Below are 72,089 nucleotides of genomic sequence, written 5' to 3' on the forward strand. Positions count from 1 at the left end.
TGAAAGAATATAATATATTTGAACTTAAAAATATTCACAACCTAAAACTTGAGGCTAATGCATTATTTGGCTAGAATTTTTAGGACTTTGGGCCTGGGAGGCAGTATCTGAAGTAACCCTGAGACAGCTACTCTGAGGAGAAGAGTCGGTGAGTCAGGTTATGTAGAAGTTTTGCAACAAAGGGAAGGTAGTCTGAATGTCAAAAGATAATTGTTAATTAAAGGAAAGCCAGTTATCTCCAGGAATTGAATGCTTTTCTATCTATGGAAAGATGCAACAGTCTGGGCTCATGAAATTATTCCTTTGACATGCATCTCAGGTATGGGGGCCAGTATTCTTTGTCTTCACAGCCTGCATTTCCTCAGGCCTCTACACAGGGCGTGGCTGCATTCTGATGGCTGCTAGATGGCAGGTAGTCTTTTCTTTCCTGAGTTTCCTCAGGACTCACTGGCTGCAATCCCTGATGATTCTGACATCTTTGTTTACTGATATAGCAGGAAATAGTCCATTTTTCATATATCAAGTCAAGTAATCTTGATGCCAGGTAATCTTTACCAATTAAAAAAAAAAAAACCTCTATATTCAATTATTTTTTTAAATTGTCAAGTTCCCTGAAATAAGTCATCTGAAATAAGTCATTATGTTACTCTAAGCAATTTGCTTTGGTGGGAGGGATAGATAGTACTCATCTGTTTGGTAATTCCATATATAATGCCTCAACTGTGTAAATAGGTAATCTGTAGTCAATAGTTTAATAACTTGGGACTACAATAAATATTTTATTTTATTTATTTTTTTTTTCATGTTTTGATGTAGTTTTTTTTTTTAGGCAATTGATTTATTTTTTATTGGAGGCAAATTATTTTACAATATTATATTGGTTGGTTTTGCCATACATTGATATGAATTTGCCCCGGGTTTACATAAGTTCCCCCTCCTGAACCGCCCTCCCACCTCCCTCCTCCCTTTATCCTCCCTCTGGGTCATCCCCGCATGCCAGCCCCGAGCATCCTATAATATGCATCGACCCTGAACTAGTGATTCGTTTCACATATGACAACATACGTGTTTCAATTCCATTCTCCCAAATCATCCCACCCTCACCCTCTCCCATAGAGTCCCAAAGACTGTTCTATACATCTGTGTCTCTTTTGCTGTCTCGTATACAGGGTTATCATTTGCATCTTTCTAAATTTCATATATATTTGTTAGTATACTGTATTGGTGTTTTTCTTTCTGGCTTACTTCACTCTGTATAATAGGCTCCAGTTTCATCCACCTCATTAGAACTGATTCAAATGTATTCTTTTTAATGGCTGAATAATACTCCATTGTGTATATGTACCAAAGCTTTCTTATCCATTCGTCTGCAGATGGACATCTAGGTTGCTTCCATGTCCTGGCTATTATAAACAGTGCTGCAATGAACATTGGAGTACACGTGTCTCTTTCAATTCTGGTTTCCTCGGTGTGTATGCCCAGGAGTGCGATTGCTGGATCATATGGCAGTTCTATTTCCAATTTTTTGAGGAATCTCCACACTTTTCTCCATAGTGGCTGTACTAGTTTGCATTCCCACCAACAGTGTAAGAGGGTTCCTTTCTCTCCACATCCTCTCCAGCATTTATTGCATGTAGACTTTTGGATAGCAGCCATTCTGACTGGTGTGAAATGGTATCTCATAAGCCACAGTCATCAAGACAGTATGGTACTGGCATAAAGACAGAAATATAGATCAATGGAACAAAATAGAAAGCCCAGAGATAAATCCACGCATCTATGGACACCTCATCTTTGACAAAGGAGGCAAGAATATAAAATGGACAAAAGACAGTCTCTTTAACAAGTGGTGCTGGGAAAACTGGTCAGCCACTTGTAAAAGAATGAAACTAGAACACTTCCTAACACCATACACCAAAATAAACTCAAAATGGGTTAGAGAGCTAAATGTAAGACCAGAAACTATAAAACTCCTAGAGGAGAACGTAGGCAAAACACTCTCCGACATAAATCACAGCAGGATCCTCCATGACCCACCTCCCAGAATATTGGAAATAAAAGCAAAAATAAACAAATGGGACCTAATTAAAATCAAAAGCTTCTGCACAGCAAAGGAAACTATAAGTAAGGTGAAAAGACAGCATTCAGAATGGGAGAAAATAATAGCAAATGAAGCAACTGATAAAGGATTAATCTCCAAATTATACAAGCAGCTCCTGCAGCTCAATTCCAGAAAAATAAATGACCCAATCAAAAAATGGGCCAAAGAACTAAACAGACATGTCTCCAAAGAAGACATAAAGATGGCTAACAAACACATGAAAAAATGCTCAACATCCCTCATAATCAGAGAGATGCAAATCAAAACTACAATAAATATTTTAAAAGCTAAATCTCATGATATTAGAATACAAGACACTCATTATTTAAAATGTGTGTTTAATTTTATATCACCTGCATGGAATAAATGGAAGAAATTTTAATTTGTGTTGTCATGGACATTTGTGATCACTTTAGTGTATTTATTAAAACCAGTATTGGGGTATTTTTCTTCACCTTGGTCTCTACTCATTAGGGCCAGTGTCTAGTACTGAAGGTGTGACGGTTAAAGTATAACAAAGTATTATAAATTCAGTGTAGACCATTTTCTTTTTTCTCTCCTCTTTGTTCTCTCAAAACTATCTACTAAAATGTATTTTGTTGACTTAAAAAATGCACAATATGAGAGTTTCCAGTTAAGTTTTATTTGGGGCAAAATGAGAACTGAACCCTGGGTGACTGCAGAAAGCTCTGCAGATAGCTCTGAAAAACTATTCAGATAGCTCTGAGAAACCACTCCAGAGAGGTAGGGGGGAATGTCAGTGTATATGTGATTTTGGTGAAGGGGGAGTACATGCAATTAAATACATGCAATTTGCAGGTTTCTGTTAGTGTCTTGAAGGAGCAGTCATAAGGAGCAGTCGTCACCATGAAGGATTTGAGTGCTTTTCTAAATATGAGGCGATACAAGAATTAGGCTTATAAAACTGGCTCCTTAAAATAACTATCTGAGACCTGTTCTGCCAGTTCTCCTACCCTAAGCACTGAGTGCCTCACTTCTGCTCTCCATCCTGAACTGCTTTCAGGGGATGTTCAAAAATTAGCAGCAAATAAGCAGCATATGATTTAATCCTTTTAGAGGTAGATGGCAAGTGCCAATTTGTAGTTGACAGTTTCTGAATGTTTCTTTTTCTCTTAAGCTAGCCAGTCATTTAGACTTCTAAATACTTCATTTAAATAAGAGATGTGATAGTAGAACTGGAAAGATGTACTAAAACTATCAAATTTCCATCTATCATTCTACCTATTCCACCCCACCTAAGCCTCAGTAAGTAACAAATGGAGTATTAGAGCTCAGCACAAGATTTGTCTTTCTACTATTAACCTAAGAGATGAGGGTGACCTTAAAGCCAAGAGAATTTGAAGAGATCACATAATGTGTGCAATTTTTCTTCTGGTCATGTGTAGAGGTGTGAACCCTCTAGGATTTGGTTAATAAGGAATAGGTATAAATAATAACTGTGTGATCAGTTCTTGGCAGAATGAGACAGTAGGCACTTGATACACCTTAGGTTAATATATTCATTAACTTAAATTTCATTATAGATGTTTCATTTGATACTTCAGATCAGAAAATATGTGTATATGTGTCTGGGTCTGTGATCTGTTTATACAGGAGAGACATAGGAACCTAAGCCATTTCTTCTCACTGTGGTCAAACAAACAACCCCCCAAAACCTAGTGATTCAATAGAATTGGAAAATATTTACCACACATTTACCTACTAATAAAAACTTTGCCCATATTTGCATAGAATTCTCCTAAACTTAATGACAAATATTTTCATTCACATGACAGCATTTAATTGATATACACAGAAATAGTAAAGATTCTGATAGACTGTCACTATTGTTTTCATTCTAGACTTTAATAATAATGGAATCATTATAGTTCCATAAGGTAGAATATTCCTGCAAAGATATTTGCAAGTGTTTTTATTAGGGGAAATTTTAACTGCCATAGAAATATAAAGTATAAAATTCTTCATAAGAAATAATATATATTTTAACAAAGTATTGATAAATCAGGTTATCGTCAATGTTCAATATTTTGAAGAAGCGGCTGGGAGGTAAAAACATATAATCTTTTTCTTTATCTGATTATTGTCTCATTTGTGATTTTTAAAATTTACCCCATAACTTAATGAATCAGAAAAAAATTACCAAAAGTGAATTCATTTTTTATCTTCTAAATGTGGATAATGTCTTCAATATGTACTGTAAATATTGAGTTAATTGTTTTTATCTCACAGGTGAGAAAATGACATACTTTGCCAATACTGTATTTTTAACATGAGTTCAGTTACATCAATATTATTCTAATTAATGATTACATCATGCTTTAGAAGGGAAGTACAGAGAAGGTTGGTATTAACATGCACAGCACACCATTGTGATATCAATACTCATTTTACTGTTCAGATTTTTTTTAAGCTAATAGCTGTCAAAAATACCCATTATAGGCTAGTCTATAATTTGTAGAAGTCAAGTAATACATTTTTTCTGAAGGTATAATGGATGCTCCATGGAGCAATTATTTTAGAAAGACAACTTCATCTCAGCTGTCTCATGCCAGCAGAACTATTTAAGAGCCTGAGATGCATAATTCAACATGGAAGGGCTGTCAGAGTTGAGAATACCTTTAAATTATAAAAACTTAGCACCACAAGTCAGTTATAATTATAATGGAAATATAGTTTTCTGTCATTTTATCATGGCAAACATCTCTCAAGAAGCAATTTTGCATGTTTAAATATTTTGGCAAAGTGACTTTTGATTCCAAAGGGATACAGATTATCTAGCTTTATACCTGAATAATTTTCTTACAAATTAAGTTTAACAGGCTGTACTGCTAAGATGGCAAACATGAGAGTATTATTAAAATCCCACTGGAAAATCTCAGGGAGACCATAGGCTATGGTAACTCACTCAGGCAGGTTTGGTTATGCACAAAAAATATATTATTTTAATAGCAATATATAACAGGCAGTTCCTCATCTGACATCCAATTATTTTACATGGCAAATATCTGAATATAAAAATGTCTGCCATTTAGATAGTCTTCTTTCCTAACAAGTATTTTCATGATTAAAAATTAAATTGAAAGAGTAATAGTTCAAGATCTTCCTGGATTCTTAGATTCATTGCCTTTGATGATGTACCTAGTACTCTCTCTCTCCAGATGGTAGCTCTTGAATTCATTTGTTATAAAAAAATTTTATTATTGTGGGAGATTAAAAGAAAGCATATATAAGTATTTTGTTGTTTAGTTGCTAAGTCGTGTACAACTTTTCAGTGATCCTGTGGACAGTAGCCTGACAGGCTCCTCTGTACATGGGAACTCCCAGGCAATAATACTGGAGTGGGTTGCCATTTCTCCAGGGGATCTTCCCAGCCCAGGAATCAAACCCACATCTACTGCATTGGCAGGCAGATTCTTTACCAATGAGCACCTGGGATGTTATATATACATTGTTGCTGTTCAGTCATCCAGTCATGTCTAACTCGTTGAGACCCCATGGACTGCATCATGCCAGGCCTCCCTGTCCCTCACAATCTCCTGGAGTTTGCCCAAGTTCATGTCCATTACCATCCAGCCATCTTATTCTCTGACACCCTCTTCTCCTTCTGCCCTCCATCTTTTACATATCCTGAATATAGATGGGGAAACAGTGGAAACTGTCAGACTTTATTTTGGGGGGCTCCAAAATCACTGCGGATGCTGATTGCAGCCATGAAATTAAAAGACGCTTACTCCTTGGAAGGAAAATTATGACCATTCTAGACAGCATATTAAAAAGCAGAGACATTACTTTGCCAGCAAAGTCCATCTAGTCAAGGTTATGGTTTTTCCAGTGGTCATGTATGGATGTGAGAGTTGGACTGTGAAGAAAGCTGATCGCCAAAGAATTGATGCTTTTGAACTGTGGTGCTGGAGAAGACTCTTGAGAGTCCCTTGGACTGCAAGGAGATCCAACCAGTCCATTCTAAAGAAGATCAGTCCTGGGTGTTCATTGGAAGGACTGATGCTAAAGCTGAAACTCCAATACTTTGGCCACCTCATGTGCAGGGTTGACTCACTGGAAAAGTCTGATGCTGGGAGGGATTGGGGGCAGGAGGAGAAGGGGACAACAGAGAATGAGATGGCTGGATGGACATGAGTTTGAGTGAACTCCGGGAGTTGGTGATGGACAGGGAGGCCTGGCATGCTGTGATTCATGGGGTCGCAGAGTCAGACACAACTGAGCAACTGAACTGAACTGAACTGAAACTTTGCTTGATTCATTTCCAAAAATGAGTAGACTGACAAGTTAATTTTCTACTGTATGCATCACCCTTTCCATTTTACACTTTAAACTAAAATGAAGAAAATTGTACATTATCATTGAAAATGTTAAATTGTCTATTAAAAAAAAAAACACTGGAGTAAAGTCCATGGGCTTCCCTGATGCCTCAGGTGGTAAAGAATCCACCTGCAATGCAGGAGACCTGGGTTCAATCCCTGGGTTAGGAAGATCCCCTGGAGGAGGGCATGGCAATCCACTCTAGTATTCTTGCCTGGAGAACCCCCATGAACAGAGGAGCCAGGTGGGATACAGGCCATGGGGTCACCGAGTCAAACATGACTGAGCGACTAAGTACACACAGTTGATTTACAGTTTACAATGTTTCGGGTGTACAGTAAAGTGAATCACTTCTACATGTACATATATTCACTCTTTTTTGAATTCTCTTCCCATATAGGCCATTACAGAGTATTGAGTAGATTTCCCTGTGCTATACAGTAGGTCTTTATTCCTTCTATATTTTATACCTAGTAGTGTGTATATGTTAATCCCAATCTCCAAATTTATTCCTCTCCCTCTTTCCCCTGGTAATGATATATTTAAATTGTCCATTTTAAATAAAACCAAGTTAAAGACAGTTATTTCCAATTAAAATGGATTGAGGAAAATGGATAACAACTCAAATTTTATTGTATTTTTAATTCCACAATTATTCCTTGAGTGCCTGTCTGAGCTGTTTTTCTAGCCACTGCAGATCTAACAGTAAAAACTAGACAGAAAAATTCTTTTTATCATATGGTTTACATTACTCATTTAAAAGAAAAATAGAAAATCCAGTTAGCTTTTCTAAACACAAGTCAGAGATAATTGATATATTTAATATATTTAGCTTACATTATTTTAGCATAAAGCTTTTCTATTTTCAGAAATGAAGGCATAATTCAGTGGAACAAAAGAGTCTTATTAATGTTCTTATTTTAAGAATTTTAACAAAATAGTTACCCTAACACATATAAAATCCTTGAAAGTAAGGGCAAAATGATCTTCTGAGAGAAGCGGGGGACAAGAAAGAAAGAGAGAAATATGTATTTTATACTCATACTAGTTGCTTTAACTTTTATTATATCCTTTAAACCACACATATCATTGAGGATTGTAATCTCCATGTTTTTAGTTAAAAACTGAGAAGCATAGGGTTAAGCAACATTCTCAAAAGTTTGTAATAAAAGATAATTACATCAGGTATTTCTGACTCTCCAACTTCTATCAAATTATTTTCAGAAAGTTTTCACAGATAAAGCAAAGTGAAATGATATTTAAAGATACATTAATTCATTTCCCTGCCTCTAGAGAGACTCCATCATTCCTAAGGAAAATGAGTTCTCCAGAACACTTTATAAACAATTTCAATATTATTTTTGGTCACATCTGGAACATGTCCTTTTCTATTTCTTGTTGAATTTTTGCTTACACAAACACAGCCCTTGAAAAACGTATCATCAAGGACTTGTTAATTTTGGAATGCCAGGCTTTCCCCCCATCCTCTACTTTGTGTCTTGTAAGTCAAGATAATATATACTTGCAATTAGTAGCAAATTTTTCCATATTAAGATATAGAAAAAGGCATAAATAGTGCATTCTTCTTTTCCTGTATGATACAGTCTTCTAGATATTTTAATGCATTGATTTCTTATCATTACCACAATTAAATGTATTTTGATGAAAAATTGAACATGGTACCTATTATTGTATCACCGAGGCAGTCATTATCTAGAAAATAATAAAAAAATGAATCTCAGTAATGTGCTACACATGTGATTGCTTCTAGTACAATGCTTAAATTAATTCCAAGCAAATTCCTAATTTTATTTTAGTTCAACCAGACCACAAGTCATAGAGAAGTAGAAAATAAAATTTAACAAAGATTTTATTTGATTCATTTTGACTAAATCATGAACTGCTATAATGTATGAAATTTCTGAAAATCTCAATTGCTTTAAAAGGAAATTTAATCATTTGTCTTTGATCATTGTGAATATATCAATGCAATTCAGAACTTATATAGTAATATTCAAAGTTCTACTTATATAACAGTGGGGTGAAAATAATTTTAAAAGAATAGGGAGAAAGAAAGGAGTGAAAAATAAGAAAATAGAGATAGGGTAACAGAAAGGGAAATAGATAAAAGCAAAGTAAAAAGTTGAAGGAATTTAGAGAGGGGCACATATGAGGCGAGAAGAGGAGAGAATATGTGTGTGTTCAGCAAATTGGAAAACTAAATAGGCAAAGCTCTCGATTTAATCTTTAGATTTACCTTTTTTGTGTTCTTCTCTAATATAACAGTTCAAATGGAGACTTAAAATTAATGCTATAAATACAGCCTTTTAATACAGTGTTACATTGTGCAGATTATCACATTAGGTCTTTCTAATGAGTCAACAAAATTTCTCCATTGCCCTCTAATACTCTAAAATTAAGAAATTTAATAATAATTAATAATGAATATATGCATTTTAATGGAGAAAGAGTTAGTTGTATAACTTTTATGATGCCAGGCTTTGCATTCAGCTTAAACTGTGAGGCAGCATGTTTGTGGTATGAATTCTTGGTAACAGTATTTCTCCTTTAGAGAATGGAGAGACATTTTGAAGTTGACTCACAGTCACATTAACTACAGGGACAGAGCTTTTGGTCCAGGCATAAGATTCGGCATCATGTTGATAATGTGATTTTTCTCTTTCTCCTCCTTTCTCTTTCCAACTCTGCCTTTCTATCTCTGCCACTCTGGATCTGTCACTCCCGTTGTTTCACAGACTTTAAAATTACTAAAATGAAATCTAACTATTTAATTCAATTGAATTAAGTATTTACATTTATTATTCTGTGTCTGAAACTGTTAAGTGTAGCCGTAAATAATTTTTTATCCTGCTTCACCTGTGAAATTTGTTTTAATGCTATAACTAGGTAGATAAATTAACCTTAAAATGTGTTTTGCCACAGTTATTTAGTATTGTGGATGCTATATATTGTAGGATTTAAAATGCCAAATGATAAAAATAATAGACATATTATTGATGAGAAAGTAATATTTAATCACAAAAACTCAAAAATGTTAAAAACTAGCTGATTCAGTTCAGTTCAGTTCAGTTCAGTTGCTCAGTCGTGTCCGACGCTCTGCGACCCCATGAATCACAGCACGCCAGGCCTCCCTGTCCATCACCAACTCCTTGTTTTTGATGACCTACCTATTAATTATCATAAAGCACTTCCTTCCTATGACCTTATCATTGTACTCTGATACAGTTTTCTATTAATGTACATACCTTCAAAGTTTATTTTTTCCCAAGAATAATTTTTGAATTTTAGGAATCTCCAAAATAACACAGTCAAGAAGAAAATTTGGAAAACATACAGAAGTATCTCCAAGTCATTTGATACCCCACTAATCTCCCAAATGTAATAATATAGTATAGTCCTCTAACTGAGTTTTCTAGGCAACTGTCATGTGTAGAGATGGGCTTATGCATCTATTTCTTACATATCTAAGAGTTGTTTTTTTAACTAGAATTCTGCAGTGCATAGATAAAAACCATGAAAATAATACTCATTCAATATCAGCATTTGAATGAATGGGAAGAAGCAGAAATGGTGTTTTATTGTTAAATGGAAAACATTGAGAAGAATTAATACTCAAACTAAGTTTAAAGTATAGTCAACAAATAGGGCATAATGTGGATGGTAACAGATACACACCCTGAATTCTTAGTTTACTGTCTTGTTGTTGTTGGTGGTGGTGGTGGTGGTGGTGTGTGATTTAAAGATATCATTTTATAAATGAAGCAGATGTGGCAAATGTTCTTTGTTGTTCTTCACTTTCATTATATCCCAGAATTTTCCCAGGCTCAGTATGATGTTTAGAACTTTCTCCCCTCCCAAATTCTACTTTCTTTGCTTCTCCCCATCTACATATACTTCATAAGTCCACATAACTTTTTAATATGAACTGTAACAAAAGCTACAGATATCTGACTCCTTTGTCGCCTGAGGGCTGGTAAAACAGTTATGCGGGCTGAGTTGAGGGAGCAGACCCATCAAAAGAGAACTGTATGCCAAGCTAATGTTCTGAAATCAGTAGTTTTAACCTGAGTTTCATTTTATTAGACTGATTTAAAGCCAGATCCCATCTCAGCCAGCTCCAGTCTTTCCCTTTCTTTCCCTTTTCAGAGAGCCTTTATGATCTAAAAAACGTCTTGGTCCAATATTCGTGAATTCTATTAGTGAAGGCATTCTTGCACTTACGTCAAGTTATACTGCATATAAATGGAGGATAAAAGGATTACCAGATTATAAATCAAATGAGAGTTTCTGGCAATATAAATCTCAGCTATGTCAGACTCATGTGTTAATGGAATTGCAGAATTCCATTGGCCAGTAAGAACTTAAACTTTGTCTTAGAGACCTTGCTAAGTTTTCACAGGAGTGCCTCAGTAAAGCACTAAAAAGGTAAAATGGGAGGTTTGCAAGCAAATTTGTATCAGGTCTTAAAATTGTTTTTTAAGATTGTGCCAAAAATATTATCAGCATTTGAAAATGTATTATAACATCTGTATTATACAATTCTAAGACTTGGTCCTTATCAGCACTTAAATCACTCAAATAAATGCAGCCAAATTGTGTTAAATGCAAAATAGATAATATATTTAACTTTGAGATAAATGATGTGATTTGACCAATGGATTAGAACCCAATAAGATAGTGTCTGGGTCAGTGAAATGACAGAACTACTTATAGTCAACCAAATCAATCGATTCAGTCAAATAACTCTGGTGAAATTTGTGTTTATGATTATGCATTTTTTATAAACTCACAAGTGCAGAATCAGCTAGTTGGAATTAACATGGGTTAAACAATTGTGTTTGGTTACATAGTAATTAGCTTTATCTGTGTGTGTGTATGTATATATAATGTGACATGCATGGGAATATTAACTTGGCTCATTAAAAGTCATATTTTTAATATGTGGTAGTTATATATGGGAATGGATTTTTAGGTAATGAAAGCATTCTTTTTACATGGTAATTTTAAAACATCAATATAGTTTAGATGTATTCTATATGCTGAGTATTGATTCCTTCATGAGACTAATATTTGAGCATCAAGAAATGAACATAGAAAGGTATCAAGTGTGGAGTTATAAAGCATAATAAGGTATCAGGTCTGCCTATGAAAAGGGAGGGGCAGATGATTGAGATTACCTTCAATAGGCATTGAAGGAATTATTCTTTCCATGTGAGCAGTGATGGTCAGAAACAGTGTTTACTCAACTTTTTCATCTGGATTTCCTCTATGGCTAAGCATGTGATAGACTACTGTTGATTAGCAAGAGGTTAGTCCATATTTTTTTCATTTTGTCTTAAAATATTTCTGCTTTTATTTTCCCTCTGATTCTTGATGCTAGACGGAATGGAGAGGTTCCATATCATATGTCTGTCCGAGATGTACAATATAGACCAGATCTTTTAGTGCTTAAGAACAGTATCACTGTTGTCAAAAATTCATTTATCTCAGAATCTTTGTTGACTCTTTGCCTCACAATATTCTGTAATTTTTTTTTTTATTTTTTAAGCTTGTAAAATGCTTTCAAAGAAGGGACTCCTTCTGACTTAGTGTTCTTCTACATTAGCCTAAGTCCCAGAAGACCATTGCTCAAAAAGTGGATGTTTCAAAATGATTTCTGTAAACACAATGAATGCATAAGTATAGATTATATTTTAGCAGACTTTAAGTGAGACTTTTGGTATGGACTTTCAGGAGTACTCCAGACATTGAAATTGGGGAAAATATTGTAAGCCAAGGAAAAAAGACTAAGCAACAGCATGGTGGTAGGTGCCAAATTATGGAAGACTGTAGTATGTGAAGGAACCATCATGTGGATGGGACAGAAAGGGATATGTTACAATCTGTAGTTTACCAAGCTGAATCTGAAAATGATATAAAATGGACAACTGAGGAACTTGACTCAGAAAGAGCAATTTGGCAGTCATTGCAAGAATTAAAAAAAAAAAAAAAAAAGACTGACGAAGTGCAGATGCAAAGCAGATTTTAAAATTATTTTAAGAGGAACTGAGAGTGATGCTTTCACTGGTGTTTTATACTGTTATTTGTCTGTTGATGTGAGAATGCACCTGACATAGATTTTGGAGGAGCAGCAGAAGATAAAGCTGGAGTGCAAAATCTGTGTGATACCTGAGACTTTCAAAGCTCTAGAGAGATATGTAGGCTTTTACTTCTGTTTTAGATAGAAACTTGGAGGGAGCTTTGAAACACATTGGAATGGAGGGCAAACTGGGGTTTAGGAAGATGACTCTGGGCAGGTTATGTGTAAGAGAGAGTGAAACTGAGTTAGGACCCTGGGGGGCCTTCCTGGGGGCAGAAACCCATTGTCCCCCATATCTTGTTTGTTTAAAAATAAAAACAAAATACAAAAACTTTGGCCTCCTATGCCTTCCCTGAGTTCCAAAGAGCAAATTTAATCAGAAAAGTAAGGAAAATGAAGAAACAAAAACAGTCAAGCAGCATCTAATAATAGTTGTTTAGTCATAAACCCGAAGAGACTTCTGTTCCTCCTCAAGGGCTATAGATAATATTCTGAGCCTTATCCTTGAGTTGTTTTACAGATACTAAAACCTCACCAGATGGAGGAAAATAACTACGTGCTAATCACAAGCACAGCACTAAACCCCAGACTAGTTGGAATTAGAAAATAGATGATGATATATCACTCTGTTACCTCTTACCAACCAATCAGAAGAACATCTATGAGCTGATCAGGTACTTTGTCTTTAAATATCTTTTCCTGGAAGCCATCAGGGAATTCAGGTCTTTTAAATATGAGCTATTGTTCTCTTTACTTGTCCTCATGTTGGGCATTTTACAAAAAATGCTGTATTTTCCTTCATCACAACCCAGTATCAGTAGATTGACTTTGTTCTGAGTCCCCTGAGTAGATTCAAGTTTGGTTTGGTAACAAGAGCTGAAGAATGGAGTAAGGGATGGGCAAAAGGCAGTCCTGATCCTAAAAAACAAAGGGCCTGGAGCAAGAGTACAAATGGAAGTAAAATTTTTTTTTAATTACAATAGTTCTAATAATAAATATCAGAAATTGATGTTATGTATGCCAAGCACTCTGCTGGCATGAGTATTATACTTCATGCTGATGATATAATTTCTTTCTTATAATTGTCCTCTGAGGTAGGTACTATTGTCCTATTTTATTAGCTGTAAAACTAAAATAGAAAATGAGTTTTTTGCCCAGGATGACAATACCAGCAATAGAGACCTAACTAGTCTGTCCTTTTGTTTGTTAGTTTTTCAAAATCATCACACTACAATTCCTACTTTAAAAAATCCAAATTACCATATTTATAGCTGTGTATTGGTTACTGCTGGAAGAGTTTTAGTGTGCTGGTTCACAACTTTCTCAGGTTAATACTGAAACTAACCTCCATACTTGGTATGTGGCAGGTTTAATAGCATGAAAACCTGCTTATGAGATTTGGCTTGGGTAGGTGTAAGACTGGTAGATTTTCTCACCTGCCTACCAAATCTTACAGGTTTATATAGAGGCAGTAACTGAGTTCATTCAGGTATACCACCCAGATGGTCTCAACAAATTATTGCTCACTCAGTGTACATTCCAAGCACAAAGGAGGAAGTCAGGAAATTTTGATGACCAGATTTAGTTCTTGGCTTAACTGGTGGTCATGTCCTCATTACTTCCTGTAACACTCCATGTGTTGACTGGCTTTTATAATCTTTATATTTCCTCCTCTTTGCAATACATCATGCATGGTAAGCAAGTGGTTTCACTACACACACACACACACACACACACACACAACATATTGTTACTGCATTAACCAATTCTCGCATTTTCAGGATATCTGGCATGTTTGGCAATATGCCATCCTACTGGGTGCTGGGGTGATTACTTGCTTATGTACCGAAGTTGTTGTCTCCACTGAAGTGTCAATTGCTAGGGCATTAGATTCCTGGTGGTCAAAGGGTGTCAGTGTCAGGACAGGGAAAACTGAGGAATGTTCAGACTGTTGCTAACCTAAATGTCCCCCCATACATCCTGACTCCATAAGAGCCCAATCATGAATCACCTACCCCTTGGTTTCCCATTGTCTCAGCCATAGTGTTAATCTCTTTACAACAGCCCAACTGTTAGTGTAAAGGCTTATGAGTGATCTTCAGTCAAACTGCTCTGAGTTCAGCCTATTTGTTGCTGTGGTGTATGTTCCTTCCTGAGAGGTTCGAGGAGTACTGTGTATGCTGTTAGGAATTGTTGCTCTGGGGGGTTTATTGGATTTTTGTCCCCTTGCAGAGCTGGGAACAAAATTCCTAGAGTATCTCCCCTTCTCTTGTCTCTGCCACAGTGCCTGACTCATACATTCCAGAGTCACAGACACACCTAACTCAAATGGGAGCCTGGATTGGGGGATGCCCAGAGCTTTACTAGTGTTTTTGCCTTCTCGGAGTGGCTTGCTGCTTTGATGTTTGGTCCCATATGTCCCCTTTCTTTATCAGGCAGTATAAGGGATGGAGGGTTTCCCTGGTGGTTCAGATGGTAAAGAATCTGCCTGCAATGTTAGAGACCTGAGTTCGATCCCTGGGTTGGGAAGATCCCCTAGAGGAGGACATGCAAACCCACTCCAGTATTCTTACCTGGAGAATCCCCATGGACAGAGGAGCCTGTTGGGCTATAGTTCAGGTGGTCACAAAGAGTTGGACATGACTGAGGGACTAAGCACAGCATGTAAGGGATGGAGACAGTGCCAGGTGGAGAATAAAAGTCCTTTAAAACCCTCAGATCCCTTCAAAGGCTTGCATCTCTTTTATTCTTTTAGAGGTTGGATAGCTTGTATCTTATTAAACAGCTTTTTGAGACAACACGTGTCTTAGATGACAAAATTATTTCTGAAACTTACAGCAGTGCCTGGGTCTTGAATTTTCTGTGGTTTCACCACACATCTTCTTCATTGAAGGTGTTCTAGTGAAGTCTGCATATCCTGCTTCAGAGGAAAGTCTTTTATTTTTTTACCTGTTTTTTTTTCAACTTTTTTAGTCTGCTTTTATTATTATTATTTATATAGTAATTTATTTTTGTCTGTCCTGCGTTGTCATCACTGAGTGCAGGCTTTGTCCAGTTGTGTGGGCTTCTCATTGCTGTATCTTCTCTTGTTGCAGAGCATGAACTTTAGGGTGTGAGGGCTTCAGTAATTCTGGTGTATAGGCTCAGTAATTGTGACTCATGGGCTCTGGAGTATGGGCTCAGTAGTTGTGGCAGATGGCTTGGAGGATCTTCCTGGACTAAGGATCAAAGCTGTGTCCCCTGCATTGCCAGTCAAATTCTTAATGATGGGACCACCAGGGAAGTTTCAGGCAAGTCTTTACATGTCAACACTAGATCATCAAGTTTACTGATGTGGTGGAGGAGGACAGAGCCAGGCCACAGGTTGCTAGCCCATGATATCCCTCTTCAGGGAACCATGGGGAAGCACTTGAAAGGCCCATTGTTGCCCCTCCAGAGAGAAGAGAAATTTATCTTCTGACTCAGGGTCCAGGGGTGTACTGAAAAGATACTTGTTCAGTCCAGTACAGCATAGTACACTCCTGGGACCATGGCCAAGGTATCTAAGATGGTGGCAATGTTGAGTACAGACTCATGGATGGTGGAGGGTACTGCCTTGTACAGTTCTTGGGAGTCTACTATTAATATGTCATAAACCATCTGGTTTTGTTTTCCTTTTTTTTTTTTAACCTACTGTTGAAAGCACAATGGGAAGGGCATACAATACCCGCTTAGTGCAATTCTTAGTTTCTCCTATTTCTTTATGCCACCCAGACATTTATATTATTTGACAGCTACCGTTCTTCACAGGGGTAGCAGGCTTGCTGGTTCCCAGATGATGTTCCTTCACAGTACTGGTTTGATTACTTTAACCTGGGGTTCAAAGTCACTGATAGAGGTTCATAGGATATCAATGCCAATATGTTCTATGGTACTGGAGAGATTTATAAACCTCATATTTTTGGTGGAGGTGGGAATAAACCCCCAACTTGCAGTGTCAAAAGGACCTTCTGGCTCTAGCTGTTTGCCCTCCATCAGTGTTGCTGAGGGGGCAAGAAAACCCTTGAGTGTTACCATCATAGGGACTATTCAGCTCCAGTGTCAACCAGTCATCATCTTTTGTGAATTTCTGGAGGATCTGTGAATACTGTGTTCAACATGAGATCTCTGATTGCCTCTAGTGGGCCTTACCTAGAGACAGTCTTGGCCTGTATCCTATAACCAGGGAAAAGGGGAGTGCCCATCCTGCATAGGACTGTATCCTTGAGGCCTCTGCTGAAGCAGGTAGGCCATTAAGGGTAATAGAGCAGATGAAGAACTCTAAACTACTCTTCTGGTTCTAAAACATTTCTTAAGTTGACCAGCACAGCACTGGGTTTCAGCCTGTCTGTTCAGGTGGAATCCCCACAGCAATGAGGTCAAGCCATGTTTGCTTTTGGGTTATTTTTTTCTGGACCCTTTATGGCCTATTGGGATGGTTCCTTAGTTTCCTGAGCTCCTTCTCTCTCTCTCCCACAGTTCATTCCTGTTCCCAGGATTTGTTGGTTTTCCCCAGATCAACAGAGGATTGCCCACCATCATAAATATCTTTCCGTAGAACTGGACTCAGCATGGATATCAGCACCCCACCCCGTATCAGGTGTTGGTAGTGGCCTGGAGCATCTTAACTTTCATTTCTGTAGTGAATGTGGCTCAACCAGGGTCTTCAAAGATGGGGTATAATTTGCCTGTTTCATTCCCAATTTTGTAAGGATTTGTTGTACCTTCTCTAGATTTTTCAGAGTCCCACATGTCCAGGAAGATTCCCCTCATTGGGCAAAGCCTCTCTTTAGAAAAGACCAATGCAATCTACCAGGATGTGAATGTCTTGAATCCTCTGATCTCTGTAAACTCTGTCAGAGGGTAGAGTGTGATGATATTACTTTTTTTTTTTTTTTTTGCCTCCTGCCTGGTTATAGAAATGTCATTGTTGACTGTGTCTCATAGCCACACTAACTGTGCCTGGATACTTTCCCTGGCTATTTGTTGCCACTTGGCACCAATGTCCGTAGCTCGGCAAAAGTATATTCTGTTATCATGAATATTTCCTCATTTGGGGGATGCCTGGCTAGCTCAGGATGTGATTTTGCTTTTCTTTATATAAGTTGTTGGGTGGCATGGGGCATTTTATCCATTTCATCAATCAAGATAATAACATTTTATTCTTTTTCATCAACACGCTTTTAAGGATTCTATCTCAAGTCCCTATCAGGCTTTGTCACAAGCACTCTGACCTTAATTCAAGGCAGTAAGCACTGACCTAGTTTCACAAAATGGCACACTAAGGTTTGTCTTATCTATAAGCTAGCAAATAATGGGCAAAAAGAAGGTCCTTCTCCAAGCTCAGCTTTTCAACATTTTAATTCGAGCTCAGCCTCTTCTTGGTCTTTGGTGGCACGTGGAACACCCACAATAGAGGCCAACCAACTGTTCAGCCATTGTTGATCTTTTTGGTCACAATGTACTGTGCATCATCCTCAAATGAGCACATTAAACCAGCTGGTGTACTCAGGGTATCCCCAAATCATGCAGTGCTCCACAAGCATCTAACAAGTGGTTCACCCCTCCCAACATAGAGATTGATTGCCAACTCGGCATTTCCTGTAACATGCATCTTTCCTAAAGCCCATTTCTTTGGTCTTCTGGTTGTCTCTTCAATTGTTGGTTCTCAACATTATCAGGAACTTCCTGGCTGAAATCTGAAACCAGCCTCCATACTCGAAGGCCAAGCACAAACCAAGAAAGAGGCAGACCATTCTAGATTGGTAGGTGGCAGGTTTAATAAGCATGGCAACTTTGAGCTCTATCCATGTTGTAACAATTTTGAGTAATATTCTATTGTATAGAAGTCCACATTAAGTGTATCCATTCATTAGTCAATGGACATTTGGGTTCTTTACATATTTTGGCTACACTGGGAACATTTGTGTACAGCTTTTTGTGTGGACATATTTTCATTTTTATGAAAATGATACCTATGAGTGGAAATGCTGGGTTATATGACAAACTGTGTTCAAAATTTTCAGGAACTACCAAACTATATTCTAAATTGGTTGCACTATTTTACATTCTTAGCAATATATGAGAATTCTACTTTTTCTGTTTCTTTGCCAATATTGCTATTATGTTTTCTGATCCAAGACATCTTAGTAGGTTTGAAGCAATATCCCATTGTGGTATTAATTTGCAATTTCCTAGCAACTAATGATGTTGAGCACCTTTTTAGTGATTATTGATTATTTTTAGATTTTCTTTGGGAAGAAAAATAATTATTCAAACACTTGACCCATTTTTTAATTCAGTTCCGTTCAGTTCAGTAGCTCAGTCGTGACTGACTCTTTGTGACCCCATGAATCACAGCACGCCAGGCCTCCCTGTCCATCACCAACTCCCAGAGTTCACTCAAACTCATGTCCATCGACTAGGTGATGCCATTCAGCCATCTCATTCTTGGTCGTCTCCTTTTCCTCCCGCCCCCAAACCCTCCCAGCATCAGAGTCTTTTCCAGTGAGTCAACTCGTCGCATGAGGTGGCCAAAGTATTGGAGTTTCAGCTTTAGCATCAGTCCTTCCAATGAACACCCAGGATTGATCTCCTTTAGAATGGACTGGTTGGATTTCCTTGCAGTCCAAGGGACTCTCAAGAGTCTTCTCTAACACCACAGTTCGAAAGCATCAATTCTTTGGCACTCAGCTTTCTTCACAGTCCAACTCTCACATCCATACATGACCACTGGAAAAACTATAGCCTTGACTAGACATTAGGTTATTTATTTTTTAAAATTAAATCATAAAGTTACTTTATGTTTTCCGGACACAAGTTCATTATCAGATATGTTATTTATAAATATTTTTCCCTATGATTGCATTTTTAATTCCTTTAAAAAAGGGCTTTTATTAAATTGATAAAGTCTACCTTGTCAATATTCTCTTTTATCACTTGTGCTTTTGGTGTCACATCTAAGAAATTGTTGCCTAGCACAAGGTCACGAAGATTTACTCCTGTTTTTTTTTTTTGTTTGTCCTTTATTTTATTTAGGACATTTATAGTTTTAGCTCTTACATTTAGGCCTGTGATCTACTTTGAATTAATTTTTCAATATGATGAGAGATAGGGAGAAAGCTTATTTTTTTTTAAGTTTGTGCTCACAACCTGCTAAAAATGTCAGTGACTTTATGATAAAATGTATGTTACTTTATTCAAGGGCAAGACTTAAAACAACTGAGTTCCCTAAGGAATGTGTCCTTAAATGTGTACAGTGACCCAGGAATGTGATATTACCCAGAATAAGATTATCCCAAATATTTGATAAAGTGGTTGCAAGACCCAGGAATCCAACATTTTAATGAGAACCCTGTGCAAATAATATGGTATTCCCAAAACCCACTTTAAGTGAATAAATTCTAGTGAATAGTCGGAATTTTAAGTTACTTTGGTAATCCTTTCTTGAAAAACTTGATAAGAGGGGCTTTAGACAATCTAGCCTTGAGGATTTTTTTACAAAATGAAAAAAACGAAACAAAAAAACACTTGAACTACACCAAGTGTACCCTCTGACCACTGAAGCCACTTGCCTTCAGTGGCTCTACAGCAAGATTGTAACCACTGTCATTCTTCCTACAAAATAACAGTGTAGGAGCTATTCTGGCTCAGGATTATAGGCAAAATAATTTTAGAAAGAAATGTTCCCAGAGAACTGCAGAACATGCCAGTACAATGTACATTATTTTCATGAAAAAATTCTTTTGGTCAATCCAATTCTGTAAGTGAAATGCAATTTTACTCTCCAAATATTATGTATTCTAGATGTTTCCTTGCCATTTCCCACTATTCCGCTGACCTCTTTCTCAGTATATGGTCTTAATCAAAGACAACATGCTGAGAAGAGTTGTCTTGACAATTGCCATTAGTCTAAAATATGCATGCTATGGATCTCATGCAAAGCAAGTTTATTACTATTACTAACTGCATTTGAGGGATGGGTATGAAAAGGGAAGCATTCGCCAGAATGACCCCTCCCCCAAAAAAAGTGGTAACAGCATAAATATGAAATTGGGGAAGAAACTTTCATTTATTCAAAAATGTACTACATAAGTAAAGACAGATGCTGGCCTAAGGGCTGAGCAGGTGTGATCCTGTAGTGTACTTTGCCAGTTGTAGGATAAGACAATTGTTAAAATCTTTCTTGACTGTGAACAGTTTATGTGGAAACTGAGCAGGATTTTGTTTCTGAAATTTATCTATTATTTTTAGCCAAAAAATGTAAATGTGAAGAGACAAAGCTGACAATTTTTTCTGTCTCACAGCAGTTGTTTTAAAAATATATAATTATTTGAAACTTGAAAACAGCAGAGTACAGGAAATTGTCATCAAACTGTGAGTTATACTTTGCTTGCAACTCACAAGACCAAATAATATCAGACGTTGAAAACCCCAGAATAAAGGTAAAGGGGAAATCAGTGGATTTCTTTTTGGCTAAGTCCTAGGATGATAAATCTAAGACAATGTTTCTCAAAATCACACTGTATGATTTTTAGGAAAATATCTGACAGTTCAGATGGTTCTTGAAAGAGAAAATAAATGAAAAATATTCCCAGGAAACAGAAAAGGACAAATATAAAATAGACTCAAGGGCAACCTGAAATTATTGCCTTCTGATTTTCTTCAAAACAATACTTTTTTTTTTGCTGATTATTATAAGACATAGATGTCAATGAGACAATATGGCAGAAGTTGATTCTGCTAGGTTGGTAAAAATGTGAAGGATATTTTGTCTCTGAAATGTTGGCTGAGAGTTTATAAATATGGTTTCTGGACAGATTAGAAACAAATAAGTTCAGTGTAAGATGTTTCAAGGGATGTTTTATGCTATCTGAATCTATGAACAATCAGCTATTTAATGTTTAATTGAAAGAAAAAGAGTGAAAGTCACTCAGTCATGTCTGACTCTTTGTGATCCCATGGACTGTAACCTCCCATGTTCCTCAGTCCATGGAATGCTCCAGGCCAGAATACTGGAGGGGGTAATGGTTCCCTTCTCCAGGGAACCTTCCGAACCCAGCAATCAAACCCAGGTCTCCCACATTGTGGGTGGATTCTTTACCATCTGAACCACCAGGGAAGCCCAAGAATGCTGGTGTGGGTAGCCTATCCCTTTTCCAGGTGATCTTCCTGACCCAGGAATTGAACCAAGGCCTCCTGCATTGCAGGAGGATTCTTTGCCAACTAAGCTACCCATGCACTATTTTGGGGGAGGAGACGAAAAATCAGGTCTTTAATTCTACTTTTATGTTTATTTTAAAAAAGGAATGAGAAATCCCCTTGAGTGTTGTAATTGTACAAAATGTTTCCAACAAAAGGGTTTTGGTGTCTGCTTATCAACATGCTATATGTCAGGATATCCTATTTGAAATAATAGGAATGCACTGGGAAGATGTAACCCTAAGCAATCCGAGTGAGGGGAGTGGAAGAAGATAGCATAGAAGATATTAAATTATATTTCCTGTCATTGCCAGTTATATATTCAATTTCCACATCAGTGTTTGCTATATCATCAGAACAATGTACTATATCAATAATTCTAGGATGGTTGGTACAGTCATAGTAATATCACTCTGATGTCATAGACTTTGGCAAAGAGCCACGTGTGCATGAAAGTTTAGCTATCCTGAGAAACAGTTCTTTTTTTTTTTTTTTTTACAATTAACGATTAATATTAAGCCAAACTAAAGAAACAACTCATTTGAAGAAGTGGAGGTCATTTTCCAACTGTTACTTCATAGTGTACACTGGCATTGTGCCAGGGAGACAGAAGGGAAAGTCCTGTAATAAAATATGTTTTAATAAATTATTAATTTTTCATAGTCAGGCTAAAGATTTAGAAGGAGGATGGCATTTTCTAACTAGGACACAGGCTTATTGAGGTTAAAACTCTTTTTCCTTTGCCCAACATTGTAATATGGATGAGCTTTAGCTCTAGCTTATCGTAACTGCACTGCACAATCAATATTTAAATCCTGAAAGATCAGCAATAATGGATGCAAACTGAACTGATCAATATTTAGCCTTTTGTGGACTATAACGTTTATCTTAGCCCCATTTACTCTATGGCATAGGGGTTGATTTTTTTAATGTCTTGGGTGCTTGGCATCTCACTAATATTATTTTAAAAGTTAAAGAATACACTGTGAGACACCTGTAAAGAGAAGTATTGATAAAAATTATTCTAAGTAGGTTCATTTTTTCAAATCATTTGATAATGATAAATTTCAATTGTGATATATATGTTGGATTTTTTTAAAATTTATTAGGGAGTAGATAATTTAAAATTCATAAACAGATATTTCCTTGGAATGTCCCTCAGCAGTATTGCATGACCACTTGAGAGATGTTTGGCCAGCTTATCTTTTTAGAATAAAAACTAATTATGAATCTGCCAAAATATTATCATAGTAACATTAAAATATTGTTTAATTTATTCATAAATCACAGTATAATCAATTATGATAATTTGTCTCTGAAGTTTTATAAAGGGTTTCAAGGAAATCAAGATTCTGGGAAAAAATACACACTCTTTAGAAATGGCAATTTCACTTTATGACTCCTAAGACAAGAAGTTAAGTGCTCATAAACCTGAGCTCTGTTCCCAAAAATGTTCAGCCCTATGTAATGCAATGCTATGCTCAACCCTATGTTGGAGAAGACTCTTGAAAGTCCTTTAGACATCAAGGAGATCCAACCAGTCCATCCTAAAGGAAATCAGTCCTGAATATTCATTGGAAGAACTGATGCTGAAGCTGAAACTCCAATACTTTGGCCACCTGATGCAAAGAATTGACATTTGAAAAGACCCTGATGCTGGGAAAGATTGAAGGTGTGAGAGGAGGGGGACGACAGAGGATGATGTGGTTGGATGGCATCACCAACTCAATGGACATGAGTTTGAGTAAGCACCAGGAATTGGTGATGGATAGGGAAGCCTGGCGTGCTGCAGTCCGTGGGGTCACAAAGAGTCGGACATGACTGAGAGACTGAACTGAACTGATGTAATGCTAACAACAAAAACTGTACCTTTAGCAACTAAATAAATTAGAACATTTACTCTTTAGAAGTACACAGTAGTAGTCCTTTTTTTTTTTTTTTAGAACTCCTGTTTTTATAGTCTGTGGTATGTGTGTTGCCTCAGAATTATAAAGCGAAGAACTAAAACTTCTATTTGGAGTAAGAACGCTGCAGTTGATTACTACTTAAAACTTGACAAAATACAAAAAGCAACTGCTTGAGGGATCTGAAAAGTAAAATAACAACAAGAAAATTGGGAAAGATGTTAAATCTTGAAGAACAACTAATGTAGTCTTTTTTATGTTTTGCAATTTTTTCTTTATCTCCCCACTGTCTGAGACAGTAAACTGGATGATGGATACCATCAAAAAATCTCCTATAACCTGTCTTTCTGACAACATCTTCAAGAAAAAAACACCTGTGAGCTCAACAAAATAGGGATAATTATTTTCTCCTTTTTGAAATTTTCCTAGCGCTGCTGCAAAGCCAGCCCCATTGCAGAACTACAATACTGCAGAGCCAAAGTGGCACAGATACCTAGAGATGAGAAAAACACTTAGTGCTCTGGATTGAGGAATAGAGGAGTCCTTTTATACAAAGAATGTAGGATAATTTTCAATATTCTTTTCTATCTCTCCTCTCTTTACCTTGCTCCAGGAATAGGCCCAGATATACGGCACTGCACAAGAACATGAGAAGCCAAGAGACTGAGAGAATCTTACCATTTTTGCCCAGAGCAGCCAAAAACAATACCACCCAAAACAAACAAAATGTCAGTCCACAAAAGCTGCAGAGTGTCACGGATATCCCATTCAGTTCAGTTCAGTTGCTCAGTCGTGTCCGACTCTCCGCGACCCCATGAATCACAGCACGCCAGGCCTCCCTGTCCATCACCAACTCCCAGAGTTCACTCAAACTCATGTCCACAGAGTCGGTGATGCCATCAAGCCATCTCATTCTTGGTCGTCCCCTTCTCCTCCCGCCCCCAACCTTTCCCAGCATCAGAGTCTTTTCCAGTGAGTCAACTCGTCGCATGAGGTGGTCAAAGTATGGCAGTTTCAACTTTAGCATCAGTCCTTCCAGTGAACACCCAGGGTTGATCTCCTTTAGAATGGACTGGTTGGATCTCCTTGCAGTCCAAGGGACTCTCAAGAGTCTTCTCCAGCACCACAGGTCAAAAGCATCAATTCTTCGGCGATCAGCTTTCTTCACAGTCCAACTCTCACATCCATAAATGACCATGGGAAAAACAATGGCCTTGACTAGATGGACCTTGGTTGGCAAAGTAATGTCTCTGCTTTTTAAAATACTATCTATTGCATTTATCTCTGCCCTAATTTTTACAATTTCTTTCCTTCTACTGACCCTGGGGTTCTTCATCCTTTTCTAGTTGATTTAGATGACAAAATTCAACATCCATTTATGATAAAAACCCTCCAGAAAGTGGGAATAGAAGGGACATACCTCAACCTAATAAAAGCTATATATGACAAACCCACAGCAAACATTATCCTCAATGGTGAAAAACTGAAAGCATTTCCCCTAAAGTCAGGAACAAGACAAGGGTGCCCACTCTCACCATTACTATTCAACATAGTTCTGGAAGTTTTGGCCACAGCAATCAGAGCAGTAAAAGACATAAAAGGAATACAAATTGGAAAAGAAGAAGTAAAACTTTCACTGTTCGCTGATGACATGATCCTCTACACAGAAAACCCTAGAGACTCTACCAGAAAACTACTAGAGCTAATCAATGATTACAGTAATGTTGCAGGATATAAAATCAACACACAGAAATCCCTTGCATTCCTATACACTAATAATGAGAAAATAGAAAGAGAAATTAAGGAAACTATTCCATTCACTGTTGCAACAAAAAGAATTAAATACTTAGGAATATATCTACCTAAGGAAACAAAAGACTTGTACGTAGAAAACTATAAAACACTACTGAAAGTAATCAAAGAGGACACTAATAGATGGAGAAATATACCATGTTCATGGATTGGAAGAATAAATATTGTAAAAATGATTATACTACCCAAAATAATTTATACATTCAATGCAATCCCTATCAAGCTACCAACGATATTTTTCACAGAACTAGAACAAATAATCTCACAATTTGTATGGAAATACAAAAAACCTCGAATAGCCAAAGCAATCTTGAGGAAGAAGAATGGATCTGGGGGAATTAACCTGCTGACTTCAGGCTCTACTACAAAGCCACAGTCATCAAGACAGTATGGTACTGGCATAAAGACAGAAATATAGATCAATGGAACAAAATAGAAAGCCCAGAGATAAATCCATGCACCTATGGACACCTTATCTTTGACAAAGAAGGCAAGAATATAAAATGGAGAAAAGACAGTCTCTTTAACAAGTGGTGCTGGGAAAACTGGTCAGCCACTTGTAAAAGAATGAAACTATAACACTTCCTAACACCGTACACCAAAATAAACTCAAAATGGATTAGAGAGCTAAATGTAAGACCAGAAACTATAAAACTCCTAGAGGAGAACGTAGGCAAAACACTCTCCGACATAAATCACAGCAGGATCCTCCATGACCCACCTCCCAGAATATTGGAAATAAAAGCAAAAATAAACAAATGGGACCTAATTAAAATCGAAAGCTTCTGCACAGCAAAGGAAACTATAAGTAAGATGAAAAGACAGCCTTCAGAATGGGAGAAAATAATAGCAAATGAAGCAACTGATAAAGGATTAATCTCCAAATTATACAAGCAGCTCCTGCAGCTCAATTCCAGAAAAATAAATGACCCAATCAAAAAATGGGCCAAAGAACTAAACAGACATGTCTCCAAAGAAGACATAAAGATGGCTAACAAACACATGAAAAAATGCTCAACAGCCCTCATAATCAGAGAGATGCAAATCAAAACCACAATGAGATACCATTTCACACCAGTCAGAATGGTTGCTATCCAAAAGTCTACATGCAATAAATGCTGGAGAGGGTGTGGAGAGAAGGGAACCCTCTTACACTGTTGGTGGGAATGCAAACTAGTACAGCCACTATGGAGAACAGTGTGGAGATTCCTCAAAAAACTGGAAATAGAACTGCCATATGATCCAGCAATCCAACTCCTGGGCATACACACCGAGGAAACCGGAATTGAAAGAGACACATGTCCTCCAATGTTCATCGCAGCACTGTTTATAATAGCCAGGACATGGAAGCAACCTAGATGTCCATCTGCAGACTAATGGATAAGAAAGTTTTGGTACATATACACAATGGAGTATTACTCAGCCATTAAAAAGAATACATTTGAATCAGTTCTAATGAGGTGGATGAAACTGGAGCCTATTATACAGAGTGAAGTAAGCCAGAAAGAAAAACACCAATACAGTATACTAACGCATATATATGGAATTTAGAAAGATGCAAAGGATAACCCTGTATACGAGACAGCAAAAGAGACACAGATGTATAGAACAGTCTTTGGGACTCTGTGGGAGAGGGTGAGGGTGGGATGATTTTGGAGAATGGCATTGAAACACGTATGTTGTCATATGTGAAACGAATCACCAGTTCAGGGTCGATGCATATTATAGGATGCTCGGGGCTGGTGTGCGGGGATGACCCAGAGGGAGGATAAAGGGAGGAGGGAGGTGGAAGGGGGGTTCAGGAGGGGGAACTTATGTAAACCCAGGGCGAATTCATGTCAATGTATGGCAAAACCAACCAATATAATATTGTAAAATAATTTGCCTCCAATAAAAAAAAAATTAATTACCAAAAAAAAAAAATACTATCTAGGTTGGTCATAACTTTCCTTCCAAGGAGTCAGCGTTTTTTAATTTCATTGCTGCAATCAGCATCTGAAATGATTTTGGAGCCCCAAAAAATAAAGTCTGACACTGTTTCCACTGTTTTTCCATCTATTTCCCATGAAGTGATGGGACCAGATGCCATGATCTTTGTTTTCTTAATGTTGAGCTTCAAGCCAACCTTTTCACTCTTCTCTTTCACTTTCATCAAGAGGTTTTTGAGTTCCTCTTCACTTTCTGCCATAAGAGTGGTGTTATCTGCATAACTGAGGTTATTGATATTTCTCCCAGCAATCTTGATTCCAGCTTGTGCTTCTTCCAGCCCAGCGTTCCTCATGATGTACTCTGCATATAAGTTAAATAAGCAAGGTGACGATATACAGCCTTGACACACTCCCTTTCCTATTTGGAACCAGTCTGTTGTTCCATGTCCAGTTCTGACTGTTGCTTCCTGACCTGCATACATGTTTCTCAAGAGGCAGGTCAGGTGGTCTGGTATTCCCATCTCTTTCAGTATTTTCCACAGTTTATTGTGATATCCCATAGAAGAGTCCTAAATTCATATCCCTTGAGTATGTGCAGAACATACCCAAGAAGCACAACCAAGGGTTTGAAAAGTGAACTACCATACAAACCACTCTATTTGGAGTAAGACCCTATAGTTGGGTCCCAGTTCATCTTCTGAGTTGCTCATATAAAAGGTATAGTCAACATAGTAAACACTTTGAAAACGTACCTTACATTACAATCACGACCTATAGAGGACAGTCTCACTTGCATTCTGTACATGAGTTGATTGCCTATTAAAATAAAAATCAGTTGTCCCCTCGATTTTAAGAAGACCCAATTCCTTTTTTTTTTTTATGGAAAGGAATTTTTTTGTATTAATAAATATGGCAGTTTGTATATGTCAGTCCCAAACTCCCAAGCCATCCCTCCCCCTTCCTTTCCCCTAGTAACCATGAGTTTGTACTCTCAGTCTGTGTGTTTCTGTTTTGTAAATGAGTTCATTTGTATCATTTTTTAGATTCCACAAATAAGTGATTTCATATGGTATTTGTCTTTGACTTATTTCACTTAGTATGATCTCCAGGTTCATCCATGTTGCTGAGAATTGCAGTATTTTTTAATGGCTGAGTAATATTTCATTGTGTATATGTATCACCTCATTATCCATCCATCTGTCAATAAATATTTAGGTGGCTTCCATGTCTTGGCTATTGTAAATAGTACTGCAGTGAACACTGAAATGAATGTATCCCTTCAAGCCATGTTTTTCTTCAGATAATGTTCCCATGGATGAGTGGGACTGCTGGATCATATGGTAGCTCTATCTTTAGTTCTTTAAGGAATCTCCATGCTGTTCTCCATAGTGGCTGTACCAATTTACATTCCTGTCAACAGTGTAGAAGAGTTTCCTTTATTCCACCAGCATTTATTGCTTGCAGATTTTTTGATGATGGCCATTCCGACTTATGTGAGGTCATATCTCATTGTAATTTTGATTTGCATCTCTGTAATAATGATGTTACGTATCATTTCATGTGCCTCTTGGCCATCTGTATGAAGAAGACCCAGTCAGACACGACTGAAGCAACTTAGCAGCAGCAGCTTCCAAATGTCCAGGATACGATCCAAGTTACCCAAAATATCTAAACTCAAGACTACATGACCAAGAATCAGGAAAATCAGAAGAATTATCAAAGGAAAAGACAATCTATTGAAGAGAATCCTGAGATGATACAGATGTTGGGGTACTGCGTTATGACTTCAAAGAAGTTATTATAATCATGCTTATAAGGTAAATACAAACATTATTGAAATGAATGGGAGATTAGACACTTTAAGCAGAAAAATAGAAAGCATAAAACAGAAACAAAAAAAAGAATTTGGAAATAAATATCTGAAATTAAAATATTATTAGATGAGCTCAATATTAGACTGGAGAGAAGGAGGAGGAAAGAAGAAAGAGACAATAAAATTGAAGATAGAACATTAGAAATTATCCAGTAGAAACAAAAATTTTTAAAAAACTGAACAAAGCCTTAAATACTTGTGAAATAATACTTATATATTGAATATTTTTGTCATTGGAATTCCTGAAAGAGGAGAATGAATTACATAAAGCATACGTGAAGAAACAATAGTTGAAAACATCCCAAATTTGGTGAAAGGCATACATTCAGTTTCAGAAAAGTCAATAAACTCCAAATCTATGGCAATCTTAAAAGTATCATTATATGTACATAGAGTGAGCCAGAATAAAAGAAATACCAAATTGAATTAAAAAGGAGAAATTGAGAAGTCCAGAATTATATTTGAAGAAATCAACATTCCTCTGTAATTGATAGAGCAGATATAAAATTATCAAGGATACAAAAAATCTTAATACCATCAACTACCTCATGGGAAGAGTTGACTCACTGGAAAAGACTCTGATGCTGGGAAGGATTGGGGGCAGGAGGACAAAGGGATGACAGAGAATGAGATGGCTGGATGGCATCACCGACTTGATGGACATGAGTTTGAGTGACTCCGGGAGTTGGTGATGGACAGGGAGGCCTGGGGTGCTGTGATTCATGGGGTCTCAAAGAGTCAGACACGACTGAGCGACTGAACTGAACAGAACTAGAACAGAGGTTAACAAACTGTGGCTTACCAAGAAAATCTGGACTACCACCTTTGTTTGGCCTGGGCCCTGAATAAAGAATGTTTTTTTAAAATACCTACAAAATGTCTTCAATATTATCCCTTAGTCTGGAAATTGTAAAATATTTACTACTTTTCACTGTAATAAAAAGTGTGCCAATCTCTGAACTAGAAATGAATTTATAGAAAACTCTACTCAGCAATTGCGGAACAGATATTATTGCAAGTGTTCATGGAATTTATCCTAAGATAGACCATATTTTGGACTATAAACCAAACCGTAAAAAAATCTAAAAGTATTTTTAGATTGTATAGGAAATTATACAAAGTATGTTTTCTGATAATGTTAGGCCTAACATAGAAATTGGCAACAGGAAAATAGCTGGATAGTCCCCAAATAGGTTGAAAGTAAACACTTTACTTCAGTATAAATAATGGTGATAAATATGAGTGACAAAGAAAAACAAAAACATAATTTTTACTAGAATTACTACACATTAAAATGTGTGGAATGCAGCTAAGTAGTTCTAAAAGTGAAATTTATAGCAGTAAATATTTGTATTAAAATAATAAAGATCTTAATAATCAGAGCTTCTGCCTTGAGAAACTAGAAAAAGAGTAAAAAATCAAGCAAAAGAAAATAAAAAAGAACAAAAATAGTTATGTAAAACCAAAATTCAATCAGTGGAGACAATAGATGGTTCTGAGATAGTATCAAGAAATGTATAACCACTTCCTCGTCTGACCAAAATAAAAGACTGAAATTAACAATAGTATCAATAAAAGAGGGCATTACTACAGAAGGTAAACATAGAAAAGGTGAAAGCCTCCTGAGAAATCTGTATGCAGGTCAAAAAGCAACAGTTAGAACTGTACATGGAACAATGGACTGGTTCCAAATCAGGAAAGTAAGATGTCAAGGCAGTATATTGTAATCCTGCTTATTTAACTTATACTCAGAGTACATCATGTGAGATGCCAGGCTGGATAAAGCACAAGCTGGAATTAAGATTGCCGGGAGAAATATCAATAACCTCAGATATGCAGATGACACCACCCTTATGGCAGAAAGTGAAGAAGAACTAAAGAGCCTCTTGATGAAAGTAAAACAGTAGAGTTAAAAAGTTGGTTTAAAACTCAACATTCAGAAAACTAAGATATGGCATTTGGTCCCATCATTTCATGATAAATAGATGGGGAAAAAAGGGAAACAGTGACAGGCTTTATTTTTTCGGGCTCCAAAATCACTGCAGATGGTGGCTGCAGCCATGAAATGAAAACATGCTTGTTCCTTGGAAGAAAAGCTATGACCAAACAAGACAGCATATTAAAGACCAGAGACATTACTTTGCCAACAAAGGTCTATTTGGTCAAGGCTATGGGTTCCCTGGTGGCTCAGAGGTTAAAGCGTCTGCCTCTAATGTGGAAGACCTGGGTTCGATCCCTGGGTCGGGAAGATCCCCTGGAGAAGGAAATGGTAACCCACTCCAGTATTCTTGCCTGGAGAACCCATGGACAGGGAAGCCTGGTAGACTACAGTCCACGGGGTCGCAAAGAGTCGGACACGACTGAGCGACTGAACGGAACGGATGGTTTTTCCAGTAGTCATGTATGGATGTGAAAGTTGAAGTATAAAGAAAGCTGAGTGCTAAAGAATTGATGCTTTTGAACTGTGGTGTTGGAGAAGACTCTTGAGAGTCCCATGGACTGCAAGGAGATCCAACCAGTCCATCCTAAAGGAAATCAGTCCTGAATGCAAGCTCTGGGAGTTGGTGATGGACAGGGAAGGCTGGTGTGCTACACTCCATTGAATTGCAAAGAGTTGGACACGACTGAGTGACTGAACAGAACTGACTGATGAATGATTTTTGAAAGAAATTAAAAATCTAAATATTTGCCAAAAAACCCATGTCTGTACATCAGAAGACTTAATGTTTAAAGTGGCAGTAGTATGCAAATTGGTCTACAGATTTAATGCAGTATCTATCAAAATTCCAGATTTCTCTTTTATAGAAACTGACAAGATGATACTAAAACTCTTACTGGAAAGCATGGAACCAGAAAGAAAAAATCCTGAACAAGAATAGAGTTGGAGGACTCACACTTCCCAAATTAAAATTTGGTGTGAAGACAGAGTAGTCAAAACAATGTGGTGATGTGATGGCATAACGGTAGATATACAGATCAATAGATCAGAACTGAGAGCCAGAAATAAGCCTTCACATTTATCATAAATTGATTTTGACACGTATGCCAAGACAGTTTAATTGGGAGAGAACAATCTTCAGAAATTAAGTTGGGTATCCACATGCAAAAGGATGAAGCTTAACTATACACAAAAATTAATTCTAAATGGAACATAGATTTAAACGTAAGACCTAAAGCCAAGATGTCTTAGAAGAAAATGTAACAAAATTTTGTGTCCTTGTGTGAATCAAAATTTTAACCTAGAGATACCAAAAGCAAAAAGAAAAAAAGAAAAATACAGAAAAATTAAACTTCATTATAATTATTATTATTATAATTATTATTATTATTATTTGCTCCAGAAGATATCATTAAGAAAGGGGAAAGACAATAAAAGAAAATACCTGGGTATTTTACATATATGTATCTGATGAAATTTGTAGCTGAAATAAAGAGCTCTGACAAATAAATAATAAGACAAAAGAAAAATATCCCATTTTTAAAAAGGACAAATATTTAAATATATATTTTTCCAGAGAATATATACAAAAAGTACATAGAAGATGCTTTACATCATTAACCATAGGGAAATACAAATCAAACGACAATAAAATCACTATACACCAAGTAGGATTGTTATAGTAAAACACTCAGAAGCAAACCAGTTTTTCATAAGGACATGGAGAAACTGGAACCATCATACAATGCTGACTTGACTATAAAATGAGGCAACTCCTTTAGAAAACATTTTGACAGCCTTAAAATATTAAAGATAATGTTATAATTGGGTGATAAAAATGTCTAAAACTTGTTGATGAATTGTTGCATAACTCTAGAAATACACTGAACATCAGTGAACTGTGCATCTTAATGCATGATTTGTATCTATGTGCATTATGTATTAATAATGCTCTTGTATAAAGAAATTTACACTGTGTGTATAGAAGTTACATTTGTAATCACTAAGCCATGAAAACAACCCAAATATCCTGGAACTAGGGAATATATCCTTTCTCCTGGGTCCTGGTGTGCACAGGGTTCTGTTTTTGTCCTAAGAGTCTGTTTCCCCAGTCCTGTGTAAAATCTGGCAGCTCTGTTGTGGGTTAATGAGGACTTCCTCCAAGAGGGCTTATGCCATACCTGGGTCTACTGTGCCCAGAGCCTCTGCCCCCGCAACAGTCCACTGCTGGCCCGTACCTCCTCAGGAGACACCAAACACAGATCTGTCTCAGTCTCTGTGGGGTCTCTGTGTCCTGGTGCACAAGTTATGTTTCAGCTCTCTGATCATCTCTGGTGGGTATTGGGTTTGATTCTAAATGTGAATATGCCCTTCCTACCATCTTGCTGGGGCTTCTCTTTTGCCCTTGGATGTGGGGAATCTCCTCAAAGTCACTGCAGCACCACACAGCCACCGCTCCAGTGACCCCACAAGAGACTGACCCAGACTTGCCCATGAGTGTCCAGGAGTTTCTGGCAGAGGCAAGGGTCAGCAGTGGCCTGCTTCAGGGTTGGGGGCACAGTGTAGCAGTGCATGTATGGGACATTTTGAAAGAGGTCATTGTTATCTTCATTACCATCACAAGAGTTTGGCCTCAGGTCAAATAAAAACACAACCCCACCCTTCAGCAGAAAATTGGATTAAAAATTTACTGAGCATGGTCCATCAGAACAAGACCCAGTTTACCCCTCAGTCAGTCTCTCCCTTCAGGAAATGTCCATAAGCCTCTTATCCTTCTCCATCAGAGGACAGACAGACTGAAAACCACATTCACAAAAACTAACCAATCTGATCACATGGACCACAGCCTTGTCTAACTCAATGAAACTATGAACCATGCTGTGTAGGGCAACCAAGACATGTAGGGTCATGGTAGAGAGTTCTGACAAAACGTGGTCCACTGGAAGAGAGAATGGCAAACCACTTCAGTATTCTTGCCTTGAGAATACCACGAATAGTATGAAAAGGCAAAAAGATAGGACAATGAAAGATGAAGGCCCCAGATTGGTAGGTGCCCACTATGTTACTGGAGATCAGTAGAAAAATAACTCCAGAAAGAAAGAAGAGATGGAGCCAAAGAAAAAAGAACACCTGGTTGTGTATGTGACGGGTGATGGAAGTAACGTCCGATGCTGTAAAGAACAATATTGCATAGGAACGTGGAATGTTAGGTCCATGAATCAAGGCAAATTGGAAGCAGTCAAACAGGAGATGCAAGAGTGAACATTGACATTTTAGGAATCAGTGAACTAAAGTGGACTGGAATGGGTGAATTTAACTAAGATGACCATTGTATCTACTACTGTCAGCAAGAATCCCTAAGAAATGGAGTAGCCATCATAGTCAACAAAAGAGTCTGAAATGCAGAATTTGGATGCGATTTCAAGACAAAATGAACTCTGTTCATTTCCAAGGCAAACCATTCAATATCATGGTAATCCAAGTCTATGCCCTGAGCAGTAATACTGAAGAGGCTGAGGTTTAATGGTTATATGAAGACCTACAAGACCTTCTCAAGAGACAGGTCAGGTGGTCTGGGATTCCCATCTCTTTCAGAATGTTCCACAGTCTATTGTGATCCACGCAGTCAAAGGCTTTGGCATAGTCAATGAAGCAGAAATAGAAGTTTTTCTGGAACTCACTTGCTTTCTCCATGATCCAGCGGATGTTGGCAATTTGATCTCTGGTGCCTCTGCCTTTCTAAAACCTGCTTGAACATCTGGGAGTTCACGGTCCACATATTGCTGAAGCCTGGCTTGGAGAATTTTGAGCATGACTTTACTAGCGTGTGAGATGAGTGCAATTATGCGGTAGTATGAGCATTCTTTGGCATTCCCTTTCTTTGGGATTGGAATGAAGACTGACCTTTTCCAGTCCTGTGGCCACTGCTGAGTTTTCCAAATTTGCTGGCATATTGAGTGCAGCACTTTCACAGCATCATCTTTCAGGATTTGAAATAGCTCAACTGGAATTCCATCACCTCCACTAGCTTTGTTCGTAGTGATGCTCTTTAAGGCCGACTTGACTTCACATTCCAAGGTGTCTGGCTACAGGTGAGTGATCACGCCATCATGATTATCTTCGTCGTGAGGATCTTTTTGTACAGTTCTTCTGTGTATTCTTGCCACCTCTTCTTAATATCTTCTGCTTCTGTTAGGTCCATACCATTTCTGTCCTTTATCGAGCCCATCTTTGCATGAAATGTTCCCTTGATATCTCTAATTTTCTTGAAGAGATCTCTTGTTGTTCCTATTCCATTGTTTTCCTCTATTTCTTTGCATTGATAGCTGAGGAAGGCTTTCTTATCTCTCCTTGCTATTCTTTGAAACTCTGCATTCAGATGCTTTTATCTTTCCTTTTCTCCTTTGCTTTTCGCTTCTCTTCTTTTCACAGCTATTTGTAAGGCCTCCTCAGACAGCCATTTTGCTTTTTTGCATTTCTTTTCCATGGGGATGATCTTGGTCCCTGTCTCCTGTACAATGTCACAAACCTCTGTCCAGAGTTCATCAGGCACTCTATCAGATCTAGTCCCTCTTGAGAAACCTGTATGCAGGTCAGGAAGCAACAGTTAGAACTGGACATGGAACAACAGACTGGTTCCAAATAGGAAAAGGAGTACGTCAAGGCTGTATATTGTCACCTTGCTTATTTAACTTATATGCAGAGTACATCATGAGGCAAGCTGGGCTGGAAGAAGCACAAGATGGAATCAAGATTGCTGGGAGAAATGTCAATGACCTCAGATATGCAGATGACACCACCCTTATGGCAGAAAGTGAAGAGGAACTAAATAGCCTCTTGATGAAAGTGAAAGAGGAGAGTGAAAAGTTTGGCTTGAAGCTCAACATTCAGAAAACTAAGATCATGGCATCTGGTCCCATCACTTCGTGGGAAATAGATGGGGAAACAGTGGAAACAGTGTCAGACTTTATTTTTTTGGGCTCCAAAATCACTGCAGATGCTGATTGCAGCCAGGAAATTAAAAGACGCTTACTCCTTGGAAGGAAAGTTATGACCAACCTAGATAGCATATTAAAAAGCAGAGACATTACTTTGCCAACCAAGGTCCGCCTAGTCAATGCTATGGTTTTTCCCGTGGTCATGTATGGATGTGAGAGTTGGACTGTGAAGAAAGCTGATCGCCGAAGAATTGATACTTTTGAACTGTGGTGCTGGAGAAGACTCTTGAGAGTCCCTTGGACTGCAAGGAGATCCAACCAGTCCATTCTAAAGGAGATCAATCCTGGGTGTTCATTGGAAGGACTGATGCTAAAGCTGAAACTCCAAAACTTTGACCACCTCATGTGATGAGTTGACTCACTGGAAAAGAGTCTGATGCTGGAAGGGACTGGGGGTGGGAGGAGACCGGGACAACAGAGAATGAGATGGCTGGATGGCTTCACCGACTCGATGGACATGAGTTTGAGTGAACTCCAGAAGTTGGTGATGGACAGGGAGGCCTGGAGTGCTGTGATTCATGGGGTCGCAAAGAGTCTGACACGACTGAGCGACTGAACTGACAAGAACTTCTAGAACTAACACCCAAAAAAGATGTCCTTTTCATTACAGAGGACTGGAATGCCAAAGTTGGGAGTCAAGAAATACCTGGAGTAACAGGCAAATTTGGTCTTGGGTATAGCATGAAGCAGGACAAATGCTACCTGAGTTTTGCTAAGAGAACACACTGTTCATAGCAAACACCCACTTCCAACAACACAAGAGAAGACTCTACAGATGGACATCACCAGATGGTCAACACCGAAATCAAATTGATTATATTCTTTGCAACCAAAGATGGAGAAGTTCTATACAAGCAGCAAAAACAAGACTGGGAGGTGATTGTGGCTCCCTTTATTGTCAAATTCAGACATCAATTTAAGAAAGTAGGGAAAACAACTACACCATTCCAGTATGACCTAAATCAAATCCCTTACAATTATACAGTGGAAGAGACAAATAGATTCAAGGGATTAGATGTGATAGAATGCCTGACATTGTACAAGAGGCAGATATCAAGACCATACCCAAGAAAAAGAAATGCAAAAAGGCAAAATGTTTGTCTGAGCAGGCCTTACAAATAGCTATGAAAAGAAGAGAAGTGAAAGGCAAAGGAGAAAAAGAAAGATATACCCATTTGAATGTATAGTTCCAAGGAATAGCAACAAGAGAAAAGAAAGCCTTCCTCAGTGATCAGTGTAAAGAAATAGAGGAAAACAATAAAATGGGAAAGACTAGAGATCTCTTCAAGAAAATTAGAGATACCAAGGGAATATTTCATTCAAAGATGGGCTCAATAATGGACAGAAGTGGTATATGGACCTAACAGAAGCAGAAGATATTAAGAAGAGGTGGCAAGAATACACAGAAGAACTGTACAAAAAAGATCTTCATGACCCAGATAATCACAGTGGTGTGATCACTCACCTAAAGCCAGACATCCTGGAATGTGAATTCAAGTGTCCTTAGGAAGCATCACTACAAAGAAAACTAGTGGAGGTGATGGAATTCCAGTTGAGCTATTTCAAATCCTAAAAGATGATGCTGTGAAAGTGCTACATTCAATATGCCAGCAAATTTGGACAACTCAGCAGTGGCCACAGGACTGGAAAATGTCAGTTTTCATTCCAATCCCAATGAAAGGCAATGCCAAAGAATGCTCAAACTACCACACAATTGCACTCATCTCACACGCCAGTAAAGTCATGCTCAAAATTCTCCAAGCCAGGCTTTAGCAATACGTGAACTGTGAACTCCCAGATGTTCAAGCTGGTTTTAGAAAACGCAGAGGAACCAGAGATCTAATTGCCAACATCCGCTGGATTATCAAAAAGGCAAGAGAGTTCCAGAAAGACATCTATTTCTGCTTTTTTGACTATGCCAAAGCCTTTGACTGTGTGGATTACAACAAACTCTGGAAAATTCTTAAAGAGATGGGAGCACCAGACCACTTGACCTGCCTCCTGAGAAATCTGTATGCAGGTCAAGAAGCAACAGTTAGAACTGGACATGGACCAACAGACTGATTCCAAATCAGGAAAGGAGTAAGTCAAGGCTGCATATTGTCACCCTGCTTATTTAACTTATATGCAGTGTACATCATGAGAAATGCTGGACTTGATGAAGCACAAGCTGGAATCAAATTGCTGGGAGAAATATCAATAACCTGATAAATACAGATGACACCACCCTTACGGCAGAAAGTGAAGACCTGAAGAGCCTCTTGAAGAAAGTGAAAGAGGAGAGTGAAAAAGTTGGTTTAAAACTTGGCATTCAAAAAACTAAGGTCATGATATCTAGTCCCATCTCTTCATGGCAAATTGATAGGGAAATAGTGAAAACAGTGACAGACTTTATTTTTTGGCCTCCAAATTCATGGCAGATGTTGGCTGCATCCATGAAATTAAAAGATGTTTGCTCCTGGAAGAAAACTTATGACCAACCTAGACAGCATATTAAAAAGCAGAGACATTACTTTGCCAACAAAGGTCCGTCTAGTCAAGGCTATGGTTTTTCTAGTAGTCATGCATGGATGTGAGTTTTGGACTATAAAAATGCTGAGCACTGAAGAATTGATGCTTTTGAACTTGGTGCTAGGTAAGATTCTTTAGATTCTCTTGAACTGCAAGGAGATCAGACCAGTCCATCCTAAAGGAGATCAGGCCTGGGTGTTCATTGGACTGATGTTGAAGCTGAAACTCCAATACTTTGGCCACCTGATGCAAATAACCAACTCATTTGAAAAGACCACTTATTTTGGGAAAGATTGAAGGTGGGAGGAGAAGGGGACAACAGAGGATGAGATGGCTGGATGGCATCGCTGATCAATGGACATGAATTTGTTAAACTTCAGGAGTTGGTGACGGACAGGGCTGCCTGGCGTGCTGCAGTTCATTGAATCTCAAAGAGTTGGACACAGCTGAGTGACTGAACTGAACTGAGGGAATATATAAACAAGGAAAAATAGACAAACTAAAAATAGAAAGGAAGTAAACATTGATACATGCAACCATATGGATGTATCTCAAATTATGATAAAAGGTATAAGTCAATCTCAAAAGTCAGCATACTGTATGAATTGATTCATTTGACTGTCTTGAAAAGATAAAGCTCCATCAATGGAGAATAAATTAGTGGCTACAAGGGTTATAAATCAAGGGAAGTTTTGACTGCAAAAGTGTAGCATGAGGGATTTGGGGGGAGGTATGGAACTCCTCTATATATTGATTTTACTGGCAGTTATATGACTCTATATGAATCAAAAATCATAGAACTGTACTCCCCAAAGAGATTATTTTATCAAAATAAATATAATAATAATTTAATTAAAAATTAAATCATAAGTAAGCTATACATGGAAAACATTTTTTGGTCCTTAATACATGCCAGGCATTCTGTTAGGTTTTTTAATGTTGCTAGTCCTAGTGATGACAATATAACGTTAGATACTATTATTCTCATGTTCCTTTCTTAGATGAGAAATTAAGGGTTTGCAAGGGTGAGAAATGTAACCAAAGTCACAAAATTCATACCTGTTGGAGCAGGGTCTTTGAATCCAACTAAATACTGTGTTTTAGTCTGTTTGGAATTCTATTATAATAAGCTGTTCAAGAGATAAGGTAGCTTAAAAACAACTACCATTTATGTCTCACAGTTCTGGAAGCTGAGAAATCCAAGACCAGAGTGCCCGTAGGCTCTGTGTCTTGTGAGACCAGTTTTCCTCATTGACAGCACACTTCTCCCTGTAACCTTACACAGAGGAGGGGGCAAGGAAGATTTTGGGGCCTCTTTTACAGTGCCTTAATCCCATCCATGAGTATTCCACCCTCATGACTTAGTTACCTACCAAAAGCCCCACCTACTAATACTATTTGGAGACAGGATTTCAACATATGACTTTTTGAGGGGCACTAACATTCAGATGTTACCACAATAGATACCAGACTCTTAAGACTTATGCACATTGTCTTTTTATACAGTATCTTTTCTCATTTGTTCAGGGGGAAAAAATGCCTATGGAGCAAGTGGTAGAGTAATTAAGTGCTCCATGGACAGGAACTCCAAAATCAATAACAAAATCTGTAATTTTGATAAGTCATGTGAAGAGATTTGCAAAGAAATCAAGTGACCTGACTCTACCTGAGTGCTTCTCTGTCCAACAAATTGATACAAATGTTCAATGAAAAAACAAACATCTATTGATGTGATGCTAAGGTCATTAAATTCTACCCTCTTTTTAAAAATTAAATGTTTATTTCTATACTGGAGTATAGTTGATTTATAGTTGTTTGTTTCAGGTTTATAGCAAAGTGATTCAGTTATATATATACATATATCCATTCTTTTTCAGATTATTTTCCCATATAAATTATTATAGAATATTGAGTATAATTCCCTGTGCCTATATAGGACCTATATAGTAGGTCCTTGTTGGTTATCTATAAGTTCATGTGTATATGTTAATTCCAAAATTCTGATTTATCCCTTCCCCTCACCAATGTTTACCCTTTGGTAATCACAAGTTTCATTTTCAAAGATTGTGAGTCTTTTTCTGTTTTGTAAATAAGTTCATTCATGTCATATTTTAGATTCCATATATAAATGATATATGGTATTATTTTTCTGTGTCTCATTTGCTTCACTTAGCATGATAATCTCTTGGTTCATCCATATCGCTGCAAATGACATTCTTCCTTTTTTATTTACAGCAGAGAATGTTCCATTGTATATATGTACCAAATCTTTCTCCATTCCTGTATTAATGAACACTGAGGTTGTGGCCGTGTGTTGGCTATTGAACACTGAGGTGCATGTATCTTTTTGAATTATGGTTTTCTCCAGATATATGCCCAGAAGTGATATTGCTGGATCGTATGGTAGTTCAATTTATTTTTAAGAGGAACCTCAATACTGTTCCTTGTAGTGGTTGTACTAATTTACATTCCCAGTATGAGGTTCCCTTTTCTCCAGACTCCCAAACATTTGTGAATTTTTGATCATGGCCATTCTGACTGGTGTGAGGTGATACCTCAGAGTAGTTTTGATTTACATTTCTCTAATGATTAGCTGGAGAAGACTCTTGTGAGTCCCTTGGACTGCAAGGAGATCCAGCCAGTCCATCCTAAAGGAAGCCAGTCCTGGGTGTTCACTGGAAGGACCGATGCTGAGCCTGAAACTCCAATACTTTGACCACCTCATACGAAGAGTTGACTCATTGGAAAAGACCCTAATACTGGGAGGGATTGGGGGCAGGAGGAAAAGGGGATGACAGAAGATGAGATGGCTGGATGGCATCACCAACTCAATGCACATGGGTTTGGGTGGACTCTGGGAGTTAGTGATGGACAGGGAGGCCTGGCGTGCTGCGTTTCCTGGGGTCGCAGAGTTGGACACGACTGAGCGACTGAACAGAACTGAATGATTATCGATGTTAAATATCCTTTCATGTGTGTCTTGGCCATCTGTGTGTTTTATCTAAGGAAATATCTATTTAGATTTTTTTTCTTTTTTTTTTTGATTTGGTTGATTTTGAATATTGAACTGCATGAAGTGTTTGTATGAGAGTAATCCCGTCAGTCACGTCAATTGCAACCACTTTGGTGTTTGTCTAATTTATTTATGGTTTCTGTTGTCATGCAAAAGGATTTAAGTTTAATTAGGTCCCACTTGTTTATCTTGTTTTTATTTTCCTTACTTGAGAAGGTAAATACAAACATATCAATTTAATTGCTACTATTTATGTCAAAGACTCTTCTCCCTGTATTTTATTGTATCCAGTCTTACATTTAGATCTCTAATCCAATTTGAGTTTATTTCTGTGTGTAGTGTTAGAAATGTTCTAATTTCATTCTTAAACATGTAGCTGTCCATTTTTCCCAGCACCAGTTATTGAAGAAACTGTCTTTTCTCGATTGTATATTCTTGCCTCCTTTTTTGATATTGTTGTTAATTAACTAAGTCGTATCTAACTCTGCAACTGCATGGACTACAGCACAACAGATTCCTCTGTCCTCTGCTATCTTCCTGAGTTTCCTAAAATTCATGTCCATTGAGTTGGAGAGATTGTCTAAACATCTCATTCTCTGCCAACCACTTAACCATTTGCTTATAATTTTTCCCAAAATCAGGGTCTTTTCGAATGAGTTGGCTCTTTGCATCAAGTGACCAAAGCATTGGAACTTCAGCTTCAGCATCAGTCTTCCAATGAATATATAGGGTTGATTTCCTTTCAGTTCAGTTCATTCCAGTTCAGTTCAGTCACTCAGGCGTGTCTGACTCTCCACGACCCATGAATAACAGCACGCCAGGCCTCCCTGTCCATCACCAACTCCTGGAGTTCACTCAAACTCATGTCCATCGAGTTGGTGATGCCATCCAGCCATCTCATTCTCTCTCGTCCCCTTCCCCTCCTGTCCCCAATCCCTCTCAGTATCAGAGACTTTTCCAGTGAGTCATCTCGTTGCATGAGGTGGCCAAAGTATTGCAGTTTCAGCTTCAACAGCAGTCCTTCCAATGAACACCCAGGATCGATCTCCTTTAGAATGGACTGGTTGGATCTCCTTGCAGTCCAAGGGACTCTCAAGAGTCTTCTCGAGCACCACAGTTCAAAAGCATCAGTTCTTCAGCGATCAGCTTTCTTCACAGTCCAACTCTCACATCCATACATGACCACGGGAAAAACCATAGCCTTGACTAGACGGACCTTTGTTGGTAAAATAATGTCTCTGCTTTTTAATATGCTGTCTAAGTTGGTCATAACTTTCCTTCCAAGGAGTAAGCGACTTTAATTTCATGGTTGCAATCAGCATCTGCAGTGACTTTGGAGGCCAAAAAAATAAAGTCTGACACTGTTTCCACTGTTTTCCCATCTATTTCCCATGAAGTGATGGGACAGATGCCATGATCTTTGTTTTCTGAATGTTCAGCTTCAAGCCAACCTTTTCACTCTCCTCTTTCACTTTCATCAAGAGGCCTTTGAGTTCCTCTTCACTTTCTGCCATAAGGGTGGTGTCATCTGCATATCTGAGATTATTGATATTTCTCCCAGCAATCCTGATTCCAGCCGGTGCTTCTTCCAGCCCAGAGTTCCTTATGATGTACTCTGCATAGAAGTTAAATAAGCAGGGTGACAATATACAACGTTGACGTACTCCTTTCCCTATTTGGAACCAGTCTGTTGTTCCATGTACAGTTCTGACTGTTGCTTCCTGACCGGCATACAGGTTTCTCAAGAGGCAGGTCAGGTGGTCTGGGATTCCCATCTCTTTCAGAATTTTCCACAGTTTATTGTGATCTACACAGTCAAAGGCTTTGGCATAGTCAATGAAGCAGAAATAGATGTTTTTCTGGAACTCTCTTGCTTTCTGCATGATCCAGCGGATGTTGGCAATTTGGCCTATGGTGCCTCTGCCTTTTCTAAAACCTGCTTGAACATCTGAGAGTTCACAGTTCACATATTGGTGAAGCCTGGCTTGGAGAATTTTGAGCATGACTTTACTAGCGTGTGAGATGAGTGCAATTGTGCGGTAGTTTGAGCATTCTTTGGCATTGCCTTTCTTTGGGATTGGAATGAAGACTGACCTTTTCCAGTCCTGTGGCCACTGCTGAGTTTTCCAAATTTGCTGGCATATTGAGTGCAGCACTTTCACAGCATCATCTTTCAGGATTTGAATAGCTCAACTGGAATTCCATCACCTCCACTAGCTTTGTTCATAGTGATGCTCTCTAAGGCCCACTTGACTTCACATTCCAAGATGTCTGGCTCCAGGTGAGTGATCATGCCATTGTGATTATCTTGGTCGTGAAGATCTTTTTTGTACACTTCTTCTATGTATTCTTGCCACCTCTTTTTAATATCTTCTGTTTCTATTAGGTCCATATCATTTCTGTCCTTTATTGAGCCCATCTTTTCATGAAATGTTCCCTTGATATCTCTAATTTTCTTGAAGAGATCTCTTGTTGTTCCTATTCTGTTGTTTTCCTGTATTTCTTTGCATTGATCGCTGAGGAAGGCTTTATCTCCCCTTGCTATTCCTTGGAACTCTGCATTCATATGCTTATATCTTTCCTTTCCTCCTTTGCTTTTTGCTTCTCTTCTTTTCACAGCTATTTGTAAGGCCTCCTCACACAGCCATTTTGCTTTTTTGCATGTCTTTTCCATGTGTATGATCTTGGTCCCTGGCTCCTGTACAATGTCACGAACCTCCGTCCAGAGTTCATCAGGCACTCTATCTATCAGATCTAGTCCCTTAAGTTTATTTCTTACTTCCACTGTATGATCATAAGGGATTTGATATAGGTCATATATGAATGGTCTAGTGGTTTTCCCTACTTTCTTCAATTTAAGTCTGAATTTGCAATAAGGAGTACAGGTGGCGAGACGTGAAAGACGCCGGCCCCTGAGGCGCAGACGCCAGAGACGCCGGCCCCGGCACAACTGACCACACAAAGAGGCACGGCCGTGGGAGCTACCCCACACCTGAGGCCAGGGCCAGCGGCCGAGAGGAGCTACCCCACGTCCAATAGGCGGTGGCTGCACGGGAGCAGGAGGGCCGAGAGGAGCTACTCCAAGTTCAAGGTCAGGAGGGGCAGCCTTGAGGAGATACCCATCATCCAAGGTAAGGTGCAGCGGCTGTGCTTTCTTGGAGCAGCTGTGAAGAGATATCCCACGCCCAAGGTAAGAGAAACCCAAATAAGACGGTAGGTATTGGGAGGGGACATCAGAGGGCAGACACACTGAAATCATAATCACAGGAAACTAGTCGATCTTATCACATGGACCACAGCTGAATGTGGTCCACTGGAGAAGGGAATGGCAAACCACTTCAGTATACTTGCCTTGAGAAGCCCATGAACAGAATCAAAGGGCAAAATGATAGGATACTGAATGAGGAATTCCCCAGGTCGGTAGGTGCCCAGTATGCTACTGGAGATCAGTGGAGAAATAACTCTAGAAGGAATAAAAGGATGGAGCAAAACCAAAACCAATACCCAGTTGTGAATGTGATTGGTGATAGAAGCAAGGTCTGGTGCTGTAAAGAGCAATATTGCATAGGAACCTGGAATGTTAGGTCCATGAATCAAGGCAAATTTGAAGTGGTCAAACAGGAGATGGCAAGAGTGAACATAGACATTCTAGGAATCAGTGAATTAAAATGGACTAGAATGGGTGAATTTAACTCAGATGACCATTATATCTACTACTGTGGGCAGGAATCCCTTAGAAGAAATAGAGTGGCCATCATGGTCAACAAAAGAGTCTGAAATGCAGTACTTGGATGCAATCTTAAAAATGACAGAATGATTTCTGTTCATTTCCAAGGCAAACCATTCAATATAACAGTAATCCAAGCCTATTCCCCAACCAGTAACGCTGAAGAAGCCAAAGCTGAACGGTTCTATGAAGACCTACAAGACCTTTTAGAACTAACACCCAAAAAAGATGTCCTTTTCATTATAGGGGACAGGAATGCCAAAGTAGGAAGTCAAGAAACACCTGGATTAACAGGCAAATTTGGCCTTGGAGCACAGAATGAAGCAGGGCAAAGGCTAATAGAGTTTTGTCAAGAGAACGCACTGGTCATAGCAAACACCCTTTTACAACAATACAAGAGAAGATACTACAAATGGACATCACCAGATGGTCAACACCGAAATCAGATTGATTATATTCTTTGCAGCTAAAGATGGAGAACTCTATACAGTTAGCAAAAACAAGACCAGGAGCTGACTGTGGCTCAGATCATGAACTCCTTATTGCCAAATTCAGATTTAAATTGAAGAAAGTAGGGAAAACCACTAGAACATTCAGATATGACCTAAACCAAATTCCTTATGTTTATACAGTGGAAGTGAGAAATAGATTTAAGGGACTAGATCTGATAGATAGAGTGACTGATGAACTCTGGACGGAGGTTCGTGACATTGTACAGGAGACAGGGACCAAGATCATCCACATAGAAAAGACATGCAAAAAAGCAAAATGGCTGTGTGAGGAGGCCTTACAAATAGCTGTGAAAAGAAGAGAAGCAAAAAACAAAGGAGAAAAGGAAAGATAAAAGCAACTGAATGCAGAGTTCCAAAGAATAGCAAGGAGAGATAAGAAAGCCTTCCTCAGTGATCAATGCAAAGAAATAGAGGAAAACAACAGAATAGGAACAACAAGAGGTCTCTTCAAGAAAATTAGATTTTCCAAGGGAACATTTCATGCAAAGATGAGCTTGATAAAGGACAGAAATATTACGGACCTAACAGAAGCAGAAGATATTAAGAAGAGATGACAAGAATACACAGAAGAACTATACAAAAAAGATCTTCACGACCAAGATAGTCATGATAACGTGATCACAGACCTAGAGCCAGACATCTTGGAATGTGAAGTCAAGTGGGCCTTAGAAAGCATCACTACGAACAAAGCTAGTGGAGGTGATGGAATTCCAGTTGAGTTATTTCAAATCTTGAAAGATGATGCTGTGAAAGTGCTGCACTCAATATGCCAGCAAATTTGGAAAACTCAGCAGTGGCCACAGGACTGGAAAAGGTCAGTCTTCATTCTAATCCCAAGAAAGGCAATGCCAAAGATGCTCAAACTACCACACAATTGCGCTCATCTCACACGCTATTAAAGTCATGATCAAAATTCTCCAAGCCAGACTTCAGCAATATGTGGACCGTGAACTCCCAGATGTTCAAGCAGGTTTTAGAAAAGGCAGAGGCACCAGAGACCAAACTGCCAACATCCGCTGAATCATGGAGAAAGCAAGAGAGTTCCAGAAAGACTTCTATTCTGCTTCATTGACTATGCCAAAGCCTTTGACTGTGTAGATCACAATAAACTGTGGAACATTCTGAAAGAGATGGGAATCCCAGACCACCTGACCTGCCTCTTGAGAAACCTGTATGCCGGTCAGGAAGCAACAGTCAGAACTGTACGTGGAACAACAGACTGCTTCCAAATAAGAAAAGGAGTACGTCAAGTTTTATATTGTCACCCTGCTTATTTAACTTATATGCAGTGTACGTCATGAGGAACGCTGGGCTCAAAGAAGCACAAGCTGGAATCAAGATTGCCGGGAGAAATATCAATAACCTCAGATATGCAGATGACACCACCCTTATGGCAGAAAGTGAAGAGGAACACAAAAGCCTCTTGATGAAAGTGAAAGAGGAGAGTGAAAAGGTTGGCCTGAAGCTCAACATTCAGAAAACAAAGATCATGGCATCTAAGTGGAAACAGTGTCAGACTTTATTTTTGGGGGCTCCAAAATCACTGCAGATGCTGATTACAGCCATGAAATTAAAAGACGTTTACTCCTTGGAAGGAAAGTTATGACCAACCTTGATAGTATATTGAAAAGCAGAGATGTTACTTTGCCAACCAAGGTCCGTCTAGTCAAGGCTATGGTTTTTCCCATGGTCATGTATGGATGTGAGGGTTGGACTGTGAAGAAAGCTGATTGCCGAAGAATTGATGCTTTTGAACTGTGGTGCTGGCGAAGACTCTTGATAGTCCCTTGTACTGCAAGGAGATCCAACCAGTCCATTCTAAAGGAGATCAATCCTGGGTGTTCATTGGAAGAACTGATGCTGAAGCTGAAACTGCAATACTTTGGCCACCTCATGCGACAAGTTGACTCACTGGAAAAGATTCTGATGCTGGGAAAGGTTTGGGGCGGGAGGAGAAGGGGGCGACAGAGGATGAGATGGCTGGATGGCATAACCGTCTCTGTGGACATGAGTTTGAGTGAACTCCGGGAGTTGGTGATGGACAGGGAGGCCTGCGTGCTGTGATTCATGGGGTCGTGGAGAGTTGGACACGAAGAGCAACTGAACTGAACTGAACTGAACTGAGCCACAGTCCGCTCCTGGTCTTGTTTTTGCTAACTGTGTAGAGCTTCTCCATCTTTGGCTGCAAGAATATAATCACTCTGATTTTGGTGTTGACCATGTGGTGATGTCCATGTGTAGAGTCTTCCCTTGTGTTGTTGCAAGTGGGTGTTTGCTATGATCAGTGCATTCTCTTGGCAAAACTCTATTAGCCTTTGCCCTGCTTCATTCCGTGCTCCAAGGCCAAATTTGCCTGTTAATCCAGGTGTTTCTTGACTTCCTACTTTGGCATTCCTGTCCCCTATAATAAAAAGGACATTTTTTTGGGTTTTAGTTCCAAAAGATCTTGTAGGTCTTCATAGAACCTTTCAACTTCGGCTTCTTCAGCATTACTGGTTGGGGCATAGGCTTGGATTACTGTAATATTGAATGGTTTGCCTTGGAAGCAAACATAAATCATTCTGTTGTTTTTAGATTGCATCCAAGTACTGCATTTCAGACTCTTTTGTTGACCATGATGGCTACTCTATTTCTTCCAAAGGATTCCTGCCCACAGTAGTAGATATAACGGTCATCTGAGTTAAATTCACCCATTCCAGTCCATTTTAGTTCACTGATTCCTAGAATGTCTACGTTCAGTCTTGTCTTCTCCTATTTGAGCACTTCTAATTTGCCTTGATTAATGGATGCGTGAGACGCTGGCTCTGGCGCAACTGACCACACTCAGAAGCGTGGTCGAGAGGAGCTACCCCACATCCAAGGTAAGGTACAGCGGCTGTGCTTTGCTGGTACAGCTCTGAAGAGATATTCCATGACCTTGGTAAGAGAAACCCAAATAAGATGGTAGGTATTGCAAGGGGGTATCAGAGGGCAGACTCTCTGAAATCATAATCAAAGAGGACTAGTTGATCTCATCACATGGACCACAGCACTGTCTAACTCAATGAAATTAAGCCATGCCGTGTGGGGCCACCCAAGACGGACGGGTCATCGTGGAGAGGTCTGACAGAATGTGGTCCACTGGAGAAGGGAATGGCAAACAACTTCATTTTACTTGCCTTGAGAATCCCATGAACAGTATCAAAAGGTAAAATGATATTATACTGAATGAGGAATTCCCCAGGTCGGTAAGTGCCCAGTATGCTACTGGAGATCAGTGGACAAATAACTCCAGAAAGAATGAAGGGATGGAGCCGAAACAAAACAAATACCCAGTTGTGGATGTGACTGGTGATACAAGCAAGGTCGGATGCTGTAAAGAGCAATATTGTGTAGGAACCTGATTTCATTTCAGTTCAGTTCAGTTCAGTCGCTCAGTCGTGTCTGACTCTTTGCGATCCCATGAACCACAGCGTACCAGGCCCCACTGTCCATCACCAACTCCCGGAGTTCACTCAAACTCATGTCCATCGAGTCGGTGATGCCATCCAACCATCTCATTCTCTGTCTGGCCCCGTCTCCTCCTACCCCCAATCCCTCCCAACATCAGACTCTTTTCCAGTGAGTCAACTCGTCGCATGAGGTGGCCGAAGTAGTGGAGTTTCAGCTTTAGCATCAGTCCTTCCAATGAACACCCAGGATTGATCTCCTTTAGAATGGACTGGTTGGATCTCCTTGCAGTCCAAGGGACTCTCAAGAGTCTTCTCCAACACCACAGTTCAAAAGCATCAATTCTTTGACGCTCAGCTTTCTTCACAGTCCAACTCTCACATCCATACATGACCACGGGAAAAACCATAGCCTTGACTAGACTTAATTTCATGGCTGTAGTCGCCATCCACAGTGATTTTTGGGCCCCAGAAATTAAAATCTCTCGCTTCTTCCACTTTTCCTCCATCTATTTCCTATGAAGTGACAGGAGCAGATACCATGATCTTAGTTTTTTGGATGTTGACTTTCAAGCCAGTTTTTTCACTCTGCTCTTTCACCTTCTTTAAGAGGTTCTTTAGTTTCTTTTCACTTTTTGCTATTAGTGTGGTATCTGCATATATGAGGTTGTTGATCGTTCTAGCAATCTTGATCTATCTTGTGATTTACCCATCCCATAATTTTACATGATGTATTCTGTATGTAAGTTAAATAAGTAGTATAGAGCCTTGTCATACTCCTTTGCCAAATTTGAGCCAGTCAGTTGTTTCATGTCCAGGTCTAACTTTTGCTTCTTGACCTGCATACAAGTTTCTTAGGAAACAGGTAAGTTGGTTTGGTATTCCCATCTCTTTAAGAATTACAGATACACTCATTTCAAACACTAGCAAAGAAATGCTCAAAATTCTCCAAGCTAGGCTTCAAGAGTATGTGAACTGAGAACTTCTAGAAAAGCAGAGGAACCAGAAATCAAATTGGCAACATCTGTTGGATCAAAGAAAATCCCAGAAAAGGAAATTTCTGCAAGGAAATTCCAGAAAAATATCTTCTACTGCTTCATGGACTATGCTAAAACTTTTGACTATGTGGATAACACAAACTGTGGAAAATTCTTTAAGAGATGGGAGTACCAGACCACCTTACATGCCTCCTGCGAAACCTGTATGCAGGTCAGGAAACAACAGTTAGAACTGGACATGGAACAGTGTACTGGTTCCAAATTGGGAAAGGAGTACATCAAGGCTATATATTGTCACCTTGCTTATTTAACTTATGTGCAGGGTACATCAGGCAAAATGCTGGACTTGATGAAGCACAAGCTGAAATCAAGATTTCTGGGAGGAATATCAATAACCTCAGATATGCAGATGACACCACCCTTATGACAGAAAGCTTGGAAGAACAGAAGAGTCTCTTAATTAAAGTGAAAGAGAGTGAAAATTTTGGCTTAAAACTCAATATTCAGAAAACTAAGATCATGGCATCTGGTCCCATCACTTCATGGCAAATAGATGGGGAAACAATGGAAACAGTGACAGACTTAATTTTCTTTGCCTCCAAAATCACTGCAGATGGTGACTACAGCCATAAAATTATGACACTTGCTCCTTGGAAGAAAAGCCATGACAAACCTAGACAGCATATTAAAAAGCAGAGACATTACTTTGCCAACAAAGTTCCATCTCATCAAAGCTACAGATTTTCCAGGAATCATGTATGAATGTGCAAGTTGGACCATAAAGAAGGCTGAAGGTTGAGATATTGATGCTTTTGAACTGTGGTGTTGAAGAAGACTCTTGAGAATCCCTTGGACTGTAATGAGATAAAACCAGTTAATCCTAATGGAACATTTCATGCAAAGATGGGCTTGATAAAGGACAGAAATGGTATGGACCTAACAGAAGCAGAAGATATTAAGAAGAGGTGGCAAGAATACACAGAAGAACTGTACAAAAAAGATCTTCATGATGAAGATAATCACGATAACGTGGTCACTGACCTAGACATCTTGGAATGTGAAGTCAAGTGGGCCTTAGAAAGCATCACTACGAACAAAGCTAGTGAAGGTGATGGAATTCCAGTTGAGCTATTTCAAATCCTGAAAGATGATGCTGTGAAAGTGCTTCACTCAATATGCCAGCAAATTTGGAAAACTCAGCAGTGGCCACAGGACTGGAAAAGTTCAGTCTTCATTCCAGTCCCAAAGAAAGGCAATGCCAAAGAATGCTCAAACACAATTGAACTCATCTCACACACTAGTAAAGTCATGCTCAAAATTCTCCAAGCCAGGCTTCAGCAATATGTGGACCGTGAACTCCCAGATGTTCAAGCAGGTTTTAGAAAAGGCAGAGGCACCAGAGACCAAATTGCCAACATCCGCTGAATCATGGAGAAAGCAAGAGAGTTCCAGAAAGACTTCTATTCTGCTTCATTGACTATGCCAAAGCCTTTGACTGTGTCGATCACAATAAACTGTGGAACATTCTGAAAGAGATGGGAATACCAGACCACCTGACCTGCCTCTTGAGAAACCTGTAGGCAGATCAGGAAGCAACAGTCAGAACTGTACATGGAACAACAGACTGGTTCCAAATAGGAAAAGGAGTACGTCAAGGCTGTATATTGTCACCCTGCTTATTTAACTTACATGCAGAGTACATCATGAGGAACGCTGGGCTCAAAGAAGCACAAGCTAGAATCAAGATTGCCGGGAGAAGTATCAATAACTTCAGATATGCAGATGACACTACCCTTATGGCAGAAAGTGAAGAGGAACTCAAAAGCCTCTTGATGAAAGTGAAAGAGGAGAGTGAAAAGGTTGGCTTGAAGCTCAACATTCAGAAAACGAAGATCATGGCATCTGGTCCCATCACTTCATGGGAAATAGATGGAAAAACAGTGGAAACAGTGTCAAACTTTATTTTGGGGGGCTCCAAAATCACTGCAGATGCTGATTGCAGCCATGACATTAAAAGACGCTTACTCCTTGGAAGGAAAGTTATGACCAACCTTGATGGTATATTAAAAAGCAGAGACATTACTTTGCCAACCAAGGTCCATCTAGTCAAGGGTATGGTTTTTCCCATGGTCATGTATGGATGTGAGAGTTGGACTGTGAAGAAAGCTGATTGCCGAAGAATTGATGCTTTTGAACTGTGGTGCTGGAGAAGACTCTTGAGAGTCCCTTGTCCTGCAAGGAGATCCAACCAGTCCATCCTAAAGGAAATCAATCCTGGGTGTTCATTGGAAGGACTGATGCTAAAGCTGAAACTCCAATACTTTTGTCACCTCATGCAACGAGTTGACTCACTGGAAAAGACTCTGATGCTGGGAAAGGTTTGGGGCGGGAGGAGAAGGGGACGACAGAGAATGAGATGGCTGGATGGCATCACTGACTTGAGGGACATGAGTTTGGGTGAACTCCGGGAGTTGGTGATGGACAGGGAGGCCTGGCGTGCTGTGATTCATGTGGTCGCAGAGTTTCGGACACGACTGAGCGACTGAACTGAACTGAACTGAACTGAATCCTAATGGAAATCAGCCCCGAATATTCATTGAAAGGACTGATGCTGAAGCTGAAGCTCCAATACTTTGGCCACCTGATGTGAAGAACTGATGCATTAGAAAAGACCCTTATGCTGGGAAAGATTGAAGGCAGGAGGAGAAGAGGACGACAGAGGACTCGATGGTTAGATGGCATCACTGACTCAATGAACATCAGTTTGAGGAAGCTCTGGGAGATCATGAAGTATAGGGGAGCCTGGCAAGTGCTGCAGTCTATGGGCTCCCAGTGTTCGACAGGACTGATTGAACAACAACAACTACAACAATTTGTTGTGATCATGTAGCCAAAGGCTCTGGGAGAGTCAATGAAGCAAAATTAGGTGCTTTCCTGGAATTCCCTTGCTTTCTCTGTGATCCAATATATGTTGGCAATTTGATCTGCCTTTTCTAAACCCAGTTTCTATATCTGGAAGTTCTCAGTTCATGTACTGTTGAAGTCTGGCTTGAAGGATTTTCAGCATTACCTTGCTAGTATGTGAAATGAGTAGAGTTGTATGGTAGTTTGAACATTCTTTGGCATTAGAATGAATAGTGACCTTTTCCAGTCCTTTGGCCACTGTTGAGTTTTCCAGATATGCTGGCATATTGAGACCAGCACTTTAAAAGCATCTTCTTTTAGGATTTGAAATAGCTCAACAGGAATCCCATCACCTCCACTAGCTTTGTTGATAGTAATGCTTCCTATGGCCTGCTTAACTTCCACACTCCAGGATGTCTGGCTCTAGGTGAGTGGCCACCCCATTGTGGTTATTCAGGCCATTATACTTTTAAATTTAGTTCTTCTGTGTATTCTGGCCACCTCTTCTCAATGTCTTCTGTTTCTGTTAGGTCCTTGCCATTTATGTCCTTTATTGTGCCCATCTTTGTATAAGTGTGTCCTTAGTATCTCCAGTTTTCTTGAAGAGAGCTCTGTTCCTTCCCACTCTTTCTCTTTATTTCTTTTCATTCTTCATTTAAGGAGGGCTTCTTGTCTCTCCTTGTTATTCTCTTGAACTCTGCGTCCAGTTGGTATGTCTTTCCCTCTCTCCTTTGCCTTTTGCTTCTTTTCTTTCCTCACCTGTATTTCTAAAGCCTACTCAGACAACCACTTTGCATTCTTGCACTTATTTTTCTTTGGGGTGGTTTTGGTCAATGCCTCCTTTACAGTGTTATGAACCTTTGTCCATAGTTCTTCTGGCACTCTATCAGATCTAATCCCTTGAATCTATTCATCCTCCATCATATAATTGCAACAAATTTGATATAGGTCACACCTAATGGCCTAATAGTTTTCCCTTCTTTCTTCAGTCTGAATGTTGCAATAAGGAGCTGTTGATCTGAGCTACAGTCAACTCCAGGTCTTGTTTTTGCATTCCATGGGGTTGCAAAGAGTCAGACATGACTGAGTGACTGAACTGTGAGTCATCTCTTGGGTTAGTGGAAAAGGTTGTTTTCTATGACCAGGGTGTTTTCTTGTCCAAACTTTGGTAGCCTTTGCCCTGCTTCATTTTGTACTTTAAAGCCGAACTTGCCTGTTATTCCAGGTATCTCTTGACTTCCTAATTTTGCATTTTCCCTAAAATTGCATTCTAATTGTAAAAAAAAAAAAAAAAAAGAGAGAGAGAGAAAAGAAAAGTACATATCTTATTGGTGTTAGTTCTAGAAGGTGTTGTAGATCTTCATAGAACCGGTCAACTTCAGCTTCTTTGGCATCAGTGGTTTGGGTATAGAATTGGATTGCTGTGATGTTGAATGATTTGCCTTGGAAACAGACCAAGCTCATTCTGTAATTTATGAGGCTGCACCCAAAACTGCATTTTGAACTCTCTTGTTGACTATGAAGGTCATTCCATTTCTTCTATGGGATTCTTTCCCACAGTAGTAGTTACAATGGTCATCTGAATTAAATTTGCCCATTCCCATCCATTTTAGTTCACTGATTCCTAAAATGTCACTGTTCAGTCTTGCCATCTACTGCTTGACCATGACCAGTTTACCTTGTTTTATGGACCTTAACATTACAGGTTCCTATGTAATATTGGTCTTTACAGTATCAGACTTTACCTTCACCACCAGACATATCCACAGTTGAGCATTGCTTCCACTTTGGCTAGCTGCTTCATTCTTTCTGGAGCTTCATTCTTCCTGGAGCTTCACTCTTCCTTACTAATTGCCTCTGCTCTTCCTCATTAGCATATTGGACAACCCTTCAACCTGGGGGAGCTCATCTTATGGTGTCAGATTTTTTGCCTTTTCATACTGTTTGTGGGATTCTCGAGGCAAGAATACTGGAGTGGGTTTCCATTTCCTCCTGCAGTGGACCAGATGATGTCAGAACTGTCACTATTACTTGTGCATATTGGATGACCCTTCATGGCATGGCTCAAAGCTTCAATGAATTACACAAGCCCCTTGATCATGGTGTATGGGCCTTTTAATGTATTGTTGGAGTCTGTTTGCCAACATTTTATGGAGAATTTTGCATTTGTATACATAGTGATATTGGCCTGTAATTTTCTTTTCTTGTGATATCTTTATCTAGTTTTGATATCAGTGTGATCATGGCATCATAGAATGAAATTTGGGAATGTTCCTTCCTCTGCAATTTTTTTGTAAGAGTTTCTGAAGGATAGGTGTTAACTCTACTCTAAATATTTGATAGAATTCACTTGTCAAGACATTCTGTCCTGGAGGGTTGGGTGTTTTTTTTGGAAGTTTTTTACAGTTTTAATTTTAGTACTTGTTTTTAGTCTGTTCGTATTTTCTGTTTATTCCTTGTTCAGTCGTGGAAGGTTGTATCTTTATAAGAATTTGTCCATTTCTTTTGTGTTGTCCATTTTATTGGCATGTAGTTGCTTAATCCTTTGTATTTTTCAGTGTCCATTGTAAATTCTCCTTTTTCTAATATCTTTGATTTGAGCTCTCTCTCTGTTTTTCTTGAATCTGGCTAAAGTTTTATCAGTTTTGTTTATCTTTTCAAAGTGCCAGCTTTTAGTTTGATCTATTTTTTTCATATGTACTTCATTTATTTCTTCTATGATCTTCATGATTTTTTTTCTAACTTTGCATTTTGTTCTTTCTCTAGTTGCTTTAGGTCTAAGTTTAGCTTGTTTATTTGAGATTCTTCTTATTTCCTGAAGTAAGATTTCATTACTATGAGCTTCTCTCTGAAAACTGCTTTTGTTGAATACTGTGGGTTTGGGTCACATGTTTTAGTTTTCATTTTTCTTTAGTTACTGTATTTCCCCTTTGATTTCTTCAATAATCTATTGGGCTTTTAGTATCATATTATTTAGCCTCCACTTTGTGTGTGTGTGTTACAGTTTTATTCCTTTAGTTATTTCTAATCTGATAGCATCATGGTTGGAAAAGTTGTTTGATATTCTTTCAATTTTCTTAAATTTGCCCGTGTTTGACTTGTGGCCCAGCATGTAATCTACACTGGATAGTGTTCCTTGTGACTTGAAAAGAGAGTGTATTCTGCTGCTTTAAGATGGAGTGCTCTATAAATATTAATAAATCCCATCATCTAATGTATCATTTAAAGCTTATATTTCCTTACTGATTTTCTGTCTGAATGATCTTCCCATTGATGAAGTCCCCAACTATTATCATGTTACTGTTGATTTCCTCTTTTATGGCTGTTACTAATAACATTTGTCTTATGTGTTGAGGTGCTCCCATGTTGGGTACGTATATATTTACATTTGTTATATCTTCTTCTCGAATTGATCCTTTGATTATTATGTAATGTCTTCCCTTGTCTCTTGTAATAATCTTTATTTTAATGTCTATTTTTTCATATGAGAATTGCTACTCCTTCCATTTGAATACAATAACTTCTTCTATCCCCTTACTTGTAGTCTGTTTGTGCCCCTAGATCTGAAGTTGGTCTCTTGAAGATAGCATGTCTTGTTTTTGTATCCCTTTACTAGTCTATGTCTTTTGGTGGGAGAATTTATTCCATGTACATTTAAGGTAACTATTGACATGTATGATGTTTTTGGAATTTTGGTAATTGTTTTGGATTCATTTTTGTAGGTCTTTTTCCTCTTTTATTCGCTTCTCTTTTGATTTGATGACTATCTTCTGTGTTGGGTTTGAATTGCTTTTTCATTTTTGTGTGATTGTAGATTCTGTTGTAGATTGTAGGTTTGTGTCCCCCATGAGGTTTTGACATAGCAGTCTATATATGTATACATACACACACACATGTACAAATATATATGTACATGTATACACACATATACATATATATACATACACATCACACACAAAATTAAGTTATTGGTCTCTTATCTTCCAGTGTGTTTCTAATATCTTGTGTATCTAATACTCTCCTCACATGATTACTGGTTTTCATATCATATTTGTGTGTCATTTCCTACCTTTACTGTATGTTTGCCTTTATTGGTGAACTTTTTTTCCATTTGTAATTTTCTTGTTTCTAGTTGTGGCCTTCTCTGTCTAGATAAGTTCCTTTAGGATTTATTGTAAAGCTGGTTTGGTGGTTCTAAATATTCCTAGCTTTTGCTTGTCTGTAAAACTTTTGATTTTTTCCATCAAATCTGAATGAGAGTTTTGCTGGGTAGAGTATTCTTTATTGTAAGTTTTTCCCTTTCATCACTTTAAATATATCATGTCACTCTGTTCTGGCCTGCAGAGTTTATGCCAAAAAAAGTTACCTGATAACCTCAAGGCGATTCACTTGTATGCTATTTTTTACTTTTCCCCTGTTGCTATTGATATTTTCTCTTTGTCTTTAATGCTTTTGAACTGTGGTGTTGGAGAAGCCTCTGGAGAGTTCCTTGGACTACGAGAGATCCAACCAGTCCATCCTAAAGGAAATCAGTCGTGAATATTCATTGGAAGGACGGATGTTGAAGCTGATACTCCAATACTTTGGCCACCTGATTGCAAGAACTTACTCATTTGAAAAGACCCTGATGTTGGGAAAGATTGAAGGCAGGAGGATAAAGGGATGACAGAGGATGAGATGGTTGGATGGCATCACCGACTCAATAGATATGAGTATGAGTAAACTCCGGGAGAGACGCCGGCCCCAGCGGCACAGATGAGACGGGAGAGATGCCGGCCCCGGCGCAACGAACCACGCAAATAGGTGCGGCCATGAGGAGCTACCCCATGCCTGAGGCCAGGGCCGGCGGCCGAGAGGAGCTACCCCACATCCAACAGGCGGTGGCTGCACAGGCACAGGAGAGCCGAGAGGAGCTACTCCGCGTTGAAGGTCAGGAGGGGCGGCCTTGAGGAGATACCCCTAGTCCAAGGTAAGGTACAGTGGCTGCACTTGGCTGGAGCGGCTGTGAAGAGATTTTCCACGACCAAGGTAAGAGAAACCCAAATAAGACGGTAGGTGTTGTGAGGGGACATCAGAGGGCAGACACACTGAAATCATAATCACAGGAAACTAGCCGATCTGATCACATGGACCACAGCCGAATGTGGTCCACTGGAGAAGGGAATGGCAAACCACTTCAGTATACTTGCCTTGACAACCCCATGAACGGTAACAAAGGGCAAAATGATAGGATACTGAATGAGGAATTCCCCAGGTCCGTAGGTGCCCAGTATGCTACTGGAGATCAGTGGAGAAGTAACTATAGAAGGAATAAAGGGATGGAGCAAAAGCAAAACCAATACCCAGTTGTGGATGTGACCAGTGATAGAAGCAAGGTCCGGTGCTGTAAAGAGCAATATTGCATAGGAACCTGGAATGTTAGGTCCATGAATCAAGGCAAATTTGAAGTGGTCAAACAGGAGATGGCAAGAGTGAACATAGACATTCTAGGAATCAGTGAACTAAAATGGACTGGAATGGGTGAATTTAACTCAGATGACCATTATATCTACTACTGTGGGCAGGAATCCCTTAGAAGAAATGGAGTAGCCATCATGGTCAACAAAAGAGTCCGAAATGCAGTACTTGGATGCAATCTTAAAAATGACAGAATGATTTCTGTTCGTTTCCAAGGCAAACCATTCAATACTACAGTAATCCAGGCCTATGCCCCAACCAGTAATGCTGAAGAAGCCGAAGTTAATCGGTTCTATGAAGACCTATAAGACCTTTTAGAACTAACACTCAAACAGATGTCCTTTTCATTATAGGGGACTGGAATGCAAAAGTAGGAAGTCAAGAAACACCTGGAGTAACAGGCAAATTTGGCATTGGAGCACAGAATGAAGCAGGGCAAAGGCTAATAGAGTTTTGTCAAGAGAATGCACTGGTCATAGCAAACACCCTCTTCCAACAACACAAGAGAAGACTCTACACATGGACATCACCAGATGGTCAACACCGAAATCAGATTGATTATATTCTTTGCTACCAAAGATGGAGAAGCTGTATACACTTAGCGAAAACAAGACCAGGAGCTGACTGTGGCTCAGATCATGAACTTCTTATTGCCAAATTCAGACTTAAATTGAAGAAAGTAGGGAAAACCACTAGACCATTCAGATATGACCTCAATCAAATCCCTTATGATTATACAGTGGAAGTGAGAAATAGATTTAAGGGACTAGATCTGATAGATAGAGTGCCTGATGAACTCTGGACGGAGGTTCGTGACATTGTATAGGAGACAGGGACCAAGACCATCCCCATGGAAAAGAAATGCAAAAGAGGGAAATGGCTGTCTGAGGAGGCCTTACAAATAGCTGTGAAAAGAAGAGAGGTGAAAACCTAAGGAGAAAAGGAAAGATATAAGCATCTGAATGCAGAGTTCCAAAGAATAGCAAGGAGAGATAAGAAAGCCTTCCTCAGTGATCAATGCAAAGAAATACAGGAAAACAACAGAATAGGAAAAACAAGATATCTCTTCAAGAAAATTAGAGATTCCAAGGGAACATTTCATGCAAAGATGGGCTCGATAAAGGACAGAAATGGTATGGTCCTAACAGAAGCAGAAGATATTAAGAAGAGGTGGCAAGAATACACAGAAGAACTGTACAAAAAAGATCTTCACGACCAAGATAGTCACGAAAACGTCATCACTGACCTAGAGCCAGACATCTTGGAATGTGAAGTCAAGTGGGCCTTAGAAAACATCACTACTAACAAAGCTAGTGGAGGTGATGGAATCCTATTTGAGCTATTTCAAGTCTTGAAAGATGATGCTGTGAAAGTGCTGCACTCAATATGCCAGCAGATTTGGAAAACTCAGCAGTGGCCACAGGACTGGAAGAGGTCAGTTTTCATTCCAATCCCAAAGAAAGACAATTCCAAAGAATGCTCAAACTACCGCACAATTGCACTCATCTCACACGCTAGTAAAGTCATGCTCAAAATTCTCCAAGCCAGGCTTCAGCAGTATGTAAACCGTAAACTCCCACATGTTCAAGCAGGTTTTAGAAAAGGCAGAGGCACCAGAGATCAAATTGCCAACATCCGCTGGATCATGGAAAAAGCAAGAGAGTTTCAGAAAACCATCTATTTCTGCTTCATTGACTATGCCAAAGCCTTTGACTGTGTCGATCACAATAAACTGTGGAACATTCTGAAAGAGATGGGAATCCCAGACCACCTGACCTGCCCCTTGAGAAACCTGTATGCAGGTCAGGAAGCAACAGTTAGAACTGGACATGGAACAACAGACTGGTTCCAAATAGGAAAAGGTGTACGTCAAGGTTGTATATTGTCACCTTGCTTATTTAACTTATATGCAGAGTACATCATGAGGAACGCTGGGCTGGAAGAAGCACAAGCTGGAATCAAGATTGCTGGGAGAAATATCAATAACCTCAGATATGCAGATGACACTACCCTTATGGCAGAAAGTGAAGAGGAACTCAAAAGCCTCTTGATGAAAGTGAAAAAGGAGAGTGAAAAGGTTGGCTTGAAGCTCAACATTCAGAAAACAAAGATCATGGCATCTGGTCCCATCACTTCATGGGAAATAGATGGAAAAACAGTGGAAACAGTGTCAAACTTTATTTTGGGGGGCTCCAAAATCACTGCAGATGCTGATTGCAGCCATGAAATTAAAAGACGCTTGCTCCTGGGAAGGAAAGTTATGACCAACCTTGATAGTATGTTAAAAAGCAGAGACATTACTTTGCCAACCAAGGTCCGTCTAGTCAAGGCAATGGTTTTTCCCATGGTCATGTATGGATGTGAGAGTTGGACTGTGAAGAAGGCTGATCTCTTAAGAATCGATGCTTTTGAACTGTGGTGTTGGAGAAGACTCTTGAGAGTCCCTTGGACTGCAAGGAGATCCAACCAGTCCATTCTAAAGGAGATCAATCCTGGATGTTCATTGGAGGGACTGATGCTAAAGCTGAAACTGCAATTCTTTGGCCACCTCATGCGACGAGTTGACTCACTGGAAAAGACTCTGATGTTGGGAAAGGTTGGGGGCGGGAGGAGAAGGGGACGATGGAGAATGAGATGGCTGGATGGCATCACCGACTCTGTGGGCATGAGTTTGAGTGTACTCCAGGATTTGGTGATGGACAAGGAGGCCTGGTGTGCTGTGATTCATGGGGTCGCGGAGAGTCGGACACGACTGAGCGACTGAACTGAACTGAACTGAAACTCCGGGAGTTGGTGATGGACAGGGACTCCTGGCATGCTGCAGTCTATGGGGTTGCAAAGAGTCGGACACGACTGAGCAACTGAACTAAAGCCTGTTCCTCCTTGTGTTTTTCCCATCTGCTACTCTGCTTCCTGAACTTGAGTGTTTCCTTTTTGATGTTAGGCAACTTTTCATTTATCATCTCTTCAAATATTTTCTTAGGCACTTTATTTCTTCTTCTGCTACCTTCTGTTGTAAGTGCTGGTATATTTAATGTAGTCCAGAGGCCTCTTAGACCGTCCTCATTTCTTTTCATTCTTTTTTCTTTATTCTCTTCTGTGGCAGTAATTTCCACCAGTCTTTCTTCCAGCTCACTTACTCATTCTTCTGCCTTATTTATTCTGTTACTGTTTCCTTCTAGTTTATTTTTTACTTCAGTTATTGTATTATTCATCTCTGCTCTAGTTCTTTGTCCAATATATCTGATATCTTCTTGGTCTGTTCCTCCATTCTTTTTTCAAGATCTTGGATCATCTTTACCATCATTATTCTGAATTATTTTTCAAGCAGGTTTCCTGTCTCCACTTTATTTAATATTATTCTGGGATTTTACCTTTCCCTTTCTCTGGAACATATTTCTCTGCTGTCTAATTTTCCTAAATTTCTATGTCTTTGTTAGAAATGGAAAGTTATCTGGGCTTTGTTCTGCAAGCTGCATGATTTCTACCTCTGTTTTGATCTTACCTTATAATGGGGATTTTGTGAAATTGTACAAATTCTACTTCATAGATTGGGATGCACTCTACACTTTTTATGAATATTTCTAAGATTATCTTCCTAAGCCATACAGAAAAAAATTTCTTATTCAGAAATATTTAATCTCATAATCTGTATAGATTGTCAGTCAAAAGTTCTTTAAAAGAAACTGGCAGATATACTAGCTTTTCATTCTAGATGTTTCAACAAGCACAAATTACTATAGTTGAATTGATTACACAGTTATCCTTAATTACTTAAACAACAGTAACCACTATATCAAACTATATCCTTCTGTTGATTCACCAGTAGTGAGAAGAGATAGTCTCTGTCAACAAAAATTAATGTTTTCAATCATTCAGGAAAAAAAAAAATCTGATTCTGTCTTCTGTTAGGCTGAATTGAATATAGTTTAATTGTTCATTTATATAAGCCCCTTGTTTCCAGTATAATCTGACCTCTAAGTGGACTCAATGTCTGTTGTATTTTTATGTGACATAGAAATATTCAGAATAAATGAGGATCTTTATCAAAGGTGAGGAGAACAATTGAAAACTTCAGAACTGATATTTATGAGAAGTTTCTGACGTGTTTTTTCCTGACTGAAAAAAATATCAATTGCATATTTTTGAAGACGAAGTGCCCTGAAATCAAACAAATGCTTATGAGAAAGGCTAATGTTTGTTTTCTTCCACCAAATAAAGTCATTCACATTTTTTCAGTAACATCTTTTTCACTTTTGGGTTTGTATTTAATTTTTCAGCAAGCTTATTTTTGTGTCATTAATGGGCCACTAGCATAAAGTAAAACCCAGTAATTGGTAGCCTTCTTAAATAAGAGAGATGATGCATTTTAATGAAACAAATTTGAAAAAGTAATTTTGAATTTCTTATTACTTTATGGCTTGTAATTTTAAAGGCTTGTTTTTAAATATAATTTATCACCAACAAAAATGCTATAAAAATGTTCTTGAATAATTATTATTATTCATTTAATGCTAATTAGATGAGCAATGCTCTGTCTGTATTCATTTGGTATATTGCAGATCTTCCAAACTTAACTCTCATTTTCTAATATTTTACTAATTTAACCATGAGTCAATCCATACATTTTATTTGTCAAAAGAACATAGCTCTTTCCCTCCAATAAAAGGCGTGCTGTGATTCATGGGGTTGCGGAGAGTCGGACACGACTGAGCGACTGAACTGAACTGAACTGAACTGAGTTTTATTTACATATCTTGCTATTGGATTTTACTGGTCATAATCATTTTGTTATTCCTAAATTTAGGCATAACATTTCTTTTGTGTTGATTTGAAATTTCTCATGCAGTGTAACATCCAAATATATCATTGATTCCTAAGGAAAATCTTTAATTTTCTTAAAATATAAACTTAGTTCATTTAAATAAGAGATATGGACTATTAAAAAAATGAGTTTGTCTTTAAGATTAAATAATTATTCTCTCTCTGTAGTTACTAAAATCAGGTGGTATCGATTCTCAGAACTTAGTACATTCTCTTTTCTCCTTCAGCAACATATCTAAATGCGTCACCATATTTTATTTTGTGTTTACTCCATAAATGGCCAGTACAGTGAAGACAACAGGCATACACAGGAAGAAGAAAGCCAAAGATATCTCTAAACACCTGAATATCTGAGGCAAAAGGAAGTTGTGATTAAGTTCATTTCTCTTATAATGATCAATTCCGAAAGAGTCCCTGTTGCCTCAGCTTACCGATGATCATCGTTTACATTCTGTTACACATTAGGATTCCCCACTGGGGTAATTCACTTTAGGGTTACTGAAAGGCCTTCTTGTCTGTATCTCCGAGAGTTCTGTGGTTAGAGAATGTTATGAATCTCTCTCTCCATTGACTACTCCCTTTGTGGTCTAAGCTGGAAATTTTTTGAAACTTGAGAATGTTTCATTCCACAAACCACAACTGTCATTTAAGTAGAATAAATAGGAACCAGAAAAGTGAGCATTGAGATTTTCTTGAATGTATCTCAGTCTGGTTCTTAATATTCTTGTCAGTTTCTTTTAATTTTCTGGACCTTAATAACTTGAAACTGATATACCAGTGAAAATATTAGCAGCATAAAGAAATATTGACTGTGATAAGGTAATTGAAAAGCTGGTGTCTTTTTTGTGTAAGTGTATTATATTCCTTATGATGACCTTGATTATCAATATATTTGGCTTACGTAGTCATCCTGTAGTGCATAAAAAATAAGAATTCTGTTCTATATCTCCATCCTCTTTAATTGTCAGAGAGAAACGTAGGCTCAAGTTTCAATTCTTCAAGTTTGAGAACTGTTATGTATTATTTTTAATTTGAGCTACAGTTCATATTACCTTAAGTGATATTGTTTAAGGATATAAGAGGTTTGAGAGACTACTAGAATGTCTTCCTTGAAACTCTGAAAATTTCTCTATTTCTTTCTGTCCGAAACAAAATCCTTTATCACATTTTCCCAATTAATTATAAAAGTTAAAAATTAAATCTTACTTTTGTCCCCCACATTAATCCTAAGTAGATCAGTTATTTTGTCCATATTAATGGAAGCATAGCACTAGTGTGATTTAATTTCAAACTTTTATAATTATAGCTAAAATTAAATTTTGCCATGGATGAATTGTCCATGTCCTAGATGAAAGCCGACTAGGAGGATTAGCAATTGGACCTCCAGCATGACTTATGTTATCTTTGATAATTAATTAAAATCAATGTGTAGAGGCCTATATTTGGAAATTTAAGGAGTTTCCAACCAGAGATTTTTCAGATTCCCATATAAGTTTGGTGTAAGGGGTTCAAGAGGAAGTAGTACTTGGAGGAAACTCCAAAAGGTTATAAAATAGTATGGTGAAACCTCAGTCCTTATTTTGTTTATTGAGTTACACAGGACTAACTGTACTGCACTGGTGTGGTGTACTGCAGAAATCTTATAAAATTGACAGAAATGATTTTTCTTGTTCTTATGGCTAAACAGTTGAGAAAACACTGTCAGGAGTAAGGAGGTTGGATAATTTATCCTTAAATTTGAGCCTGTATAGAGAACAGGAAAATGGGGAGGAGCCTCATTAATATTCAAGAATCTCTCTAAGAAGGCAAACACAAAAGCAAATTTCTGGTTAAACCTTAAAACATAAATATTTTAATTCTAATGCCAAAGTAGAGAAAGGTACAAGTAGTTAAAGAGTATGAATGGCTACTAGCAAAACAGGACATTATTTTAAAAACAATGCCCAGAGAAAGTTTTTAAAATATTCAAAGAAAAGGATCTTTTAAATTCCCAAAGCAGTAATCAGAGCAAACATTAACAAGTCCAGTGACCTAAGCAACTGAAAGGTTTTCCTGGATTTTTGCTTTTTTATAAAAGCCATACTAGATCTCAGTGCTTTATATAAAAGTGTTACACTATTAATAAGTCCAATAGGGCATCTGTTTTCTGTTCCCTGGCAGTCCTGTTTCCAAGTCTAAGGTTGTACTTAAAATGACAGCTCCACCTTTTTCAGCCGGCTCTGACATGTTCATACGTGTGTCTCCCTTGAAGTGACAGAACCTGTAGTGTGGACAAATGTACTCGCATGCTTTTCACCTCAGCATCTGTCCAGCCTTGTAGTACATCCACATCCTGATTGTATCTTTTTAAAAAATCATAATTAACTTGGCTGCATTGGGTCTTAGTTGCAGCACAAAGATTCTTTCATTGCATTGCACAGACTCTCCAGTTGTGGCACGCACACTTCAATAGTTGTGGCACGCACACTTCAATAGTTGTGGTGCCTGGGCTTTGTGGATCGTGGGATATTCGCTCCTTGACCAAGGATTGAACCTTTATCCCTTGAACTGCAGGGCAAATTCTTAACCACTGGACCACCAGGGATGTCCCTGATTATATCTCAAAAGAGAATATTTTTGACACTGATAATAAGAAATTGAGTGTTTTTTTCCATAAGTTTCCATGAATGGCAAAAGGCGTATGACTTATGCCTTGCCTATAATCTCATAGTAGTTGTGTTTGTGTGGGAAAGGGATAGGGTAAACCTTTATTTTGCTTATTATATCTTAATACATATTGACTTACTATTGATTCAATGGATTTATTTCCTTCAACTCCTCCCTTAATATTTTCTTATTGTTTAACTCTGATCATTTGTCTTCAGAGCGGCTGAGCCACCCTCTACTACCAGCCAGGCTAGCCTTGAGTTTAACTTGAGAAACAGGTAAAATGTAATACATGCTACTTCTAAAGCCAGTATTCTGTTAGTTCAGACTTAATTAGGAAGCTGGTCCTTCACTCTTTTGCCTGAGCTTGTGCTCATGTCCACGCTTTCCTTTTTCTCTCAGTTCTGTGACAGTCATAGCCTCAGCCCACTTCCGGGGCACTGCAGTCTTATCTGCTCTTCATTCATAGAATTTTATGCCATAGTTCTTCAAAAAGAAATTTTATTTTGAATTGCTCTGCAGCCATTCTTGTACTGTTGAGTTAGTATGTAATGTTGGCATTTAGTAAGCTTTCCAAGTATGTTCAGTTCATCTGTACACCTAGACTATAATGTGTACAATATGCATTTCTGTATCCTGCCCATCATTCCCTTGCCATCTCCAATGATACACTAGAACAGAATCTTTACTGCAGTGGTTTCTCAGTACATTTTTGTTAATTCGTATTTTGGTTGCCACTTCTAAGTAGGAAGATCAAATCTAATTTCTCCTTTATAATGGCTCAAACGTTTTAAACAATTTGATCAGAACTAGCAGATATATGACCAAGGAGAATTGAGGGATTGAAAGCTGAAAAAATATTCTGTTGTGGAGGGGTAACTGAGTTAGTGTCTGCCGCTATTTTGTCTGAGTGGATGATGATTCAGTGATCATCTGTCATTCTCGGAAAATAGGTTCATTCGTTTTGTCCTAGAATGTAGTAATAACATAATAACTTCAATAACACTTTTTCTTCCAAAGAAGAAGCAACATGTTAAAAGCCAAATTCACAGTAGAGAGACCATGGCCTTCCATAATTATCATCATCTACAGTATGATCTAAATTATCAATATTACCACTATTAGGCCACTAATAATCAACAGTTCATAGTCACAAATTTCCTTTTACAGAACAGCATGTCAGACATCTGTTAAAACAGGATGTCATTGCCTCTGCATATTTTTACTAACCTCCTTATTGACCTGATATCTGTCTTTTGCTTCCAGACATAACATAAGGAGGCACTCTGAACTCTGTTCTGAGAGTTGCAAAGCTCACTACCCTGTTAAGCAGCAGTGTATGTCCTGAGAACCTGTGCCTATCAGCCAGTTGAATCTCACGATAGGTTTTATGTCTTATGGTTAGAATTTCACTCAAAAGCCACTGAATGCACTAGAAAATTACTTTGTTTCTTCTGAGTCTAGCAGAAGCAATAATCTAGAACACTGTGGAAGGGCTATGAATAGCCCCTGGGCTTAACAGTTGTAAATAACAAATGACCAGGCTGGCTGTTATGACAGTGTCCAACACTGAAAGCCCACAGGCTCTCACATTCTTTGTCTGTACAGTTTTACTTGGAGCACACATCTTCTTTTCATTTGTAAGACAGCATTGACTTTATGCTTGTCTTTGAGTCCACAATCCCCTTGGTCATACTAACAAGTCAAAAGAACTTTCCCAACTGCTTCTTCTTTTTTAGGTTTTTCTCTACCTTTTCCAGAGGTTTCTAAATGCTCTTAGGAATGGATTGTACCACGAAGCTTTCATTTACTTTCAAACTTTAACTCTTATACTTTTGTCGTCAGTAAGGGAATGTGATATCTATATTTTCAAGTGACCTGTGGAATTTTCTTTTAAGTATCTGAATAAAATTCCTGAGTAGGAGTATCATTTTTAGCATTCTCCCAGTATATGACCACTCTCTAATGTTTGCCCAGATTATTGAATAAGTGATACCTTTCTGTTCTATGTTACTTCTTCTTTTAACCCACTGAACATTCCCTGAATACAAAGGGGCATTCATTTTCCCTCAGTTATTCAAATTGTATCATAGCTATGGACTAAGTTTATGTCCATGCACCTGAGCATCTCCTTTCTATACATTTCCCAGGCAGCTTCTTCCTTTATGAACCCCACTGTGCCCCAGATAATGGAAAGTAAAAGGTCAGGGTAAAACCTCCAGACAAAACGTGCAAAGATTTTTGTGGTTTAATGCAATTGTCTACATTCTGCATCCCTAAGACTTACCACAGTTTGGGGATGATGTCAGAAATGGGGCGAGACAGAGAAATACTATAAGCTTCCAAATAGAGACACAAAATATTTGGCAGCCATTATCACACTTATTCTGCACCAATAATTATCACTCTTATTTAGAGAGCTACTGGGAAAAGAAACATCTACTTTGTGTCAGGAAGGTGAACACCAGATGTAGGACAACTTTCTGAGTTAAATACAGTGGGAAGGATGGGGGAATATATTATACCTAAAGGCGACAATATCCTCTTGGTGAGATAATCATTTTTTTCTAATCATAGGAATTTGGGCAGGGATATAAAATATTTAATAGAAGGATTTTCTAAATTTTATGGCCTTTTAGGAGGAACAAGTTTAATAATAAAAGGAGTGCTAACTTAAAACACTTCTATTTGTATATAGTTTATGAAGTATGATATCACCTGATGTGAACAATTTCTTGGATTTGGTTAGGCATGTAATAATGACTCCTTTTGAAACTCTCCTATGGGAGAGGGCCTTGAGACTGTTTTAAAAAATATGTATGTACTATGCAAGTCTCATCACAGCTTAAGGAGATGAGTACTGCATTTTAAAAAAGATTAAAATTAAATGGGGGTATGTAGGTAATTCATTTAAGATCACAAAGTTAGTAAGGTGGAATAAGTAGGTCTCCTTTGTCACCAATGCTTTCCATTGAGCTAATGCAATCACACCTTGTGATTTAAAGCTGGCTAACAGCTGTCTGTTTTCAGTTTAACTAGTGTATTAACATATTTTATGTGATTTTTTTGGACTAAAATCTTATAGATAAAACAATACACTTACGTTGGTGCTGACATGGAATTAGATCTTTTCTTTCCTCTGCACAGTCTAGGAAGTGTTAAGAGGCAGTAAGATATTTTCCCATGCACTGTTATTAGGTGCACTGTCTTTGGAGACCAATAAAGTTTTTTATGTTTTCTCCAGGGAAGACATAATGTTGCAGGATTTTCAATTTGAACCATCCATGCACAAGAGAAAAAACAATGGTTTCCATCTGTATAAACTAGATGACAAACAACTAGAATTATTGGAAACTAGGTACTTCCCAGGTTTAAATCACTGGAAAAGTAAGATTCTGTCAAGGCTTGATAAAGTGTCTTTAAAAAGGGCAAATACATAAAGTGTCTTTAAAAATAACAAATACAGTAACCTCTGAAGAGAATTATGTTAGAGGAAGCTCAACGAGGTAGAATCCATACAAAGCCTGAAATCTTAAATCAGGAATGTATCTTCTGTTGGTTGACAAATACACTAAAAGTTAAGGACACTTTTTTTTTTAACTTGCTAATCCTATATGATATGAGTGTATATATACATCTCAGTTGTATGGTTTTAGCTGAATTTTTATCCTTTTTGATTTTTCTCCATATCTGTCTAGATGGATAATGGGTCTGGGTGTGGGTGGTCCTAAAGGACCTGAGGGCACACACAGGTTTCAGTGATAGATTTAAATGGCCATGAATTTACATTGACCTTACCATGTTCCTGTTTATCCTGAAGTGCACATACCATTTTCCCCTCTTGGTGCCTTGATTAATGACTCTTCACTGCTTTACTGCAGTTTCTCTTAACTTCCCTGTTGATAAGTATGTTTCAACTGAAAGCAGTGTGTCACCCTAGAGTTGGGGTCACTTCCTGTTGGTCTTAGTTACTTGGAATTGCCAGCCCCATGGGTTTAGCTTTTACAGTGCTACAGATATTTCATCTCAGTGATGTAGTCCCTGTGACTGGGCCATGTTGTCTATTATTTTAGATTGAGTGGCTTGTGTTTCCTTTTTTGTATGGTACTTGAGTAACATTGTATGACTGCTGACCCTAAAGAAAATGAGATATGCCTCCCACAAGACAAGAACTGAGCACCAAAACTTCTAAATAATGTTTAAATAGAAGTCAGTACACTAACTCTGGCTTATAAATTTTCGTGTACTTTCTAAGTTCCCAAACTTAATTTTCCTGACATGCCCCCTGTGCCAGTTTCATTTGTATTCAGTCTTAAAAACTATATGATTTTTAAGTACTTTGTCCCTTTTAAGCATTCAGGGGGCACAGACTTAATTTTATCACAGAGTTGACACCACTCTAAAAATTTAAAGCTCAAAGCAAGACTCTAGCCTGGCCAGTCAGGTACTTGGTTGCAACTGTTTTCCTCAGGCATAGCAGAAGCATCACATCCCTCAGGTAAAGCTTGAGGTTTCTGGTATTTTTCATAATCTGATAAAATGAAAATAAGCTGCAAGGTCCTGTTCCTTGTATTATCAAATAACGTTTTTGAAGTAACTTGAGAATAACAAAGATGGCTTGCCTGCACTTGCCTATGGAATGCCTCTCTTTTTCCACCCTGCACCCCTCCCTTCCTCCCCTCTATGGAATATGTAAGAAAGCAAATCTCAATTGCACAATTTGTAACATTTTTTCCCATGATGCAGTCTATCATTATTTGGATGACTAAAAGCTTTAATTATTTACTTTTGGGAGTCACTGAAACCCATGTCATCGCAAATACTGAAGAATTTTCTGGGAAAGGTTTGAAACACTTCCAGTTAAACTCTTGAGTTAATATCTCAAGAAGGAAAAAAAAATAATGTTTCTACCACATATTTTATTAAACCCTTTAGGTCCTTTTACAAGAGAGGAAATACCAATTAACGTATAATTTAGCAGAACAAAATATTATCCCATTTCAACCAGTACCCACTTCCTTGAAGTTTATTCAAGCATTAATAACCATTTAATGCAATTTAACTACACTGAGGTATCCATTACATTAATATAATATATCCATCAGGAAATTAGAGTTTTGTTTCCATGAATTTTGTATTACAAGAAGGTCTTTATAATTTTAATCTGCATTTGATGATGCTTAATTTCAACTCCTCAGTCTCTGTTACAGTGTGAGATGATCAAAATGTTCCTAATGTTAAGATTACAATTCCTTGATTTATTGAGCCACAAAAGCACAAATGATTTGTGAATGTGTATATATGTATGTGTGTGTATATCAGTGAGAGTCGCTTAGTCATGTCCAACTCTCTGCGACTGTAGCCTGCCAGGCTCCTCTGTCCATGAAATTCTCTAGCCAAGAATATTGGAGATTCCTTTCTCCAGGGGATCTTCCTGACCCAGGGATTGAATCTGGGTCTCCTGCATTGCAGGCAGATTCTTTACTATCTGAGCCAGAGAAGATACACACACACACACACACACACACACACACACACATCTCATGTTTAAGGATTTAGCAGTTTTAAATCTCATTAGGAATGTAAGAATGTGACTATGTTTTTGAGAAGTGATCATTACAGTGATCCTTTTAAAGCATGTATATTGTGATGATGTCTATAAAGTAACATCTTCATGATCTGGTGTCATATACAGTGTTTTCAAAGAATGTTATATTATCTATGTGGACAGCTACATCAGTAGATATGCTGTTTTATGCTTTAGCTCAGGAAGTATCTGATCATGGAACTTTAGCTATTAATATACTTCAATTTGCAAGAAAATATAATCATATGATAGCATATGTTAAAATATT

This window comes from Moschus berezovskii, chromosome 2 (assembly GCF_049115385.1).
Source record: "Moschus berezovskii isolate FMDL1 chromosome 2, NW_MosBer_1.0, whole genome shotgun sequence".
In the NCBI taxonomy this organism is placed as follows: Eukaryota; Metazoa; Chordata; class Mammalia; order Artiodactyla; family Moschidae; genus Moschus; species Moschus berezovskii.